A 71,250-nucleotide genomic window follows, 5' to 3' on the forward strand; every position below is an offset into this window, starting at 1 on the left:
AAACCCAGCCCCTCGCAAGTGCCGTGCTAGAGTGGGCATCCAGCCTGGAAGGAGGATGCCTGCGCAGCGCATCTCGTCACCGGTGCACCTGCTTGGTCCAGGCTACCCTACGCCCGCTCTACGCACGGCAACCATCAGGCCCCTGCACATCCCAGTTCACCCTGTGCCAGCACTTCGCTTGTGCAGGGCTACTCGTTCCATCCAGCCAGGACAGGTTGTGCAGGAGGTGCGATCGAGACCGCCAGTGTGTCTCCACAGCCCGGTATATCCAGTACCAGCACCACGCACCAGGCCTCCAGTGCGTCAGCCCAGTCCTATTCAGCCTGTTCCCGCTCCTCGCACTAGCCTTGAGTGCGTGCCTCCAGTCTGATACCTCCAGTACCAGCCCCACGCACTAGGCTTCCAGTGCGTCAGCCCAGTCCAGTACGTCCTGTTCCTGCTCCTCGCACTAGCCTTGAAGTGCATGTCTCCAGTCTGATACCTCCAGTACCAGCACCACGCACTAGGCTTCCAGTGCATTAGCCCAGTCCTGTATGTCCTGTTCCCGCTCCTCGCACTAGCCTTGAAGTGCGTGTCTCCAGTCTGATACCTCCAGTACCAGCCCCACGCACTAGGCTTCCAGTGCATCAGCCCAGTCCAGTACGTCCTGTTCCTGCTCCCAACACTAGCCCTGAGGTGCGTGTCCCCAGTCTGGTACCTCCACTACCAGCCCCACGCATCAGGCTTCCATTGCGTCAGCCCAGTCCCGAGCTTCCGACGACAGTGCCTCATCCAGAACTTCCGGCAACAGTGCCTCGTCCAGAATGTCCGGCAACAGTGCCTTGTCCAGAGTATCCGGAACCAAGAGAGACGGCCCACTGTCCAGAACCAAGAGAGACGGCCCACTGTCCGGAACCAAGAGACGGAACCAAGAGAGACGGCCCACTGTCCGGAACCGAGTGAGTCTGCCTGCAGTCCGGAACCGAGTGAGTCTGCCTGCAGTCCGGAACCGAGTGAGTCTGCCTGCAGTCCGGAACCGAGTGAGTCTGCCTGCAGTCCGGAACCGAGTGAGTCTGCCTACAGTCTGGAGCTTCCAGTCGGCTTCCAGTCCGGAACCGAGTGAGTCTGCCTACAGTCTGAAGCTTCCAGAGTCGGCTTACAGTCCGGAGCTCCCAGAGACACTCTACAGCCCTGAGCATTCAGCAGGGGTGGACAGGTTGGGTGGGGGAAGTAGACCTGAGCCTGAGCCACCACCAGTATAGGTTGGTTGGGGAGGGGGGGTGTAGCACAGGCAGCCACCCTCCCTTCCCTCCCTTTAGTTTAGGGGATTTATTTTGTTTTGGGGTTATTTTGTTTATTTGTGTGAGGTGCATCCGGGGTCTGCACCTTTGGGGGGGGGGGGGGGGGGGTACTGTCACGTCCTGACCAGTAATCGGGGTTATTTGTTATCTGTGTCACGCCCTGACCATAGAGTGCCCTCGGGGTTCTCTATGGTGTTTTAGGTCAGGGCATGACTAGGGTTTCTAGGTATTATATTTCTATGTTGGTGTGTGTGTATGGTTCCCAATAAGAGGCAGCTGATAATCGTTACCTCTAACTGGGGATCATACTTAGTGTGTCCTTTTTCCCCACATGCGATGTGGGATATTGTTTTGTGAGAGTGCGTATGTGCGCTACGTGTTTCACGATTGTTATATTTTGTTGTTTTGGAAGGTTCACTATCATTAAAATGTGTAACTCTACTCACGCTGCGCATTGGTCCAATTATTCATACAACGGTCGTGACACTCTTAACTGATGTGGTTCTAACCCTCTCTTTAACTGATGTCATTTTGACCTACTCTTTAACTGATGTGGTTCTAACTCTCTCTTTAATTCTTTAATTCTTAGTCATGTATTTCTGTCACACAATATGGGAATAGGTTTACAGACATACATAATAAAGCCCAGATCAGTCCTACATCTGTGTACTTACCAAGCTCCATTTTAGAAGGAATTGTACTACAAAGGGCCTTGCAGCCAACCCATGGCTTCTTCAACAAGTCTGTATCTTTTGCTTTGTGGCATTGGGCAGTCACTGTTACAGTTTAAAAATGATTACATGTAGATTTTATGTCACTGATCTATAAACAACAGTCAATAGTATCAAAGTGGAATTTTGTTTGTAGAAAATGTTCTACATTATTAAACATTTAAAGCTGTGGAATCAATAAGTATATAATCCCTTTTTATATGGAAAGCCTAAATAAGTTTAGGAGTAAAAATTTGCTTTACAAATCACATAATAAATCTCATCGACTGTGATAATAGTGGTTAACATGATTATTGAATGACTACACCATCTCTTTACCCCACACATACAATTATCTATAAGGTCCTTCAATCAAGTAGTGGATTTCAAGCACAGATTCAACCACAAAGACCAGAGAGTTTTGTAATGCCTCGCAAAGAAGGGCACCAATTGGCCTCCCGAGCGGTACTGCGGTCTAATGCACTAAATCTCAATGCTGTGGCGCCACAAGAGCCCTGGGTTTGATCCCAGGCTGTGTCACAGCCGGCCATGACCGGGAGATCCATGGGGCGACACACAATTGGCCCAGCATCGTGTGGGTTAGGGGAGGTTTTGGCCAGCCAGGATTTTCTTTTATCATGATACTCTAGTGACTACTAGTAGTGGACCAGGTGCCTTCGAGCTGACTTGTCGCCAGTTGGACAGTGTTTCCTCTAACATATTGGTGCGGCTGCGAGTGGTGTGACAAGCAAGTGGTGTGACAAGAAGCAGTGCGGCCTGGCAGGATTGTATTTCGGAGGACTCTCAACCTTTGCCTCTCCCGAGTCTGTAGTGGAGTTGCAGCGATGATACAAGATCGTTAGTACCAATTGGATATCACAAAGAAGGGACCGATTGATAGATGTGTGAATATAAAAAATATCCCTTTGAGCATGATGAAGTTATTAATTAGGCTTTGGATTGTGTATCAATAAACCCAGTCACTACAAAGACACAGGCATCCTTTCTTACCTAGTTACTGTAGATTAATTAAGGAAACTGCTCAGGGATTTCACCATGAGGCCAATGGGGATTTTAATAAATATGAAACTATTTGTGAGAAGATGTAATGTGATGTTAGCCTTCTAAATTAGAGAATTGTCTTTCATATGAAGTCTTAACCAAGTCAGTGGCCACGCCCACGTAAGCGCAGACATTACGACAAAAGGAGGGAACACCCCTTTTCCCCCAAGTGCATAAAACCCACTCGTGACAAAATGTACAAATAGTCAAGAAAACGCAGGGACGGGAGTCCCCACGTTGAAATGGCAACTACTCTACAGTCCAGACCAAGCAGGTGGACGGTGTTGAACCGGACGTCCCGAATGGTTAGGAAATCTACAAAACTAAAGACTACAGATTCACAGTCTGCAGCTGAATATGTAATATAGTCTAGGAAACTCGAACGAACACGAGAGGAGAACATTTCACAATCAAATGGTACTCTGAAATGTTTGTTTAGTTTAGTTTATTAATTCGACCATTTTAAAAAACAAGCACACATAAAACTTAAAAGCCATACATGCACATGAATAAAATCATCGAGGATAACACACAAGTCTGGGACTTATTTCCATTGTGGTCCTCTTGAGACAAAATGGCTAGACAAGATCGAACACAGTTTGGCAGTGAAATAATAAAACAAAAACATAAAAGAAGAACATCTATCTCATCATTCCAGTTACATCATAGGGGTTATTCATATGGGCACAGAAGACATCAAACATATTTTTAAAGCAGTCCAGAGAGGACGTTGTTTTTATAGGCAGAGGCAACTCATTCCATTCTGAGGCTCCAGTATACAAGAAAGTACCTTTCCCAGCATTACTCCTGAACGTGTATAAGCCCACATCAGCAACACCTGATCTGGTGCTGTGATTGTGTGCATCCCTAACACGAGGAAAGTAATCACTTAGATATCTGGGCGCAGGACCATAAATACTCCTGTAAACCAAACCTAGTCTAATCTGGGACACCCTAGCCTCAACAGGCAGCCAGTTTAGTTCCTGAAAGCAGCTCCTGCCTATGTGAGTACATGGACTCACCTTCAGTACTACCCTGATCAACTTATTCTGGGCTATCTGGAGCTTCCCCTTCATAAGTTTAGATAAGCCCCCAAACCAGGAAGTACTAGCATAGTCAAAATGGCATTGAATGAGGGCAGTAGCTAGCACTTTCATGGAGTCCTTATCAAGCAGCTTGGACTTTCTAGCCAAAAACTTAGTCCTGGCATTAACCTTCCCTAGCACCTTATTGGCAATGCTCACACCTCCCAAGCTTCCATCAAGGATACATCCCAAGTAGCTAACAGAGGTTTTAGTAGTCAGCACCTCACCCCCTAACTCCACTCTGATTTCAGACGACCTACACAATTTAGGTCTGGATTCAAAAATAATTGCTTCAGTTTTCCCTAAGTGCAGAGATAGCTTATTATCTCCAAGCCATTTGCTAATGTTGGTAAGCTCTGTGCTAAGTATGCTCTCCAACATAGTTTTACTTTTGTGAGACACCAGAAGTGTAGAGTCATCCGCATAAAGAAAAGGACAGCAAGAACAAGCATCTATCATATCATTAATATAGAATAAAAACAGCAGAGGCCCAAGAACGCTCCCCTGCGGAACGCCACAACTCATTGGTTTTGCCTGAGACAGTGAACCATTAACCTCTACTACTTGCTCCCTTCCTGATAAATATGACTTTGCCCAGCCTAGAGGGATACTGCTTAACCCCAGTGCCTCCAGTTTGAAGATTAGGAGACAGTGGTTAACTGTATCAAAGGCCTTCTCTAGGTCAAGCAGTACCATTACCCACAGATTTCCCTCATCAATCTCTTTCCTGATGAAGTCAGTCAAGTAAAGTAGACATGAATCAGTGGAGTATGTTTTTCTAAAACCCGACTGAAAATCATACATTAGACCCTGTTTGTTAACATATTCATACATTTTCTCATGTACAATTCTCTCCAGGATCTTTGATGTTACACAGAGGATAGATACAGGCCTATAATTCCCAGGGTCAGACTTTATCCCCTTCTTATACAGAGGTATAACCTTAGCTTGTTTCATGTCCCTGGGAAAGGTGCCTTGTTCAAGAGAGAGATTAACAATATGCGTAATACAAGGGCCAATTTGATCAGCAGAATCTATTAGAAACCTTGCAGGGATATTATCCAGGCCTGTGGCTTTGGAGCATTTAAGCTCTGCCAGCATACTGACTATTTTGGCTGTTGCTACCTTTGCAAAAGAAAAAGAGTTTGGCTGAACCCCTAACTGTACATATTCTTGACTTGGTTGCTTCCATACAAACCAGAACTGGTGGGCAGCTTGCTAACCAGCTTGCTGGCAACAGAAGTAAAAAAAGAGTTGAATTCATTGGCAACCTCTGCTTTTTCATATACCATCTCCCCTTTGATGTTCAGTCCAATACTGTTTAGTTTGTTTTGGGTAGTACTACTACAGCCTAGTTCCTTAAATGATTTCCAAAGCTTTTTAGGGTCATTTATGTTTTTAATTATTTTCTCAGCAAAGTAACCCCTTTTAGCTTCATCCATCCTGCTCTGTGCTTCATTTCTGTGACGTTTATATAGGACAAAATCATGCTGCTTTTGAGAGTTCTTACATTTCTTAAAGGCCTTATTCCTTGCTTGGATAGATTCTAGAATCTCATGATTAAACCATGGGCTAGATCTCTGCTTTACCCTGACCCGTCTAATAGGAGCACCACATTCACCACATCAAGGAATCTACATTTAAAGGCTTCCCAGGCACTGTCTACCCCTACACTATCTAGCACAGGTGACCAGTCAATTTTACACCCTTCCTCCCTAAACTTTTCTACACGGTATTTTTTGAGTCCTCTGATTCTAACGGTTTTGTGACACTTAAATATATCTTTAAAAATCCTCCTTGTGTAAAATGCAATAAAATGATCACTGATTCCATAGACTATTACTCCACTCTGCGATATTTTAGATTTATCAGACACCAATATTAAGTCAATCGTACTTTGCACTGTTTCACATATCCTGGTGGGATCGTTTATAATTTGGGTCAGAGCAAGTGATCTAGAAAAGTGCATAAATACATTGTGGGTTGGGCTATTCTTTTTGCAGACATCAGTATTAATATCCCCTAACAAAATTATTTCCTTCAACAGCGAATCATTACAGTTTGACAAAAAATTTCAAGACCTTCATAGAATGCATTCTGCTTGGGCGGCCTATAACACACCCCCAACAAAATCGGCTTGGTTTTGGGAAGGCAGATATCTAGCCAGACAATCTCCAGATCAGCGTTTAAATCCGATCTTACGTTAAAAGCAATGTCTGATCTTACAAACGCACATATTCCCCCACTGTTCCGATTCCGATCCTTCCTGACAACAGAGTAATTACCTATCTTAATTTCTGAGTCACAAACAGATGAATCCAACCATGTCTCAGTAAAACATTAGACACCCACCTCTGATTTACAAACCAACAGGCGTATCTCATCGATCTTCGATAGTAGGCTTCGGACGTTTAAGTGCACAAAATGTAAGCCCTTCTTCCCAAAGGTCTCATTGAATTCCTGATCCACTTGTAACTCGCCTCCCACTGCGCTGCCATCTTCCCACTGCCCTGCCTCCGGTGGCCTCTCTGTCGCCATGGAGCACCCCTCCCCAGGTGCCACTCCATCGTCCTCACCACTGCGTCCCCCGTCACTTGCCTCTGGTTGCCTCCGCTCCGCTGTGAACCCCCCCTCCTCGGTGCACTCTCCACCCTCGATAAGTCATCTGGTCCCACTCCACCTTCAATGCTCACACACCCCGCGGGTACAGCACACCGACAGCAACGGTAAGCTTCATTGACCCCATGCCCAAAGCTAGAATCGCTGCATTTTAGATGAATCCACTGCGCGCATTCCAAACATACCAAAGCTTTGCTGTTACTCTTTATCCAACGTTCGCAAGAGGAGCATGGGTGCATAGGCCGTTTGATGGGGTTCGTGATAAAGTGAGGTCCTGGGCATTGATGGATATCACCCGATAAGAGACGGCATAGAGTTATTATAAGATCTCCACCATTTATTTGCGATTTCAGACTCGATTTCGATGATCGTTTTGGTTTGTGCCAAGGTATGAAAGTTTGGTATATAACATTCCTTCCAAATCCGAAGTGCTGGATGCCATCAAAAGTGTTTGCATGACTGAGAAGTTTCTGAGAATTTAGTATTCTTTCATCTAAATAGCACATGCAAACAAACACATAAAGTAAAAGTGCAGCCACCATGCCGAACTTGCTGGTTGCCATCTTGTTTAAATTTTGACTCCATTTTGAAATATCCATTCTGGAGAACATTTCCCTATCGAACGACCATTGATACGTCTGACGTATGAATTATAACAGAGCAACTATGAAAGACGTTGATCTCTGGTGAACACAGCCAGAGAATTTCTGTCGACCGACTCTCCAGCGGACGGACCGGAGATTTCAACAAAGACACAACAAGACATACAGGCGTAAATACACTGCTCAAAAAAATAAAGGGAACACTAAAATAACACATCCTAGATCTGAATGAATGAAATAATCTTATTAAATACTTTTTTCTTTACATAGTTGAATGTGCTGACAACAAAATCACACAAAAATAATCAATGGAAATCCAATTTATCAACCCATGGAGGTCTGGGTTTGGAGTCACACTCAAAATTAAAGTGGAAAACCACACTACAGGCTGATCCAACTTTGATGTAATGTCCTTAAAACAAGTAAAAATTAGGCTCAGTAGTGTGTGTGGCCTCCACGTGCCTGCATTTACATTTACATTTACGTCATTTAGCAGAAGCTCTTATCCAGAGCAACTTACAAATTGGTGCATTCACCTTATGATATCCAGTGGAACAACCACTTTACAATAGTACATCTATATATATATTTTTTTGGGGGGGGGGGTTAGAAGGATTACTATATCCTATCCCAGGTATGACCTCCCTACAACGCCTGGGCATGCTCCTGATGAAGTGGCGGATGGTCTCCTGAGGGATCTCCTCCCAGACCTGGACTAAAGCATCCGCCAACTCCTGGACAGTCTGTGGTGCAACGTGGCGTTGGTGGATGGAGCGAGACATGATGTCCCAGATGTGCTCAATTGGATTCAGGTCTGGGGAACGGGCGGGCCAGTCCATAGCATCAATGCCTTCCTCTTGCAGGAACTGCTGACACACTCCAGCCACATGAGGTCTAGCATTGTCTTGCATTAGGAGGAACCCAGGGCCAACCGCACCAGCATATGGTCTCACAAAGGGTCTGAGGATCTCATCTCGGTACCTAATGGCAGTCAGGCTACCTCTGGCGAGCACATGGAGGGCTGTGCGGCCCCCCAAAGAAATGCCACCCCACACCATGACTGACCCACCACCAAACCGGTCATGCTGGAGGATGTTGCAGGCAGCAGAACGTTCTCCACGGTGTCTCCAGGCTCTGTCACGTCTGTCACATGTGCTCAGTGTGAACCTGCTTTTGTCTGTGAAGAGCACAGGGCGCCAGTGGCGAATTTGCCAATCTTGGTGTTCTCTGGCAAATGCCAAACGTCCTGCACAGTGTTGGGCTATAAGCACAACCCCCACCTGTGGACGTCGGGCCCTCATACCACCCTCATGAAGTCTGTTTCTGACCGTTTGAGCAGACACATGCACATTTGTGGCCTGCTGGAGGTCATTTTGCAGGGCTCTGGCAGTGCTCCTCCTGCTTCTCCTTGCACAAAGGTGGAGGTAGCGGTCCTGCTGCTGGGTTGTTGCCCTCCTACGGCCTCCTCCACGTCTCCTGATGTACTGGCCTGTCTCCTGGTAGCGTCTCCATGCTCTGGACACTACGCTGACAGACACAGCAAACCTTCTTGCCACAGCTCGCATTGAAGTGCCATCCTGGATGAGCTGCACTATCTGAGCCACTTGTGTGGGTTGTAGACTCCGTCTCATGCTACCATTAGAGTGAAAGCACCGCCAGCATTCAAAAGTGACCAAAACATCAGCCAGGAAGCATAGGAACTGAGAAGTGGTCTGTGGTCACCACCTGCAGAACCACTCCTTTATTTGGGGTGTCTTGCTAATTGCCTATAATTTCCACCTGTTGTCTATTCCATTTGCACAACAGCATGTGAAATGTATTGTCAATCAGTGTTGCTTCCTAAGTGGACAGTTTGATTTCACAGAAGTGTGATTGACTTGGAGTTACATTGTGTTGTTTAAGTGTTCCCTTTATTTTTTGAGCAGTATATATATATTGCAATTCTTTTCAAATGAGCGGCTGTTCATGTGAAAAGTATTATCATTTCAATGAGCCTAGTTATCAACTGTGTGTAGTGGGTCCCATTATGTCTTTCCCACTCTTCATCTGTCCCCACCCCTTTCCATGGTCTACCAAGCCATCATATCGGTTTAGTCCACTAGGGACCCTTCATTGCATTGTGTTTGTAACCAATAAGCAAGACGTCAGTGTCCGCGACATGGCTGGTTTTCCTTTTGTAGTTCGTTATTGTCTGTAGACCCTGCCACATACGTCTTTTGTCTGAGCCGTTGAATTGCAAAAACACTTTGTCGCTATACTGACGTTTTGACTGTTTGATTGCCTTGTGGAGGGAATGACTACTCTGTTTGTATTCTTCCACATTCCGAGTCATCTTGCCATGTTTAAATGCGGTTGTTCGTGCTTTCTGTTTTGCGCGAATGCTGCCATCTGTCCACGGTCTCTGGTTAGGGTAGGTTTTAAAAGTCACAGTGGGTACAACATTCCTATACACTTCCTGATAAACTCAGTTACCGTTTCAGTGAAATCGTCCATATTATTCTCGGAAGCTACCCGGAACATATCCCAGTCCGCGTGATCAAAACAGTCTTGAAGCGTGGATTCTGATTGGTCAGACCAGCGTTGAACAGTCCTTAGCACGGGTACTAACAGTTTGAGTTTCTGCCTAATAGGAAGGGAGCAGCAAAATGGAGTTGTGGTTAGATTTGCCGAAAGGAGGGCCTTGTATGCATCCCGGAAGTTGGAGTAACAGTGGGCTAGTGTTTTAGCAGCACGAGTACTTCAGTCGATGTGCTGCTAGAATTTAGGCAGCCTTTTTCTCAAATTTGCTTTGTTCAAATCTCCAGCTAAAATAAATGCAGCCTCATATGGTTTCCGGTTTGCATAAAGTCCAGTGAAGTTCCTTGAGGGCCATTGTGGTATCGGCTTGAGGGGGGATATACATTTGATTGTGAGGTATTCTAGGTCGGGGGAACAAAAGGACTTGAGTTCCTGTATGTTATCACAAATACATCATATGTTGTTAATCATGAAACATACATCCCCATCATTCTTCTTCCCAGAGAGGATTTTATTACAGTCGGTGCGATGAACCGATAATGCAGATGGCTGGACCGACATCTGACAGTATATCCCGAGAGAGTCATGTTTCCGTGGAACAGAGTATGTTACAATCCCGGATGTCTCTCTGGAAAGAAACCCTTGCCCTGATCTCGTCAACTTTGTTATCCAGGGACTGAACATTAGCGAATATTATACTCGGGAGAGGTGTGTGATGTGTGCGCCTCCTAAGTTGGACTAGAAGAACTCTTCGAGTACCCCTTTCTTACCAGCGTTGTTTAGTGTGAGCCTCTGGAATCAGTTCAATTACCCTCGGTGGTGAAAACAAAGGATCTGCTTGGGGAAAGTCGTATTGCTGGTTGCAATGCTGGTAGTGCTGGTGAGTTACCGTCACCCTGTTATCTAATAGTGCTTCCAAGCTGTATTTAATAACACATAACATTTTCTGGTCTAACAATGTAAGAAAAAAATACATAAACGAAACACTGCAAAGTTTCCAAAGAACTAGAAGCGAGGCAGCCCTCTCTTTCGGCGCCATCTAGTGTTTTGAGTGTGTGAGAATAAGTAAAGTGATGTGTTGGTGAATTGTCTTACGTGTGACCACAATGGAGGATGAATTGATAGGTAAGGTCAGGCCAGGCGTGTTGGAGGTAATGGCAGTTTGTAAAGTTTGTGCTACCAGGCTATTGTTAGGCACTGAGCTGATGTTGTTGAATATCAACTTAGACTCCACCACAATTGACCCTGACCTGAAAATAATATGAGAAAAAGGTTAAGATCTTTTGCAAGCGTTACTTCAGTAACAACCCACTCCCAAGGCATACTAATAACAATACACATAGACATTTTATTTTTCTCCATCATCCACACTGTTCAAAGTCATTTAGATGATAATTATGTACCCACCAGAAACTATTGACAACAGTTCGAATGAATATGGCTCCAAATTGAGTCTTGAAGAAATTATCCAGCTGAAAAAAATGGACACCGAATAATACGTTTTATTATATTAACAATTAAACAATGTAAGGATAGTATCAAGATGGCATATGATGAATTAAAACGAAGATGATCATGATTATGATCTTGTGAAGCTCTTTTCAGAACAACTAACGACACTATCAATGGTAAAATTAAATCAAATTAGTTACCTGGGTAGCCACTTGATTTGCCAATTTCAGGAACTCTGGTGAACTGCTGTTGATCAGAGAGCTATTGAAGGTCAATGTTAGGCTGAACTGCAGTGACAATTGAAGTGTGGTCGGTGGAGCATCTGTTGCTGAGGTTAACTTTGTAGCTGTTGTGTTGACTACTGGGGTACTTGGAGGAGCTGCTGCATTGACTACTGGACTTGTTGGAGAAACTGTTGCACTGACTGCTGTGGTAGTTGGAGATGCTGTTGCACTGACTACTCGGGTAGTTGGAGTAGCTGTTGCATTGACTGCTGGGGTGGTTGGAGGAGATGTTGCATTTACTACTGGAGTAGTTGGAGAATCTGTTGTGTTGACTACTGGGGTAATTGAAAGAGCTGTTGTGATGACTACTGGGGTAGTTGAAAGAGCTGTTGTGTTGACTGCTTGGGTAGATGAATGAGCTGTTGTACTGAAAACTGGGGTAGTTGGAGGAGCAGTTGTGTTGGCTAATATGGTCATTGAAGGAGATGTTGAACTGACTACTGGGGTAGCTGGAGGAGCTGTTGTGTTGACTACTGGTGTAGGTGGAGGAGCTGTTGTGTTGACTGCTGGCGTAGTTGGAAGAGCTGTTGTGTTGACTACTGGAGTAGTTGAATGAGCTGTTGTGTTGACTACTGGGGTAGTTGAACGAGCTGTAGTGTTGACTACTGGGGTAGTTGAACGAGCTGTTGTGTTGACTGCTTGGGTAGTTGAACGAGCTGTTGTGTTGACTACTGGAGTAGTTGAATGAGCTGTTGTGTTGACTACAGGAGTAGTTTGAGGAGCTGTTGTGTTGACTACTGGGGTAGTTGAACGAGCTGTAGTGTTGACTGCTTGGGTAGTTGAACGAGCTGTTGTGTTGACTACTGGAGTAGTTGAATGAGCTGTTGTGTTGACTACAGGAGTAGTTTGAGGAGCTGTTGTGTAGACTACTGGGGTAGCTGGAGGAGCTGTTGTGTTGGCTACTGGGGTAGTTGAACGAGCTGTAGTGTTGACTACTGGGGTAGTTGAACGAGCTGTTGTGTTGCCTACTGGGGTAGTTGAACGAGTTGTTGTGTTGACTACTGGGGTAGTTGAACGAGCTGTTGTGTTGGCTACAGGGGTTGTTGGAGGAGCTGTTGTGTTGACTACTGGGGTAGTTGAACGAGCTGTTGTGTTGACTACTGGGGTAGTTGAACGAGCTGTTGTGTTGGCTACAGGGGTTGTTGGAGGAGCTGTTGTGTTGACTACTGGACTAGTTGATCGAGCTGTTGCGTTGACTGCTGGGGTAGTTGAACGAGCTGTTGTGTTCACTACTGGAGTAGTTGAATGAGCTGTTGTGTTGACTACAGGAGTAGTTTGAGGAGCTGTTGTGTTGGCTACTGGAGTAGTTGAACGAGCTGTTGTGTTGCCTACTGGGGTAGTTGAACGAGCTGTTGTGTTGGTGATAAAATAATTTGATATCTTGATGATAATAATCAATAATCAATACGCCTTGACTAATGCCCAAGGTTTGTAAGACAATGGGTTAAATAATTAGGCAAGGACTCAGCTTTCTGCAAAAGGTTTCTGTAGCTTTATTCAGAGAACGTTCTGAGGTCAGGATACCAAAACAGTCATTATATAGTTTCTTGCTTACTTACGCACATGCATTTACACACAAACTGTTGGTGAACTGCATCCCCTTTTGACTTCCCACACTGTTTATCACTATCCAGCTCAGCCTGTTCCTTTCCCTCAAGGTTAGAAACCCCTGGAAGTTTTTACTCCTTTTACCATCTGTCCTCTGTTCCCATGGGCACACTAAATACTCACACACATTTCTTTCCCTCTACAGCCTCTACTAGATTTTCTGGGACTAATCGGACTAATCAATCACTACATTGATCCTTACATTGATTATTCATTAACCATGCTGTATGACTAATAATTCATCATGGTTTATTGATTCATTTACCTTTATTAGATAATTATCTTATCAATTCCACCCTTAAATGATTAAATAATTCACCATGATGATCAAACGCTATATGGGAACACTACTAATCACATGCTATATGTAACACAATTAATCACATGCTATATGTAAACACAATTAATCACAAGCTATAAGTAAACACAATTGTGATACAAGACTTTAACAAAACCAATACATGAATATTCCTCCTATAGTCATCAATGACTGTCCTAGGCCTATTTCCAATTATGACACTTCGATTCAGGATTTTCATCATAATTTTCATTAAAGGTACAGTCAATCTAAACGTTGAAAATTGTTTCATCAAACATTGGCATCTCATGATTAAAAGAAACGGAGCCATCTTCCTGGCCTGGAGGCCCGCTTTCATCCTCCCACTGATCGGTGCTTGGAATCGGTCCATATCTCACCATCTGCTGCGTCATCGATCTCTCGAGAGTCCTGGTGATTAAACCTCTCACACATGGGACGAGACAACATCCACACAACATAAACACACTCATACAGGTGAAAGCAGCCCATAATACAGTTCTTACAACACTTTTCCATTTCCCAAACATGGGCTGTGTTATCAGGAATGTACGTGCAGCAATGAACCTAATCATTCTACCTACACCGCCCTCTTCTGCCAATAACATATCGCGAGTCAGTCTATTTTACCCGGCCATGAGGGAGATGCGGGTTAATTGGTCAGAGAACCTCTTTACTGCATCCCCGGTTTCATTCATGAATCTCTGTTGATTATAAAAGGTGTCATTAATCCAATCCACATTTTTATTTATTGTCAACCACCAAAATAATGTAGTGTTAAAGCCTTCACATATTAGATTCATAGCTTTGTATTCATCTGGAACTTCCCTGAAGATGCCAATAGCATCCATCTAGACAAAGCTACTCCCATCCTGGTCAAAACTCCTCCTGTGCCTACTTTAGCCTCCTATAACTAGCCTCTGATGACTAACTTGAACTGGTTGGACCTATAACCCCACCCTTTGTGGTAATTTGTCGTATGCGTCCTTTGCTGGTACTAGCCCACCCTACATCAGTTATAGGTGCTGGGTTAGCTGGAGGAGCTGTTGTGTTAACAATATTTGTTGTTGGAAAAGCTGTGGTTGTTGTGGGAGCAACTGTGGTTCTTGTGGGAGCAGCTGTGGTTGTTATGCGAACAGCTGTGGTTGTTGTGGGAGAAATTGTGGTTGTTGTGGGAGCAGCTGTGGTTGTTTTGGGAGCAGCTGTGGCTGTTGTGGGAGAAGCAGTGGTTGTTGTTGGAGCAGATGTGGTTGTTGTTGGAGCAGCTGTTGTTGTTGTTGGAGCAGCTGTGGTTGTTGTTGGAACATCTGGGGTTGTTGTAGGAGCAGCTGTGGTTGTTGTGGGAAAAGCTGTGGTTGTTGTGGTAGCAACCGTGGTTGTTGTGGGAGCAGCTGTGGTTGTTGTGGGAGAAGCTGTGGTTGTTATGGGAGAAGCAGTGGTTGTTGTTGGAGCCAATGTCGTTGTTGTGGGTGCAGATGTGGTTGTTGTGGGTGCATCTGTGGTTTTTGTGGGAGAAGCTGTGGTTGTTGTTGGAGCAGCTGTAGTTGTTTATGGAACATCTGTGGTTGTTGTGGGAACAGCTGTGGTTGTTGTGGGAGAAGCAGTGGTTGTTGTTGAAGCCAATGTTGTTGTTGTGGCTGCAGATGTGGATGTTGTTGGAGCCACTGTGGTGGTTGTGGGAGCATCTTTGGTTGTTGTGGGAGCAGCTGTGGTTGTTGTGGGTGGATCTGTGGTTGTTGTTGGAGCAGCTGTTGTTGTTGTGGGAGAAGCTGTGGTTGTTGTGGGAGCAACCATGGTTGTTGTGGGAGCAACCGTGGTTGTTGTGGGAGCATCTGTGGTTGTTGTGGGAGCATCTGTGGTTGTTGTGGGTTTAGATGTGGTTGTTGTTGGATCATCTGGGGTTGTTGTTGGAGCAGCTGTGGTTGTTGTTGGAACATCTGTGATTGTTGTGGGAGCAGCTGTGGTTGTTGTGGGTGCATCAGTGGTTGTTGTGGGAGATCCTGTGGTTGTTGTCGGAGCAGCTGTGGTTGTTGTGGGAGAAGCTGTGTTTCTTGTTGCAGCAGCTGTGGTTGTTGTTGGAACATCTGGGGTTGTTGTCGGAGCAGCTGTGGTTGTTGTGGGAAAAGCTGTGGTTGTTGTGGTAGCAACCGTGGTTGTTGTGGGAACAGCTGTGGTTGTTGTGGGAGAAGCTGTGGTTGTTATGGGAGAAGCAGTGGTTGTTGTTGGAGCCAATGTCGTTGTTGTGGGTGCAGATGTGGTTGTTGTTGGAGCTTCTGTAGTGGTTGTGGGAGCATCTTTGGTTGTTGTGGGAGCAGCTGTGGTTGTTGTTGGAGCAGCTGTAGTTGTTTATGGAACATCTGTGGTTGTTGTGGGAACAGCTGTGGTTGTTGTGGGAGAAGCAGTGGTTGTTGTTGAAGCCAATGTTGTTTTTGTGGCTGCAGATGTGGATGTTGTTGGAGCCACTGTGGTGGTTGTGGGAGCATCTTCGGTTGTTGTGGGAGCAGCTGTGGTTGTTGTGGGTGGATCTGTGGTTGTTGTTGGAGCAGCTGTGGTTGTTGTGGGAGAAGCTGGGTTGTTGTGGGAGCAACCGTGGTTGTTGTGGGAGCATCTGTGGTTGTTGTGGGTGCAGATGTGGTTGTTGTGGGTGCATCTGTGGTTGTTGTGGGAGATTATGTGGTTGTTGTGGGAGAAGCAGTGGTTGTTGTTGGAGCCACTGTAGTTGTTGTGGTTGCAGATGTGGTTGTTGTTTGAGCCACTGTCGTTGTCGATGGAACGTCTGAGGTTGTTGTCGGAGCAGCTGTGGATTATGTGGGAGCATCTTTGGTTGTTGTGGGAGCAGCTGTGGTTGTTGTGGGTGCATCTGTGGTTGTTGTTGGAGCAGCAGTGGTTGTTGTGGGAGCAGCTGTGGTTGTTTTGGGTGCATCTGTGGTTGTTGTGGGAGATTCTGTGGTTGTTGTCGGAGCAGCTGTGGTTGTTGTTGGAGCCAATGTTGTTGTTGTGGCTGCAGATGTGGTTGTTGTTGGAGCCACTGTGGTGGATGTGGGAGCATCTTCGGTTGTTGTGGGAGCAGCTGTGGTTGTTGTGGGTGGATCTGTGGTTGTTGTGGGAGCAGCTGTGGTTGTTGTGGGAGAAGCTGTGTTTGTTGTGGGAGAAGCAGTGGTTGTTGTTGGAGCCACTGTAGTTGTTGTGGTTGCAGACGTTGTTGTTGGTGGAGCCACTGTGGTTGTTGATGGAATGTCTGAGGTTGATGTCGGAGCAGCTGTGGTTGTTGTTGGAACATCTGTGGTTGTTGTTGGAGCAGCTGGGGTTGTTGTGGGTGCATCTGTGGTTGTTGTGGGAGATTCTTTGGTTGATGTCGGAGCAGCTGTGGTTGTTGTGGGAGAAGCTGTGGTTGTTGTTGGATCATCTGTGGTTGTTGTGGGAGTAGATGTGGTTGTTGTGGGTGCATATGTGGTTGTTGTGGGAGATTCTGTGGTTGTTGTGGGAGAAGCAGTGGTTGTTGTTGGAGCCACTGTAGTTGTTGTGGTTGCAGACGTGGTTGTTGTTGGAGCCACTGTGGTTGTTGATGGAATGTCTGAGGTTGTTGTCGGAGCAGCTGTGGTTGTTTTTGGAACATCTGTGGTTGTTGTTGGAGCAGCTGGGGTTGTTGTGGGTGCATCTGTGGTTGTTGTGGGAGATTCTTTGGTTGATGTCTGAGCAGCTGTGGTTGTTGTGGGAGAAGCTGTGGTTGTTGTTGGAACATCTGTGGTTGTTGTGGGAGCAGCTGTGGTTGTTGTTGGTGCATCTGTGGTTGTTGTTGAAGCCACTGCGGTTGTTGTTGGAGCCAATGTTGTTGTTGTGGCTGCAGATGTGGTTGTTGTTGGAGCCACTGTGGTGGATTTGGGAGCATCTTCGGTTGTTGTGGGAGCAGCTGCGGTTGTTGTCCGTGCATCTGTGGTTGTTGTTTGAGCAGCTTTGGTTGTTGTGAGAGCAGCTGTGGTTGTGTGGGTGCATCTGTGGTTGTTGTGGGAGAAGCTGTGGTTGTTGTCGGAGCAGCTGTGGTTGTTGTGGGAGAAGCTGTGGTTGTTGTTGGAACATCTGTGGTTGTTGTGGGAGCAGCTGTGGTTGTTGTGGGTGCATCTGTGGTTGTTGTTGGAGCCACTGTGGTTGTTGTTGGAGCAAATGTTGTTGTTGTGGCTGCAGATGTGGATGTTGTTGGAGCCACTGTGGTGGTTGTGGGAGCATCTTCGGTTGTTGTGGGAGCAGCTGTGGTTGTTTTGGGTGCATCTGTGGTTGTTGTGGGTGCATCTGTGGTTGTTGTGGGAGATTCTGTGGTTGTTATCGGAGCAGCTGTGGTTGTTGTGGGAGAAGCTGTGTTTGTTGTGGGAGAAGCAGTGGTTGTTGTTGGAGCCACTGTTGTTGTTGTGTTTGCAGATGTGGTTGATGTTGGAGCCACTGTGGTTGTTGATGGAACGTCTGAGGTTGTTGTCGAAGCAGCTGTGTTTGTTGTTGGAACATCTGTGGTTGTTGTTGGAGCAGCTGGGGTTGTTATGGGAGCAGCTGTGGTTGTTGTGGGTGCATCTGTGGTTGTTGTGGGAGATTCTGTGGTTGTTGTCGGAGCAGCTTTGGTTGTTGTGGGAGAAGCTGTGGTTGTTGTTTGAACATCTGTGGTTGTTGTGGGAGCATCTGTGGTTGTTGTGGGTGCAGATGTGGTTGTTGTTGGATCATCTGGGGTTGGTGTTGGAGCAACTGTGGTTGTTGTTGGAACATCTGTGGTTGTTGTGGGAGATTCTGTGGTTGTTGTCGGAGCAGCTGTGGTTGTTGTGGGAGAAGCTGTGTTTGTTGTGGGAGAAGCTGTGTTTGTTGTTTGAGCCACTGTGGTTGTTGATGGAACGTCTGAGGTTGTTGTCGGAGCAGCTGTGGTTGTTGTGGGAGCATCTTTGGTTGTTGTGGGAGCAGCTGTGGTTGTTGTGGGTGCATCTGTGGTTGTTGTGGGTACATCTGTGGTTATTGTGGGAGAAGATGTGGTTTTTGTTGGAGCAGCTGTAGTTGTTTATTGAACATCTGTGGTTGTTGTGGGAACAGCTGCGGTTGTTGTGGGAGAAGCAGTGATTGTTGTTGAAGCCAATGTTGTTGTTGTGGCTGCAGATGTGGATGTTGTTGGAGCCACTGTGGTGGTTGTGGGAGCATCTTCGGTTGTTGTAGGAGCATCTTCGGTTGTTGTGGAAGAAGCTGTGGTTGTTGTGGGAGCAACCGTGGTTGTTGTGGGTGCAGATGTGGTTGTTGTTGGATCATCTGGGGTTGTTGTTGGAGCAGCTGTGGTTGTTGTTGGAACATCTGTGGTTGTTGTGGGAGCAGCTGTGGTTGTTGTGGGTGCATCTGTGGTTGTTGTGGGAGATTCTGTGGTTGTTGTCGGAGCAGCTGTGGTTGTTGTGGGAGAAGCTGTGTTTGTTGTGGGAGAAGCAGTGGTTGTTGTTGGAGCCACTGTAGTTGTTGTTGTTGCAGATGTGGTTGTTGTTGGAGCCACTGTGGTTGTTGATGGAACGTCTGAGGTTGTTGTCGGAGCAGCTGTGGTTGTTGTTGGAACATCTGTGGTTGTTGTGGGAGCAGCTGTGGTTGTTGTGGGTGCATCTGTGGTTGTTGTGGGTGCATCTGTGGTTGTTGTGGGAGATTCTGTGGTTGTTGTCGGAGCAGCTGTGGTTGTTGTGGGAGAAGCTGTGTTTGTTGTGGGAGAAGCAGTGGTTGTTGTTGGAGCCACTGTAGTTGTTGTTGTTGCAGATGTGGTTGTTGTTGGAGCCACTGTGGTTGTTGATGGAACGTCTGAGGTTGTTGTCGGAGTAGCTGCGGTTGTTGTTGGAAAATCTGTTGTTGTTGTTGGAGTAGCTGGGGTTGTTGTGGGTGCATCTGTTGTTGTTGTCGGAGCATCTGTGGTTGTTGTTGAAGCCACTGTGGTTGTTTTTGGAGCCAATGTTGTTGTTGTGGCTGCAGATGTGGTTGTTGTTGGAGCCACTGTGGTGGATGTGGGAGCATCTTCGGTTGTTGTGGGAGAAGCTGTGGTTGTTGTGGGTGCATCTGTGGTTGTTGTTGGAGCAGCTGTGGTTGTTGTGGGAGCAGCTGTGGTTGTTGTGGGTGCATCTGTGGTTGTTGTGGGAGAATCTGTGGTTGTTGTCGGAGCAGCTGTGGTTGTTGTGGGAGCAGCTGTGGTTGTTGTGGGTGCATCTGTGGTTGTTGTTGGAGCCACTGTGGTGGATGTGGGAGCATCTTCGGTTGTTGTGGGAGCAGCTGTGGTTGTTGTGGGTTGATCTGTGGTTGTTGTTGGTGCAGCTGTGGTTGTTGTGGGAGAAGCTGTGGTTGTTGTGGGAGCAACCGTGGTTGTTGTGGGAGCAGCTGTGGTTGTTGTGGGTGCAATTGTGGTTGTTGTTGGAGCAGCTGTGGTTGTTGTTGGAACATCTGTGGTCGTTGTGGGAGCAGCTGTGGTTGTTGTGGGTGCATCTGTGGTTGTTGTGGGTGCATCTGTGGTTGTTGTGGGAGACTCTGTGGTTGTTGTCGGAGCAGCTGTGTTTGTTGAGGGAGAAGCAGTTGTTGTTGTTGGTGCCACTGTAGTTGTTGTTGTTGCAGATGTGGTTGTTGTTGGAGCCACTGTGGTTGTTGATGGAACGTCTGATGTTGTTGTCGGAGCAGCTGTGGTTGTTGTTGGAACATCTGTGGTTGTTGTTGGAGCAGCTGTGGTTGTTGTTGGAACATCTGTGGTTGTTGTGGGAGCAGCTGTGGTTGTTGTGGTTGCATCTGTGGTTGTTGTGGGAGATTCTGTGGTTGTTGTCGGAGCAGCTGTGGTTGTTGTGGGAGCATCTGTGGTTGTTGTGGGTGCAGATGTGGTTGTTGTTGGATCATCTGGGGTTGTTGTTGGAGCAGCTGTGGTTGTTGTTGGAACATCTGTGGTTGTTGTGGGAGCAGCTGTGGTTGTTGTGGGTGCATCTGTGGTTGTTGTGGGAGATTCTGTGGTTGTTGTCGGAGCATCTGTGGTTGTTGTTGAAGCCACTGTGGTTGTTGTTGGAGCCAATGTTGTTGTTGTGGCTGCAGATGTGGTTGTTGTTGGAGCCACTGTGGTGGATGTGGGAGCGTCTTCGGTTGTTGTGGGAGCAGCTGTGGTTGTTGTGGGTGCATCTGTGGTTGTTGTTGGAGCAGCTGTGGTTGTTGTGGGAGAAGCTGTGGTTGTTGTGGGTGCATCTGTGGTTGTTGTGGGAGATTCTGTGGTTGTTGTCGGAGCAGCTGTGGTTGTTGTGGGAGAAGCTGTGGTTGTTGTTGGAACATCTGTGGTTGTTGTGGGAGCAGCTGTGGTTGTTGTGGGTGCATCTGTGGTTGTTGTTGGAGCCACTGTGGTGGATGTGGGAGCATCTTCGGTTGTTGTGGGAGCAGCTGTGGTTGTTGTGGGTTGATCTGTGGTTGTTGTTGGTGCAGCTGTGGTTGTTGTGGGAGAAGCTGTGGTTGTTGTGGGAGATTCTGTGCTTGTTGTTGGAGCAGCTGTAGTTGTTGTTGTTGCAGATGTGGTTGTTGTTGGAGCCACTGTGGTTGTTGATGGAACATCTGAGGTTGTTGTCGGATCAGCTGTGGTTGTTGTTGGAACATCTGTGGTTGTTGTTGGAGCAGCTGTGGTTGTTGTTGGAACATCTGTGGTTGTTGTGGGAGCAGCTGTGGTTGTTGTGGGTGCATCTGTGGTTGTTGTGGGAGATTCTGTGGTTGTTGTCGGAGCAGCTGTGGTTGTTGTGGGAGAAGCTGTGTTTGTTGTGGGAGAAGCAGTTGTTGTTGTTGGAGCCACTGTAGTTGTTGTGGTTGCAGATGTGGTTGTTGTTGGAGCCACTGTGGTTGTTGATGGAACGTCTGAGGTTGTTGTCGGAGCAGCTGTGGTTGTTGCTGGAACATCTGTGGTTGTTGTTGGAGCAGCTGTGGTTGTTGTTGGAACATCTGTGGTTGTTGTGGGAGCAGCTGTGGTTGTTGTTGGAACATCTGTGGTTGTTGTGGGAGCAGCTGTGGTTGTTGTGGGTGCATCTGTGGTTGTTGTGGGAGATTCTGTGGTTGTTGTCGGAGCATCTGTGGTTGTTGTTGAAGCCACTGTGGTTGTTGTTGGAGCCAATGTTGTTGTTGTGGCTGCAGATGTGGTTGTTGTTGGAGCCACTGTGGTGGATGTGGGAGCGTCTTTGGTTGTTGTGGGAGCAGCTGTGGTTGTTGTGGGTGCATCTGTGGTTGTTGTTGGAGCAGCTGTGGTTGTTGTGGGAGAAGCTGTGGTTGTTGTGGGTGCATCTGTGGTTGTTGTGGGAGATTCTGTGGTTGTTGTCGGAGCAGCTGTGGTTGTTGTGGGAGAAGCTGTGGTTGTTGTTGGAACATCTGTGGTTGTTGTGGGAGCAGCTGTGGTTGTTGTGGGTGCATCTGTGGTTGTTGTTGGAGCCACTGTGGTGGATGTGGGAGCATCTTCGGTTGTTGTGGGAGCAGCTGTGGTTGTTGTGGGTTGATCTGTGGTTGTTGTTGGTGCAGCTGTGGTTGTTGTGGGAGAAGCTGTGGTTGTTGTGGGAGATTCTGTGCTTGTTGTTGGAGCCACTGTAGTTGTTGTTGTTGCAGATGTGGTTGTTGTTGGAGCCACTGTGGTTGTTGATGGAACATCTGAGGTTGTTGTCGGATCAGCTGTGGTTGTTGTTGGATCATCTGTGGTTGTTGTTGGAGCAGCTGTGGTTGTTGTTGGAACATCTGTGGTTGTTGTGGGAGCAGCTGTGGTTGTTGTGGGTGCATCTGTGGTTGTTGTGGGAGATTCTGTGGTTGTTGTCGGAGCAGCTGTGGTTGTTGTGGGAGAAGCTGTGTTTGTTGTGGGAGAAGCAGTTGTTGTTGTTGGAGCCACTGTAGTTGTTGTGGTTGCAGATGTGGTTGTTGTTGGAGCCACTGTGGTTGTTGATGGAACGTCTGAGGTTGTTGTCGGAGCAGCTGTGGTTGTTGCTGGAACATCTGTGGTTGTTGTTGGAGCAGCTGTGGTTGTTGTTGGAACATCTGTGGTTGTTGTGGGAGCAGCTGTGGTTGTTGTTGGAACATCTGTGGTTGTTGTGGGAGCAGCTGTGGTTGTTGTGGGTGCATCTGTGGTTGTTGTGGGAGATTCTGTGGTTGTTGTCGGAGCATCTGTGGTTGTTGTTGAAGCCACTCTGGTTGTTGTTGGAGCCAATGTTGTTGTTGTGGCTGCAGATGTGGTTGTTGTTGGAGCCACTGTGGTGGATATGGGAGCGTCTTCGGTTGTTGTGGGAGCAGCTGTGGTTGTTGTGGGTGCATCTGTGGTTGTTGTTGGAGCAGCTGTGGTTGTTGTGGGAGAAGCTGTGGTTGTTGTGGGTGCATCTGTGGTTGTTGTGGGAGATTCTGTGGTTGTTGTCGGAGCAGCTGTGGTTGTTGTGGGAGAAGCTGTGGTTGTTGTTGGAACATCTGTGGTTGTTGTGGGAGCAGCTGTGGTTGTTGTGGGTGCATCTGTGGTTGTTGTTGGAGCCACTGTGGTGGATGTGGGAGCATCTTCGGTTGTTGTGGGAGCAGCTGTGGTTGTTGTGGGTTGATCTGTGGTTGTTGTTGGTGCAGATGTGGTTGTTGTGGGAGAAGCTGTGGTTGTTGTGGGAGATTCTGTGCTTGTTGTTGGAGCCACTGTAGTTGTTGTTGTTGCAGATGTGGTTGTTGTTGGAGCCACTGTGGTTGTTGATGGAACATCTGAGGTTGTTGTCGGAGCAGCTGTGGTTGTTGTTGGAACATCTGTGGTTGTTGTTGGAGCAGCTGTGGTTGTTGTTGGAACATCTGTGGTTGTTGTGGGTGCATCTGTGGTTGTTGTGGGAGATTCTGTGGTTGTTGTCGGAGCAGCTGTGGTTGTTGTGGGAGAAGCTGTGTTTGTTGTGGAAGAAGCAGTTGTTGTTGTTGGAGCCACTGTAGTTGTTGTGGTTGCAGATGTGGTTGTTGTTGGAGCCACTGTGGTTGTTGATGGAACGTCTGAGGTTGTTGTCGGAGCAGCTGTGGTTGTTGTTGGAACATCTGTGGTTGTTGTTGGAGCAGCTGTGGTTGTTGTTGGAACATCTGTGGTTGTTGTGGGAGCAGCTGTGCTTGTTGTGGGTGCATCTGTGGTTGTTGTGGGAGATTCTGTGGTTGTTGTCGGAGCAGCTGTGGTTGTTGTGGGAGCATCTGTGGTTGTTGTGGGTGCAGATGTGGTTGTTGTTGGATCATCTGGGGTTGTTGTTGGAACATCTGTGGTTGTTGTGGGAGCAGCTGTGGTTGTTGTGGGTGCATCTGTGGTTGTTGTGGGAGATTCTGTGGTTGTTGTCGGAGCAGCTGTGGTTGTTGTGGGAGAAGCTGTGTTTGTTGTGGGAGAAGCAGTGCTTGTTGTTGGAGCCACTGTAGTTGTTGTGGTTGCAGATGTTGTTGTTGTTGGAGCCACTGTGGTTGTTGATGGAACGTCTGAGGTTGTTGTCGGAGCAGCTGTGGTTGTTGTTGGAACATCTGTGGTTGTTGTTGGAGCAGCTGTGGTTGTTGTTGGAACATCTGTGGTTGTTGTGGGAGCAGCTGTGGTTGTTTTGGGTGCATCTGTTGTTGTGGGAGATTCTGTGGTTGTTGTCGGAGCAGCTGTGGTTGTTGTGGGAAAAGCTGTGTTTGTTGTGGGAGAAGCAGTGGTTGTTGTTGGAGCCACTGTATTTGTTGTGGTTGCAGATGTGGTTGCTGTTGGAGCAGCTGTGGTTGTTGTTGGAACACTTGTGGTTGTTGTTGGAGCAGCTGGGGTTGTTGTGGGTGCATCTGTGGTTGTTGTGGGAGATTCTGTGGTTGTTGTCGGAGCAGCTGTGGTTGTTGTGGGAGCAGCTGTGGTTGTTGTGGGTGCATCTGTGGTTGTTGTGGGAGATTCTGTGGTTGTTGTCGGAGCAGCTGTGGTTGTTGTGGGAGAAGCTGTGGTTGTTGTTGGAACATCTGTGGTTGTAGTGGGAGCAGCTGTGGTTGTTGTGGGTGCATCTGTGGTTGTTGTTGGAGCCACTGTGGTTGTTGTTGGAGCCAATGTTGTTGTTGTGGATGTAGATGTGGTTGTTGTTGGAGCCACTGTGGTGGATGTGGGAGCATCTTCGGTTGTTGTAGGAGCAGCTGTGGTTGTTGTGGGTGGATCTGTGGTTTGTTTTGGAGCAGCTGTGGTTGTTGTGGGAGAAGCTGTGGTTGTTGTGGGAGCAGCTGTGGTTGTTGTGGGTGCAATTGTGGTTGTTGTTGGAGCAGTTGTGGTTGTTGTTGGAGCAGCTGTGGTTGTTGTTGGAACATCTGTGGTTGTTATGGGAGCAGCTGTGGTTGTTGTGGGTTCATCTGTGGTTGTTGTGGGTGCATCTGTGGTTGTTGTGGGAGAAGCAGTGCTTGTTGTTGGAGCCACTGTAGTTCTTGTGGTTGCAGATGTGGTTGTTGTTGGAGCAGCTGTGGTTGTTGTTGGAACATCTGTGGTTGTTGTGGGAGCAGCTATGGTTGTTGTGGGTGCATCTGTTGTTGTGGGAGATTCTGTGGTTGTTGTCGGAACAGCTGTGGTTGTTGTGGGAGAAGCTGTGTTTGTTGTGGGAGCCACTGTAGTTGTTGTGGTTGCAGATGTGGTTGTTGTTGGAGCAGCTGTGGTTGTTGTTGGAACATCTGTGGTTGTTGTTGGAGCCACTGTAGTTGTTGTGGTTGCAGATGTGGTTGTTGTTGGAGCAGCTGTGGTTGTTGTTGGAACATCTGTGGTTGTTGTGGGTGCATCTGTGGTTGTTGTGGGAGATTCTGTGGTTGTTGTCGGAGCAGCTGTGGTTGTTGTGGGAGAAGCTGTGTTTGTTGTGGGAGAAGCAGTTGTTGTTGGTGGAGCCACTGTTATTGTTGTTGGAGCCACTGTAGTTGTTGTGGTTGCAGATGTAGTTGTTGTTGGAGCCACTGTGGTTGTTGATGGAACATCTGTGGTTGTTGTGGGAGCAGCTGTGGTTGTTGTTGGAACATCTGTGGTTGTTGTGGGAGCAGCTGTGGTTGTTGTGGGTGCATCTGTGGTTGTTGTGGGAGATTCTGTGGTTGTTGTCGGAGCAGCTGTTGTTGTTGTTGGAGAAGCTGTGTTTGTTGTGGGAGAAGCAGTGGTTGTTGTTGGAGCCACTGTAGTTGTTGTGGTTGCAGATGTGGTTGTTGTTGGAGCCACAGTGGTTTTTGATGGAACATCTGAGGTTGTTGTCGTAGCAGCTGTGGTTGTTGTTGGAACATCTGTGGTTGTTGTTGGAGCAGCTGGGGTTGTTGTGGGTGCATCTGTGGTTGTTGTGGGAGATTCTGTGGTTGTTGTCGGAGCAGTTGTGGTTGTTTTGGGAGAAGCTGTTGTTGTTGTTGGAACATCTGTGGTTGTTGTGGGAGCAGCTGTGGTTGTTGTGGGTGCATCTGTGGTTGTTGTTGGAGCCACTGTGGTTGTTGTTGGAGCCAATGTTGTTGTTGTGGCTGCAGATGTGGTTGTTGTTGGAGCCACTGTGGTGGATGTGGGAGCATCTTCGGTTGTTGTGGGAGCAGCTGTGGTTGTTGTGGGTGCATCTGTGGTTGTTGTTGGAGCAGCTGTGGTTGTTGTGGGAGCAGCTGTGGTTGTTGTGGGGGCATCTGTGGTTGTTGTGGGAGATTCTGTGGTTGTTGTCGGAGCAGCTGTGGTTGTTGTGGGAGAAGCTGTGGTTGTTGTTGGAGCCACTGTGGTTGTTGTTGGAGCCAATGTTGTTGTTGTGGCTGCAGATGTTGTTGTTGTTGGAGCTACTGTGGGGGATGTGGGAGCATCTTCGGTTGTTGTGGGAGCAGCTGTGGTTGTTGTGGGTGGATCTGTGGTTGTTGTTGGAGCAGCTGTGGTTGTTGTTGGAGCAGCTGTGGTTGTTGTGGGTGCATCTGTGGTTGTTGTGGGAGATTCTGTGGTTGTTGTCGGAGCAGCTGTGGTTGTTGTGGGAGAAGCTGTGTTTGTTGTGGGAGAAGCAGTGCTTGTTGTTGGAGCCACTGTAATTGTTGTGGTTGCAGAAGTGGTTGTTGTTGGAGCCACTGTGGTTGTTGATGGAACGTCTGAGGTTGTTGTCGGATCAGCTGTGGTTGTTGTTGGAACATCTGTGGTTGTTGTTGGAGCAGCTGTGGTTGTTGTTGGAACATCTGTGGTTGTTGTCGGAGCAGCTGTGGTTGTTGTGGGAACAGCTGTGGCTGTTTTGGGATAAGCTGTGGTTGTTGTGGGAGCAGATGTGGTTGTTGTGAGAGCAGCTGGGGTTGTTGTGAGAGCAGCTGGGGTTGTTGTGGGAGCAGCTGGGGATGTTGTGAGAGCAGCTGTGATTGTTGTGGTATCAGCTGTGGTTGTTGTGGGAGAAGCTATGGTTGTTGTTGGAACATCTGTGGTTGTTGTGGGAGCAGCTGTGGTTGTTGTGGGTTCATCTGTGGTTGTTGTTGGAGCAGCTGTGGTTGTTGTGGGAGAAGCTGTGGTTGTTGTGGGAGCAACCGTGGTTGTTGTGGGAGCAGCTGTGGTTGTTGTGGGTGCAATTGTGGTTGTTATTGGAGCAGCTGTGGTTGTTGTTGGAGCAGCTGTGGTTGTTGTTGGAACATCTGTGGTTGTTGTGGGAGCAGCTGTGGTTGTTGTGGGTGCATCTGTGGTTGTTTTGGGAGATTCCGTGGTTGTTGTTGGAGCCACTGTGGTTGTTAATGGAACGTCTGAGGTTGTTGTCGGAGCAGCTGTGGTTGTTGTTGGATCATCTGTGGTTGTTGTTGGAGCAGCTGTGGTTGTTGTTGGAACATCTATGGTTGTTGTGGGAGCAGCTGTGGTTGTTGTGGGTGCATCTGTGGTTGTTGTGGGAGATTCTGTGGTTGTTGTCGGAGAAGCTGTGGTTGTTGTGGGAGAAGCAGTGGTTGTTGTTGGAGCCATTGTGGTTGTTGTGGTTTCAGATGTGGTTGTTGTTGGAGCCACTGTGGTTGTTGATGGAACGTCTGAGGTTGTTGTCGGAACAGCTGTGGCTGTTGTGGGATTGGCTGTGGTTGTTGTGGGAGCAGCTGTGGTTGTTGTGAGAGCAGCTGTGGTTGTTGTGAGAGCAGCTGGGGTTGTTGTGGGAGAAGCTGGGGATGTTGTGAGAGCAGCTGTGATTGTTGTGGTATCAGCTGTGGTTGTTGTGGGAGAAGCATTGGTTGTTGTTGGAGCCAATGCTGTTGTTGTGGCTGCAGATGTGGATGTTGTTGGAGAAGCTGTGGTTGTTGTGGGAGCAATCGTGGTTGTTGTGGGAGCAGCTGTGGTTGTTGTTGGAACATCTGTGGTTGTTGTGGGAGCATCTCTGGTTGTTGTGGTAGAAGCTGTGATTGTTGTGTGTGCATCTGTGGTTGTTGTGGGAGATTCTGTGGTTGTTGTCTGAGCAGCTGTGTTTGTTGTGGGAGAAGCAGTGGTTGTAGTTGGAGCCACTGTGGTTGTTGTGGGTGCAGATGTGGTTGTTGTTGGAACAGCTGTTGTTGTTGTGGGATTAGCTGTGGTTGTTGTTGGAGCAGCTGTTGTTGTTGTGGGAGCAGCTGTCGTTGTTGTGGGAGCAGCTGTGGCTGTTGTTAGAGAAGCTGTGGTGGTTGTGGGAGCATCTCTGGTTGTTGAGGGAGAAGCTGTGATTGTTGTGGGAGAAGCTGTGGTTGTTGTGGGAGCCACTGTGGTTGTTGTTGGAACGTCTGGGGTTGTTGTCGGAGCAGCTGTGGTTGTTGTGGTAACAGCTGGTGTTGTTGTGGGAGCAACCCAGGTTGTTTTGGGAGCAGCTTTGGTCTTTGTGGGAGCAGCTGTTGTTGTTGTGGGAGACGTTGTGTTTGTTGTGGGAGAAGCAGTAATTGTTGGGAGAGCAGCTGTGGTTGTTATGGGAGCAGCTGTGGTTGTTCTGGGAGAAGCTGTGGTTGTTGTTGGAGCAGCTGTGGTTGTTGTTAGAACATCTGGGGTTGTTGTCAGAGAATCTGTGGTTGTTGTGGGAACAGCTGTGGTTGTTGTGGAAGCAACTGTGATTGTTGTATCCACAGCTGAAGTTGGAGTTGAGGCTGCTGGGGGTTGTGTTGGTGCAATGACCTCTGTAATTATGAAATGGATGTTAGGTATTTTATTCTGATTGGTCCAATGGTGTTCTATAGGATTTCATTATACCTGAAACGTATTAACTGTACAGGGGCTAAAAATTGTGTACAACTCTAAACAAATTGACAAAAAATCCAGTCAACAAAGTTACAGACGTTTCATCAACAGTGTTGAGGACGTAGGGTTACTCAGTTTTGCTTCTTGTTGTTGAGCTTAAGATAAGAAGGTATTGGGTTTTCTCTTCAGAATTAAACATTTTTACAACCACATTTGTTAGATTGTTTTCTATGTCAAATAGCAAAAATAAAAGACCGATAATCAACTCCAGGCTGCGTAGTTAAATGGAAATGACCGACTTCACCTGTTTGGGACCGTATCACACCCCCTACGTTGTGATTTATTTTAATAGAATTGCACAATCTTGAATTCACCATTCCTTGCATATGCACGTTATAATTAACTGATATGTTATAACAAATTAGTAACAGTAAATCTGTGATGAACAACTAGTACAAATAATATGTGAGTCTTACGTGTTGCCACAATAGAGGCTGTGTTCACTGGGAGAGAGAAATTAGAGCTGTTGCTTGAAACTGCGTCTTTCATCGTGTTAGCCACATCACTGTTCGCAGGGACTGAGCTGGTATCGTTAAATACCAGCTTAGTGATTACCACAACTGAACCTTGACTGGAAAACAACCACAATTATTCTATTAAATTATGATTTCATCAACATTTACATTTACATTTAAGTCATTTAGCGGACGCTCTTATCCAGTGCGACTTACAAATTGACAGATCAGATTTATGTTTAGATGCTATGATAATCATGAACAATTAAACAAATGACTTCTACATTAAATAGAACCCCAAACACGATGTCAGAAAAAAATGCTTAGAATTACTTCTTACCTGAAACCTATAACTTCTATGCGAAGGAAACTGGATCCATATTTATTTTTGTACACATTTTCCAGCTGTAAAAATAATATGAATAAATCATGTTTTATACATGAATATGTCCTGAGACATTGCGAAGGTTTTACATTGAAATATACTTTACAACTCACCCTAACCCTAATTTAAAGGTTTGCTAATCATTATGAAATATTTCCTTCATTACTTGTAAACTACTTCTAAATCAATATATCAATCAATCATTTAAATTCAGTCGAAGCAATCATTGAGTAGAAAAGTTTTAGATTTTATTCCCTGATTTAATAACATGATATTTTGTTTACTGAACTGACTAGACTAAGCCTTTTTTGTTAGGGAATCAAAAAGTATGATATTAAAAGGGTTGAAAATGAAAGTTAAACAGTATTTACCGCTGTAGCCACAGTATTTGCTAATTCTTTGAACTCTGGTGAAGAAACATTATTCAAATCTGCTGTGAAGTTTTGCTCCAGTTTGAACTCCAACTTAACCTCTGGTGGTGGAGGAGCCGATGTTGTGGTAGTGGTTGAAGAACCAGTTGTAAATGTGGTCAGAGCATCTGTGGTTGTTGTTGGAGTAGCTGTGGTTGTTGTGGGTGCATTTGTTGTTGTTGTGGGAGATTCTCTGGTTGTTTCGGGATTAGCTGTGGTTGTTGTTGGAACGTCTGGGGTTGTTGTGGGTGCAGATGTCGTTGTTGTTGGAGCCACTTTGGTGGTTGTGGGAGAAGCAGTGGTTGTTGTTGGAGCCACTGTGGTTGTTGTGGGTGCAGATGTGGTTGTTGTTGGAACGTCTGAGGTTGTTGTCGAAGCAGCTGTGGTTGTTGTGGGAACAGCTGTGGTTGTTGTGGAAGCCGCTGTGTTTGTTGTGGGAGAAGCTTTGGTTGTTGTGGGAACAGTTGTGGTTGTTGTGGGAGCAACCGTGGTTGTTGTGGGAGCAGCTGTGTTTGTTGTGGGAGAAGCTGTGGTTGTTGTTGGAGCCACTGTGGTTGTTGTGGGTGCAGATGTGGTGGTTGTTGGAGCCACTGTGGTTGTTGTTGGAATGTCTGGGGTTGTTGTTGGAGCAGCTGTGGTTGTTGTGGGAACAGTTGTGGTTGTTGTGGGAGCAACCGTGGTTGTTGTGGTAGCAGCTGTGTTTGTTGTGGGAGAAGCTGTGGTTGTTGTTGGAGCCACTGTGGTTGTTGTGGGTGCAGATGTGGTGGTTGTTGGAGCCACTGTGGTTGTTGTTGGAATGTCTGGGGTTGTTGTTGGAGCAGCTGTGGTTGTTGTGGGAACAGTTGTGGTTGTTGTGGGAGCAGCTGTGTTTGTTGTGGGAGCAGCTGTGTTTGTTGTGGGAGCAGAAGTGGTTGTTGTGGGAGCAGAAGTGGTTGTTGCTGGAGTAGCAGCAGCTGTGGTCGTTATGAGGGAAGCTGTGGTTGTTGTTGGAGCAGCTGTGTAATTGTTGAATACTAGCAGAATATATACCACAACCGAACCTTTACTGGAAAACAAAACAAAACCTTTTTTTATTAGTCCATCAGCAAGTCATGGTCATATTATTATTATTTTTGGAATTATATACAATTAAATAGATGACTTATTAAATTAATTGATAAATATAATGTGAATCTACAAAAGAAAACCAAGAATGTCCCAATGTGAATAACTACATACCTGAAACCAAGAACCACTGTGCGATTGAAACTGGATCCATTTTTGTCTTTGTAATCACTGTCCAGCTGTAAATATAAGTGTTATTTCTCATATTTAGTCATGAATACATCCTAAAACATTGGAAATCTATCAGAAGGTACAGCTGAAGATAAATAGTATAACATAAAAAAAGGCATAACTAATCATAGTTAAAATCATTGACTTTATTTGAAGGTCTGCTTATTAACTGCTTATCATGATCAAATATTTAATGGTTTCCTCAAACTATTTATAAATCATATAGAATATGTTCACATATTTGTCACAGAAAGTAGTACCTTCAAATAAAGAGTCGCCTTTTATTCATTGAGTTAATACAATTTGAAATACTTGACCTAATTGAATTAACTGAAAGTGACTTAAAGGACCAATCAGCAGTTGAAACAATAACAAAGAGACTCCCTGCCACTGTTTCAATAAGAAGCTGAGGGATGAGGCTGGAGAAATATTGTCATGCTCAAGTTCATAGACCAGAGCTATGGATGCAAGGACTGACCATCCAATATATCAAAATAATAGTTTCAACCATGTTTTGAGGCTATACATGATTGTTTATATTTATTTTTTTACAATAGGTACATATACACTGCTCAAAAAAATAAAGGGAACACTAAAATAACACATCCTAGATCTGAATGAATGAAATAATGTTATTAAATACTTTTTTCTTTACATAGTTGAATGTGCTGACAACAAATTCACACAAAAATAATCAATGGAAATCCAATTTATCAACCCATGGAGGTCTGGATTTGGAGTCACACTCAAAATTAAAGTGGAAAATCACACTACAGGCTGATCCAACTTTGATGTAATGTCCTTAAAACAAGTCGAAATGAGGCTTAGTAGTGTGTGTGGCCTCCATGTGCCTGTATGACCTCTCTACAACACCTGGGCATGCTCCTGATGAGGTGGCAGATGGTCTCCTGAGGGATCTCCTCCCAGACCTGGACTAAAGCATCCGCCAACTCCTGGACAGTCTGTGGTGCAATGAGGCGTTGGTGGATGGAGCGAGACATGATGTCCCAGATGTGCTCAATTGGATTCAGGTCTGGGGAACGGGCGGACCAGTCCATAGCATCAATGCCTTCCTCTTGCAGGAACTGCTGACACACTCCAGCCACATGAGGTCTAGCATTGTCTTGCATTCGGAGGAACCCAGGGCCAACCGCACCAGCATATGGTCTCACAAGGGGTCTGAGGATCTCATCTCGGTACCTAATGGCAGTCAGGCTACCTCTGGCGAGCACATGGAGGGCTGTGCGGCCCCCCAAAGAAATGCCACCCCACACCATAACTGACCCACCGCCAAACCGGTCATGCTGGAGGATGTTGCAGGCAGCAGAATGTTCTCCACGGCGTCTCCAGACTCTGTCACGTCTGTCACGTGCTCAGTGTGAACCTGCTTTCATCTGTGGAGAGCACAGGGCGCCAGTGGCGAATTTGCCAATCTTGGTGTTCTCTGGCAAATGCAAAACGTCCTGCACGGTGTTGGGCTGTAAGCACAACCCCCACCTGTAGACGTCGGGCCCTCATACCACCCTCATGGAGTCTGTTTCTGACCGTTTGAGCAGACACATGCACATTTGTGGCCTGCTGGAGGTCATTTTGCAGGACTCTGGCAGTGCTCCTCCTGCTCCTCCTTACACAAAGGCGGAGGTAGCGGTCCTGCTGCTGGGTTGTTGCCCTCCTACGGCCTCCTCCACGTCTCCTGATGTACTGGCCTGTCTCCTGGTAGCGCCTCCATGCTCTGGACACTACGCTGACAGACACGGCAAACCTTCTTGCCACAGCTCGCATTGATGTGCCATCCTGGATGAGCTGCACTACCTGAGCCACTTGTGTGGGTTGTAGACTCCGTCTCATGCTACCACTACAGTGAAAGCACCGCCAGCATTCAAAAGTGACCAAAACATCAGCCAGGAAGCATAGGAACTGAGAAGTGGTCTGTGGTCCCAACCTGCAGAATCACTCCTTTATTGGGGGTGTCTTGATAATTGCCTATAATTTCCACCTGTTGTCTATTCCATTTGCACAACAGCATGTGCAATTTATTGTCAATCAGTGTTGCTTCCTAAGTGGACAGTTTGATTTCACAGAAGTGTGATTGACTTGGAGTTACATTGTGTTGTTTAAGTGTTCCCTTTATTTTTTTGAGCAGTGTATATTATAATGAATTTATAAGTAAAAAAGACTGGATGTAATAACTGCTCCTTTAAGCCTGTTGGTGAGGAAAAGTAAAGGCATGACTTGAAAAGGATGGAATATTAATCAGAATTTACCACTGTAGCCACACTTCCTGCTAATGCTTGAAAATGTGGTGATGATGCATTATTCAAGTCTGCGGTGAAGTTTTGCTCCAATTTGAACTCCAGCTTAACCTCTGGTGGTAGAGGGGCTGGTGTTGTGGAAGTGGAGTTGTTGCCTGGTTGTGGAGAAAATGTTGCTTTTATTGTCGATGTAGAATTCGTATAGGATGTCATTGCAATGATATGTGTAGTTGAAGGTAGAGGTCTGTGCGGGACTGATTTCTTCATCCCACTACAGGCCACACAGGTAGATTTTCATACCACACTCCACCAGCACCCACTGGCTTTCTGTCCGACTCCCACCCGCTACCACAAGATCTGGTCCCAAACCAAACTGCAGTCCCGCAATATTATTTTAGTCATATGTGATGCAGCTGTCACAGCTGTCGATGAAGAGAGAATGGGACCAAAGAGCAAAATGCGAACACCACGGGAAAAACAATAAACAAACTACCGACAGGAACAGAGAAGCAGGCTCAACAAAAGCAGTGCTATCAAACAACTACCCACAAGTGAACAAACAAAACACACACCTACTTATAGGACTCCCAATCAGAGGCAACTAGAAACACCTGCCTCCAATTGAGAGTCCAGCACCCAACCTACACATATAAAAACTAACCTAGAACATACCCATAGAAAACACACATAAACCAGTGACCAAAAAAACCCCGTAATAAACCAGTGACCAAAAAAAACCCGTAATACATAAATACACTACCCTCTGCCACATCCTGACCAAACTACAATAACAAAATATCCTCTGTACTGGTCAGGACGTGACAGCAGCTCACTTGCCAGCCATGGTCCCAGAAATGTTGCGCCCTATAGGCAGGGGCGCATCTTTCACTGGGGACAGGGGGGGACATGACCCACACACACACATTCTGAAATAGCATTTTTGTCCCCCCAGTTCTATCACTGCACTGTAATACAAAAACATGCCTTGTGTGCTTTAGGACTATGCAGATGCCTCAAAGCGGACGGGTAGGCTGTTTAGTAGTGACTGCCAACTAGATTTAGGACCATGTGGACACCACAAAGCGTGCCGACAGACTGTGTGAAAGAAAAGCTTCACGGGAGAGATGAAGAGAGGCAATTGCTGGGAGACGGCTGTGCAGCTTGCAAATAGTCCTAGCCTCTCTAGGTTTTGTAGCTAATGAGGAGGAAGAAGATGGCGGACAAGGAAAAAAAGGAAGAAAGTGGAACATATTATTAATACAGTAGATATGAAGTGGGAGGTTATGGTTGTGTTTCAGATCATTCTGGACCCAATAGAAATTAATGGAAAATAATGTATTGTGTCATTTTGGAGTCATTTTTATTGTAAATAAATAGAATATGTTTCTAAACATGTAATCATGGTGCTACCATGATTACAAATAATCCTGAATGAATCTTGAATAATGATGAGTGATAAAGTTACAGACGTACAAATATCATAACCCCAGGACATTCTAACCTCTCACCATTTGAATAACAGGAGAGGTTAGCATTTGTTTTTTTGGGGGGGGGGGTATTAGTGCATCTATAACTTTCTCACTCATCATCACTAAAAACCCAAGTTGTGCCCCTGCCTATTGGCAATATCAAATGTGCAAAAATAACTTAAGAAATGGGTTAAATTACCAGAGATTCTCACGTTGTCCATTATATTAGGTTATCGGTATTAATGGGCTATATCAGCCAATATGCTAGATGTAGTTTGAAGAGAGCAGATTTTCAGACTGAGAAATACGGGTCATCAATATTTAGGTCTAATTCTAGGTAATGAAGTAGACTATAGCCTAATCATATTTAGGAAGTACATTTCTTTGGAAAAAATATGTGCCCTGTGCTTCTCCGCCCATGCTACAGCCTACTCTATATAACTGAGACCACACGTGCACGTATACCGACTGAACTTGAAGCAGCAAGAATTATGAAAGCGACACTTGCTACGTTTTGCATATACTGTAGGACACAGCCTACATTTTAGGAGTACATTTTACAGGCAGAGACAAATAAATGGGTAACCGATACTTATTGAAAACGAAAAGGTGCAACGCTCGCTCGGCATAGTAACATCCTTTTCAATTATGAAAAAAAAAGATTGAACCTTGACTCGAGTTTGTTTGAGCGCCCTCGACTTCTTTTCATTCTCAATATGTATCTGCAGACACAGTGGGAAACTACAGTCTAATCATATGTAAGTTCATTTCCTAAGAAAGATAACTGCCCTGTTATTCTCCATCCATGTAGGCAGCCTACTCTATTTCAATGAGATCACACATAATAGGCGCACTTTAACTTGCACGCCCAACTGGGAGAGTGTTAACGTATACAAAGCAAACAATCTGCAAACAATCTGCTGGACAAAAAAAAAATATTTTAATCCCAAAGTAATCTGTCTGACCACAATCCAATGATCTCTGTCAGGACCCGCAGGCATCCTGCGGGAACGCATCCCTCTAGTTGGAATTGTTATCACATTTGAGAAATTGAAGTTGTATTTAAGACTGGTTGCAAAGTAGTTGTCACATTAGTAGGTGATGGAGTTGTATTGGTGTGTGGTTGTGGGGAAACAGTAACATTCAGTGGTAATGTAGTATTCATATCTGTTGTCAGTGTAGTCATATGATGGATCCAGTGATGTTGCTAATTGGTTGTGGTGTTGTCACATTTAAAGACACTGAAGCTGTGTTGGCATCTGGTTGTGGTGGTGTGCAGTGCGTCATTTGAGCATGCTGGAACAGGATCGGGCACCTCTCGGTTTTGTTTTGTTTAGTTCCGGAACCCATTTGCCCTTGTACCAGTACCTCTTGCGGCATGAAAAATAATTGTCACTCTTTGCAATGTAAAAAGGATAATGAAAGCATTCAGAGTTAATTCAAGTTGCCTCCTCTGTAATTATCCTGCCCTCTAAAAAAAAAAAAGTTTTTTCAAAATGTTCCTGATATTCGAAGAATTTATTTGTTTTGGTCCGGCCCTGGTTTACGGTTTGCTCAACATTCTAGCCTATACCAATGCGTGGCCATTGCTGTGGTGAGAGAGAAGCACACCTGTATCTTTCACAGAACCAGCATGATCTCTCTTTCTATGATCTCTCTCTCCTTGCTCTGATAGACATGTGCCTGCAACTATCATCTGTCCAGCATTGCACTTCATGTATTTCCTCATAGAATCATAGCTCCTAGAAGGGTGCTGAAAGTGCTGAACAACCCTGATGAATAAAAATGTATTTGCCATAGTTCTAGAATTACTGCTGTCCAGAAAGAAAATACATTATTCAGAATACTACACCAGGAATAGACGTATAATTTAGCTTATTTAGCTAAAGTTGGGAACACGTGGAAATCTGTCAGTGAACAACATGAAGCCAAAACAGGCCTTTCACAATATTTCAAATACAATAGCGGGAAAATGCAGGTTGGAAAGCAAATGGCTCCTGCTGAAAAGAGAAGACTAATCTGTCTGTAGGCTACCAAATATGTAATCAACTTCCAATAAGCCTATTGAGCGACGAACATTGTTTTAGAAAGTAAAACAAGAGAGATAGGCTTTTGTTTCACCAGCGCATTGGTCATCGCAAGTGAGTGAGCTGCACATCATTTGGTGAGTCAGTGAAACTGGAAAGCTTTTTGAGGACTATAATTTGATCTTAATGTTGTACAATATGTTTTCCCACACCTAGGCCATTGACGGATTCAAAACATGGTCATTTGTTATTGATCTCAAATTCTCAGTTTGTCAAAGTTGCCTGTCATTTCAATCATTTGTGAGGTATTCAAAAAGATGATGCTAAAGTCTCCAGTCATCTAAAATGATGAAGAATTGTGTTTATAAAAGGCCAAGGCTTATAATAGGCTTGGCTTTTTCCCATATTTTCCCATATGTGCTACTTCTGCAAGAGCCTCTACTCTACTGCTTGCTCTATGCCAGCACACAAAAGCAATGATAATGCATGCAATGCTTTATTATAACGTATTTGGATTTTAGATGTTTGTTTTTTTATGCATTTCGGTACTTCACAGCCCCCCAGTTCACCCCCCTCTCAGCTCACTTTTTGTTCCGGCACCTCCCTATTTACAAATTAAGCACTGCTGGTGTGGTTGCGTTGGAAACCAATGCATTGGTATCTTGATATGGCGTTGTTATTTTGGAGGCACTGAAGTAGCATTAATGTCTGGTTGTGTTTTCAAATGAAAAGACACTGAAGTTGTCTGCTTTTGGTGATGTGATGTTTGGTGTTGGTATTTGGTTTGGGCGTTGTTACGTTTGAAGTTGTTGGTATCTGCTCGTAGGGTTGTGATGTTTGAAGTTGTGTTGGAGTCATACGTTTATGCTAAAGTGGCAGTAAGCTTTTGTCAAATAGTGTATAAATAACATTCCATTCTGAAACCTTAATAGTTAACAGCACATAGAACTTTATTCATATGTTTTTTGCTAAATTAAAAACATCTTATTGTATTATTTATTGTATATCTGACAGCTTATTAACTTAAAAAAAATAATGTAAATCCTGAAACTTTCCAAAATTACCGGTAAATTACTGGTAAATTACAAAACAAACTAGGAATATTCTCTCCTTTTGCAGCACTAGTTACTGCTTACGAACAGGTTTACCAGTTACAAATACCTATAATGTAACTACATTACACTGCCCATGTAACTACCATGTAAATGAAAAGGTATTAGGGACATTTATTGTAATGTCAGACAGAAAGTAAACCAGGGATTTTGCATGCAAAGATAAGACAAGTATCTTCTCGAAGTGTTTAAGTACTGCTGGTATCTGGTGGCAGAATAGTCATATTCAGCCTGAAATCACACTACCGGCAAGTGACGATGAATTGAATGAAGGCAAGTTTTTTCTGTGGTTTTGTTTTCAATGTTTACCCTAACCACTTGGTAGCATCTGTTTGTGGCATTGTTCAGTAGCTGTGTTGATAACTGCATATTGCCATTCTAAATGTTATGAGGCAGTGATTTCGATTGCATCTAGTGTGGTCTCAATTAACATTGAATCTGTTTCCCAATTGGGGTTTGATTCAATGGATTGTGTTGAAGTAGTTGGAATGTTGATTCATATGAAGGTACATTACCCATTGCCGTTGTGTTTGTTGCTGATGTCTTCCCTACTAGTCCTGTTAGAAAACAATTAATAAAAATGTAAGACAAGCCTATACATTAGAGTCCAGTATATCCATCCACCTTATACACTGTCCAAGAAACACCAAGTAGGCTAATAAAGTCATAATTATTATTTCCAACTGTAGTGGTAAAAGGTGGCAGTGCAACCCCTGAGGAACCTATCAGGTTAGCCCCTGAGGAACACACCCACACACAACCACCCCCCCCCCCCCCCCCCACACACACACACACACACACACACACACACACACACACACACACACATAACTACCCACACATACACACAAAACACACACACCAAGTGTTTTACCTGCTAGCAGAAGGAGAATGATCAGAGGCTCCATATCTGCCATGTCCCTGTAGAGGTATACAACATCAATCCATGCACATCAAATCTTAAAATAAGCCCATTACAGCTCACATTAACCCATATTGAAATACTTATGGTATAGTCCAGGGTTCCCCAACTGGTGGCCCGTGGGCCAAGTGATTTTTTGGGCCCCCTAAGTTTTCTGCAAAAAAAATATTTTGTAATTATTGTTGGACATAAAAGACTGTAAAAAAAACAGAGAATCAGCTCAAGTATATTTTTCTAACATAATATAGAGCTAATTGTGATCGTATACAAATGTAAACAAGGTTTAAATTTTTGTTTAATTCAAATATTATATCTGTTTGGTGTCAATTTTTGCTGTCATTTTGCAGTCAACTAATTATTTGTAATTATGTTTCTGGCCCCCTGACCATCCGTTCAAGAAAAAATTGTCCCGCAGCTGAATCTAGTGGATGATCCATGATATAGACGAATATTAATTAGTCCATAATATGTTAATTTATGTCAATCATCAATGAACCCAATTAGATCTTACATTAACCAATGTTGAAGAAATTATCATATCATAAAAACTAACATTAATTAGTCCATAATATGTGAGATTAGTCAATATCCCAAAATTGTATAATGTTAATTGATATTCAAAAAACAATCCCCTTGCTACTTACAGTTGTTAACAGTATCCCTATGCATTAACTAGTAGGCCCATGTCTCATAAGCTTGATAAATGCTTTCAACCCTGTTCTCTACTTTCAGTCAGTGGAGGCTCCTCAGAGGAGGAAGGGGAAGGACCATCCTCCTCAGTGAAATTTCATTTTTTTAAATAGTGAAACATTGAAAAAGTTATCCTTTTTAGATAATACTATTCTAAATATATTCATATGTCACCAAATAATTGGTTAAAATATACTGTTTTGCAATGAAGGTCTACAGTAACTTCAACAGCACTGTCTGGGCTAGCACCATGGTATAGCCGGAGGACAGCTAGCTTCCTTCCTCCTCTAGCTACATTGACTTCAATACAAAACCTAGGAGGCTGGTAGGCCTCACCACCTTCCATAGACATACATGGTAACTATGACCACTTCCGGAGGACGTCCTCCAACCAATCAAAGCTTTGCATTATGTTGCTTTTGCATTATGTTGTCCATCCAATCATAGATGTAGGATCAGAGAACGAACCTAGTGTGCTGTATTGGGATTGTGTCACAGAGCATTATGAGGGTTCTATATGTTAGAACCCCTTTCATTCTCTGGGGTACACGGAAAAAGTGCAAAATAAAAGCGATGGTCGACCTCTGTCTGAGATCAGTTTCATGAAGAAGGATGAAAAGGTGAGAGCGGTCAATACCAACTGGTATCAAATGTATAGCTGGTTAACTATCATCAAGTCACCTGTAATTGCACAGTACGATGCTTTACATGCTGTGCATCTTTTCTATGATGTCGAAAACAATTCCGAATGATTTGATAGCTTCCACCGTGTCATCCATTAAAAGTTAGATTAAAGAGAGAGGTTCATGCATAATTTTTTTTTGCGCACTCAAGTAGGCTTTGCACTTTCCTCCGGTATTTATTTAGCAAAGATGAAAACACATAATCACAACGGACAGACACAAGCAAAAACTCATGACATAAATGTTGCAGCAGCCTAGGCTACACCTGAACTTTAGAAATCTGACATGATGTATGGGATGAAAACGAGACAATTTTTCAGTCTGATCAACTGTAGGCTACTAATAAGAGCAGCTGCATACAGTCTATGGTCAGGGTAAACTAATTGGTAAAGTTATGTATTTATGTGTGTCAGGAGAAAATGTGAATGTGATCAAATGTAGATTATATTCAAAATTGGGCTACCTAAACGTTTTTAATCCAAAATTATTACCTGGAATTAATCAATCGATATAATAGTGATGGCAGATGTGAGTATTTTTTTATAATACAGTTGCATAGACCTGCATGATATAAACATGTATAAAGCAAGCTCAGCCCTCTGAGTTATACTGTCCATCAGTTGTTGTCTACGTGTCTGGGTAGAGGAAATTCCCCTCAAAATCTGGTCTAAATATAATTTATATGAACAAACATAAGGTAGCTGCAGTTTGACAGGGTTTTCATCCCCCCAGGGCCAGGAGTTTTTTTCAGTTTTTTTAAACCATGTGACTTGATTAGGAAAAACTGGTCCCATCATAGCCAATATAAACCTTTTTACAACTGATTAATCACTATCATACCTTATAGGGTCCAGAGTTTTCCTAGTTTGGTTAACATATAAAGAAAAACTCCAGGTGCTAAGGGGTAGAAATTGCCCCACCGCTCTGGGACCTATGGTGACACACGTCTCAGGTGCCCGCTCATCCACTGGCACATTGAATGTTTCCCTTCCAAGCACCATGAGTACCTCTATCAATTTTCTCTCATTACTGTATGTAGAGTCAATCACATAAACAATCACATTATTACACATCAAAGATTTTATTCCTTGCTTAGACTAACTCATTCTTAGCTCTTTTGTCTAACTGTGTAGTGTTTGTGTTACGTTTTTTTGTCTTACCAATACAATCCTGTCCTGCACTGGTCAAGCCTCTGAACACCTCAACTCATGCCACATACCCTCATTCAATGACTGCTGTGATCCCTTTCCAACACGGTGCAAGTAGCCCTCTCATTCCCCTTCCCCAAAATATTGTGCTATAAATGTCTTTATTAAATGCTTTAGGTTAAAATAATGAGTCTTTGATGATTTTTGAAACACACTTTGTGGGTCTACCATCCTCCTCAAAGTCACCAGCCTCCACTGCTTTTAGTGTAGATGAATGTATTGTCCTAAAATCGATAAGAAAAAATAGGTGTGGCTAAGGTTAGCAGTGATCAGTGTGTGGCTTTCTTTTGACAACATTGTCAATCTATAAAAGTTGTGACTGGATGTACCCAAAATGTAGTGATTTTGACCAAAACCACAATGGCCCCATCTAGATCACAAGGGCTGTGTTTAGACAGGCAGCCTAATTGTTATATTCTTTCCACTAAATAGTATTTTGACCAATCACATCAGATCTTTTCACATCAGATCTTTTTCGGAGTTGATCTGATTCTTCAAAAGACTGATTAGTGTAAATAATATCAGAATTGGGCTGCCTGTGTAAACACAGCCAAATTCAAACAATTTCTTCAACAACAGCTTTTACAGTAAGCACTCCGGGGTCCCTTTGTTACAGTTGCCCAGACCCCACCTGTAAAGTTGTAGAGGGTGCCTCCAAAGGTGTAAATCCTAGTTATCTTAAAAAGATATGCCAAAAATATGTGACTTTAAGGCTTACAACCGGGACACAACAGCTAAGGGTGAGAGCTCAGAATTCCAACAGAGAATTCCTACTAACTTCATTTGACAAATCATAGGTTGGTATTTTACTGACAGTACATACTGTAATGTACACACACAGCGATGAGTTTATCCAGATCAGAACTTCAAAACATAACATCCAAACCTGCACATCCCCATTCTATGTTACTGTGTAATCTTTGTAGATCTTATCCTAGTGAGTGTTGTTACAACCCCTATATGTAATAGACTCTAAAACAGTTGAGAGAGATGGACCAAAACCATTTCTGTTTTATCTCAGCTCAACATCGGCCTACTTTGCATTTCTAGTTCATCTGCCCCTGTCATCTATATCTGGACTTTCAAATGCCCAGTGCTGCTGAAAGATGAGAGCCATTTATAGCAACACATTAAAACCTGTTGGGGGGGAAATGTGGCAATCGAACAAAGCTCACAGAACCAGTCTTGGAGAGGATTTGTGATAATGCCAACTGTCTCTCTCGCTCTCTCTCACTCGTGACAAGACACCCTCAGGAGAATAAATATCTTTGTGGTTCATTTGATATCAAAGCAACTCAACTATGCATCAACTATTACCTGTCTTGTCTGTGCTATCAGCCCATCGACTTTAAATCTTGATAGATACAGTCAGGTCCAAAACTATTGGCACCATTGATAAAGATGAGCAAAAAAGACTATATCAAATAAATAATACAAATACTGAGCTATATTGCATGCTCAAACATTTTTGAAATTATATAATTTTATACTAACACTAAACAGGTGCCCCCTGTTTTTAATACTACAGCACCCTCCCTTTGGGAGGATAACAACAAATGCTTATGAGATTGGAGAACACAATGGGGGACCCTTGATATCCTTCGTCTGTGCTTTTGACCTCTATCTTTTATTTTATTTTTTGTTTGTCTCTGAGCAATTGTACTAGTATAAAATAGTACACATTTTAGGGCTGTGACAATGCTATGGTAAAAATGAAAACACAAAGCATAAAAAACGCTGTGGTCCTTCAAAACCCTTCTGAATGTAAAATATTGTGTGCTATAGTTTGAAAAATAAATAAATGTGACTCTGAATGACAACATAATGATTTGTTTTCAACATTAGGGCTGGTTGCTAAATAAGTTACATCCACTTCCTGTTTTGTTTTCTAGCCACGATAGGCTTCTAACGAGATACTGGTATCGTCCCGGCCAAAATAATTGTAAAACAATTATTGAGCATGCCATATAACTCAGTATTTTAATTATTTATTATATACAGTCTTTTTTGCTAATCTGTATCAAGGATGAGAATCATTTTGGACTTGACTTCAGCTTTAAATCTCTAAGCTTCTGTTGAATATGAAATGTTCCACATTGCATGATGTTCGAGATATTCCTGAATCTGGAATGTATAATTGAAGTAAAAACTTAAAGAACAAGTTGAGAACTTCCTAAGTGACTCACATTACTCAGCAAAATGACCTCATTAGTGTAGGTGTCTGTTTAAGGTTTCTGTTTCTTTACTTTGGAGCAGCAAACTGTCAAGTCACTAGCTGTGACAAACCTGGGGGCAAGCTATTTGAGGCAGGCTATATACAAATGAATTGTGAAACTACTTCTTGCGAAGGTGATGAGCATCCTCCTTCTCTGTACTAGAATAAGCCCCCGTATTGACAAACTTGCTGGCTAGTACACGTTGCGCTGCTGAAGGACATGTTATTGTATAAATGGTGTCTCTAATGCTCCCAGTCTATCAGGAAGTAAATTGACATACTTACAGAATAGTAAGATTTACTGCTCACAAAATGTGCCTTTACGGTTTCAGCTGACATCTTTGGAAATGCAGCCCAAGTTGTTATATCTTTAAAGACTTTAAAACCCCACCTCCTCCAAAGAACACGTTGTGTATTTAGCCACAATATAACTCATTATTGTGTCCCTCTTTATCCTCATATCGTTTTCAATGTCACAATAGAACTTCAAATATTTTGAGCCTTTTGATGTTGGATCCGTCATTATCCTTCAATAACCTTTTATCCAGACAGTGCAATTTTCAGAACAGGTATCAATCAATGATGCATATAAACCCTTGATTGCTGATTGCTATGTATTGGCCATTGAGAGGCTTTGAAGCCACCGTTCAGCCATAATATTGCCACTCCCCATAGGAGCAGTTCTCCAAAGGAATTAATGGGACTCTTCAGTATTTCAATGAAATGTTTCGAGGACAAAGTTACATGTATTTAAGTATTATAATTTTTGTAGTGGGGAGAGTAAATTTAGAAATCCCAAAAAATTATACTTTAAGGAAAATGTTTATATAAACCCAGCAAAAAAAGAAATACCCCTTTTTCAGGAGCCTGTCTTTCAAAGATCATTCGTAAAAATCCAAATAGCTTCACAGATCTTCATTGTTAAGGGTTTCAACACTGTTTCCCATGCTTGTTCAATGAACCATAAACAATTAATGAACATGCACCTGTGGGACGGTCGTTAAGACACTAACAGCTTACAGACGGAAGGCAATTAAGGTCACAGTTAGGCCTCTTTAGTGTCCTACGTTTTCATATCTACTGACTCTGGGAAAAAATGAAAGAAAGATGCCCAAGGTCCCTGCTCATCTGCGTGAACGTGCCTTAGGCATACTGCAAGGAGGCATGAGGACTCCAGATATGGCCAGGGCAAAAAATTGCAATGTCCGTATTGAGACGCCTAAGACAGCGCTACAGGGAGACAGGATGGACAGCTGATCGTCCTCGCAGTGGCAGACGATGTGTAACAACACCTGCATAGGATCAGTATACCCGAACATCACACCTGCGGGAAAAGTACAGGATGGAAACAACAACTGCCCAAGATACACCAGGAACGCACAATCCCTCCATCAGTGCTCAGACTGTCTGCAATAGGCTGAGAGAGGCTGGACTGAGGACTTGTAGGCCTGTTGTAATGCAGGTCCTCACCAGACATCACTGGCAACAACGTCACCTATGGGCACAAACCCACCATCGCTGGACCAGACAGGACTGGCAAAAAGTGCTCTTCACTGACAAGTCGTTGTTTTGTCTCACCAGGGGTGATGGTCGGATTCGCATTTATCAAAGAAGGAATGAGCGTTACACTGAGGCCTGTACTCTGGAGTGGGATCGATTTGGAGGTGGAGGGTCCGTCATGGTCTGGGGCGGTGTGTCACAACATCATCGAACTGAGCTTGTTGCCATTGCAGGCAATCTCAACGCTGTACGTTACAGGGAAGACAACCTCCTCCCTCATATGGTACCCTTCCTGCAGGCTCATCCTGACATAACCCTCCAGCATGACAATGCCACCAGCCATACTGCTCATTCTGTGCATGATTTCCTGCAAGACAGGAATATGTTCAGTGTTCTGCCATGGCCAGCGAAGAGCCCGGATCTCAATCCCATTGAGCACGTCTGTTGGATCGGAGGGTGGGGGCTAGGGCCATTCCCCCCAGAAATGTCCGGGAAGCTTACAGGTACCTTGGTGGAAGAGTGAGGTAACATCTCATAGCAAGAACTGGCAAATCTGGTGCAGTCCATGAGGAGGAGATGCACTGCAGAACTTAATGAAGCTGGTGGCCACACAAGATACTGACTGTTACTTTTGATTTTGACCCCCCCTTTGTTCAGGGACACATTATTCAACTTCTGTTAGTCACATGTCTGTGGAACTTGTTCAGTTTATGTCTCAGTTGTTGAATCTTGTTATGTTCATACAAATATTTACACATGTTAAGTTTGCTGAAAATAAACACAGTTGACAGAAAGGACATTTCTTTTTTTGCATTGTTTATATATATATATATATATATATATATATATATATATATATATATAACATGGAATTTAAAAGTATGCATTAAGGTGTCTGTAATATAATAAACATGGTAAAAACGAATGTAGACATTCATAATTGCATTTCTAAAGCTTCCAAAATATTTTCTACAACGGTGATGGAGTGCCAAGATGGAGGCACAGTGGCTCCAACACAGCCCTCCCTATCAGTCATCTAGTCTATATATGAGTCATTGGTATCAATGTGGAGGATAAGGTCTTTATCAATTTTCAAAGCCTGCACACTCAGAGTAGAATATTTCACATGCATAATAAAATCCATAAAACACAGAATCCTTTATCAAAGACAACGTCAAAGTAGAACTTCTAGTCTTTGCAGTGGGAGAAATTATATTTCTTTGCAGGGTAGCATGTTAGGCAGCCCCATCGTCACGTTAGAATGGCTACCACTTAGTGGTTTAGTTGATAGGACAATCATTCATATCGAGTCATTCATATACTAATGGAGCTAATTCAGAGAATTTACGGTAGAGATATGCATTCTGAGAAGATGCTCAAGTCTGACATTACTTGAAGTGAGCACGCTTACATGCACACAATAATACGATTATTGTGGATAGTCAGATTAATATAAAAGTTTGTTTAAAACGCTTATATGCTTTGAAAGAAGAAGATTTCCCTAATAATCCTGCTTATCTGGAAATCAGACATCAGGCTGCCTGATGGGACTTTTGAGGAATGCAGAAAATCGGCAACCAAATAAACATTCTACCACAGCGACCATGTTATTTTTGTGAAGCCTTTTTATTCTGAGGTCAGACATATAAAGTTTGTATGTGAAAACTATTTCTAAGATGTACAGGGAAGGGTGGCTCATAATAATGGAAACTCACAATAGTTTCCAGCCCCTACTGGATTGGATGTTGATACGTAGCACTACCTAGCCTGCTTGATAGCTTGCTAGCACCAACATGAAGGCAAAGCGAGCTTGGCTGTACGTATTTACATGTTAAAAAGATCTCGGCTGGAAGAACGAGGCTTGCTCTATCGGTGCTATCACATGCGCAGATCAAATTAACCGCTGCCCAATTAGGCTGTTTACATGTTCTAATAATTCAAAAGATTGCTCAGAAAACCAGGGGTTTTATTCAGCGTATGCTTACTTCAATTTTAACCTGATGCCGATTATACATAAGCAGAGTAAGGTGTTTAAATTACTATTTCCATACTACACTGAACAAAAATATGAATGCAACATGTAATGTGTTGGTCCCATGTTTCATGTGTTGATCCCAGAAATGTTCCATATGCACAAAAAGCTAATTTCTCTCAAATGCTTTGCACATCCCTGCAAGTGAGCATTTCTCCTTTGCCAAGATAATCCATCCACCTGACAGGTGATCATTACACAGGTGCACCTTGTACTGGGGGCAGTAAATGGCCACTCTAAAATGTGCAGTTTTGTCACACAACACAATGCCATAGATGTCTCAAGTTTTGAGGGAACATGTAATTGGCATGCTGACTGCAGGACTGTACACCAGATAATTTAATGCTTATTTCTCTACCATAAGACGCCTCCAACGTTGTTTTAAAGAATTTAGCAGTACGTCCAACCAGCTTGATTTAATTTGTCAACTAATCATCAAACCAGTTCAGGCGTCCCCGAGGAGAGGTTTGAGAAACAATGGCTACATCAACACCTAGGCTACATAAACAACTGTGTGCACCGCTATACACATATCCTGTCAATCAGTCACTCAACAGTTGTTCATCCATGGGTTTTCCCTATAGATGCACCACACCTTTAATTGGCACCAAAACAGTTCTAAAAAACTTCAGAATTAATTGGCTGTATTGTCTTTGGAAGACGTCCCGTTAACAACAGATGGTGCAGATGTGCCAGCTTTCAGTTGCATAGGTAAGCCCACAAGGTCTTGACATATGAAGACAAATTGCTGTGAAATTTGATCAAGCAATCAGGCCATCAAATTCACTACAGCTGCATTTTACCTGAGAATAAATGGTCCTATATCCGAGACGTTGTCAGCTAGGACCTGCGGATTGTAGCCTTCTCAAATGAGAAATGATGCACGAATACCTTCTCCTCCTCGCTTTCTGAAAACTGAAGATGAACAACTTCTGGGCAGATGTGTTTTGTATGATGGAAAAGAATGAGACTTGAAAATTGGCCAACCAGTGTGGTTCTAACCCATTTAAAGGCTAGGTGGTTCAAACTTGCGGGACTTGTTTGGCAGCTGACATTGTTGAGCATCATTCATGCCTGTCAAAATGTGTATCCACTGTGTAGCCTACTATAATACAGGTAGGGGCAAAGATGCAGTGGCAACGATGATACTGAATATATATATGAGGAACTTCCTCCTCCCTCCACCTCACACCTCAACTCTTCCCTAGTCAAGTATCAGTCGGGCTGTAACAGGCCGCACCCTCTTTCCACGGTTATTGTTCCAGGAACTGACACGGCCACAAATTTTTAGTATACACATTTCAACAACATTCTGGTTATCGTGGTTTAAATGTTCAATAGCAAAAAAAAATGTCTGGGGTGAACCATTCATTTAAAAGATTAGAAATCCCTTAAAAAAACTTTGATCTGTGAAGAAAAAAAGCCAAGGGTTCAACGCTGTGTACATACTAGAGTTAGGGGGCAAACAACCTACTCATTTCATACAACATTGCAGTATGTATCATCAAATTAGAGCGCAGATACAAGTCACGTGATCTGTTAGTGATCACATGATGGCACTCGATAGCAGCGGTATCGTCCAATCACAAAGCAGATACAAGTCAAGTGATCTTTTAGCGAACACATGATGGCACATCATGTGTGATTGGACGATACAGGCAGCGAGGATTATGGTTAGTGGAGGTTTTAGTGCTCTTTCTCAACACAGATGTGAAACATTCATTACCGATGGGCACTACAATAATATACGAATTGTTTTACTATCTCAGTAGAAAATAGAATGTCTATGCTGCACAGTAATTTCACTAATATTTGAAATCACCACAGGTTACAAGGATTGAGAATCCACTTTCGGAACCCCTCGTTCCAGCTCTTTCCTGCACAAGTCAACCCTCCCCTAGTCAAGTATCAACCCTGCAGTACTCAAGTGTCACACCATCTCCTCAACCCTCACCCTCCCCTAGTCAAGTATCAACCCTGCACTAGTCAAATGTCACCCCTCCTCCTCAACCCTCACTCCTGCCTTAGTCAGTTATCAACCTTGTTCTAGTCAAGCTTCACGTCTCCTCACCCTTGCACTCTTTTATTCACAATAGTTAGGTTTCCTGCCTGTTGCTCAGGCCCTGAAGCCAGGATATGCATATATTTGGTACCATTGGAAAGAAGACACTTTGAAGTTTGTAGAAATGTTAAAATAATGTAGGAGACTTTGACACAATAGATATGGTAGGAGAAAATCCAAAGACAAACCAACCAGAATTATTTTTGAGAGCCCATGCTTGGGTCATTCTGAAATCTAGCTCTCAGGATGCAATTCCTATGGCTTCCACTGGGTGTCAGCACTCAATGTTCAAGGTTTCAGGCTTGTTTCTTCCAAAATGAGGAAGAATAATGAGTTTTAGTACAGGGACACAGACTTGGAAATGTGTGTATGTGCGCGTGAGGAAGAGGACACGCACCTGCTAATATCAAATTTCCTAAACTCCTTTTGGTATGAAATATTATAGTTTAATTACATTTTAGGGTATCTGGGGATTAAATAGAAATGTATTTTGACTTGTTGAAACAAAGTTTAGGGTAAGATTTTCGGATTCCTATCTTGGCATGTTGAACGAGTGGATTACTCAAATCGATGGCTCCAATTAAACAGAATTTTTGGGATATAAAGAAGGATTTTAACGAACAGAACGACACTACATGTTATAGCTGGGACCCTTTGGATGACAAATCAGAGGAAGATTTTCAAACAGTAAGTGAATATTTCATCGCTATTTGTGAATTTATGAAAATTGTGCCGGTGCAGGTAGATTAACAAGAATTTAAGCTTTTAACCAATAAAAGACACTTGTATGTTCCTAAATGTTTAATATCCATAATTTTTGTGATTATTTATTTGAATTGCGCGCCCTCCAGTTTCACTGGAAGTTGTCCCTCTAGCGGGACGCTTAGCCTTTAAGGGTCTCTTTTGCAAGGGAGTCCTGCACATACAATTCATAGACAAAATCAAATCAGATTACTGAAATACAGCACAACTAACAATTAAGAAAAACAGCCACATTCCTCAGAAAATAGTTCCCCGAATAAATATGTTTAATTGCCCAACTGGCATCAGAGCAACCAATTGCATTTTGCTTTTGGTTCCAGCAATGAGGTACATTAAAATTAGGACCTAATTCGGTGAGCGGGTTTAGTATCTCATGTTTTTATACGTTAACAACAAAGTTAGGTAAGTTGGAAGCTTGTGTAGTAGGGTTTTGTAAACAAAAAGGGAATAATTAATTGATCTACCGGACTTTAATGAGGACCAGCCAACCTTTTGATACAGGATGCAGTGGTATTAAGTATTGAAACTGTCACCAGTTATAAAACGAGTGGCGTTATGGTAGACCGCATCCAAAGATTTAAGAGTAGTGACTGCTGCAATCTGGTAAATGGTGTCACAATAATCAAGAACGGTCAGGAAGTTGACTGTACAATCTGCTTCCTGCTATTAGGGAGAGGCAAGAAGATCTATTTCTAAAAAAGAAGCCTCTTTAAGTCTTAGCTTTTTAACTAGCTCAACCATGTTTTTTAAACATTAAGTCTTTGTTATCCAAATGCCCAGATATTTGTAGGCAGGAACCCGATCAATGGGAGACCAATCAATGGGAGAACAATATATATTTTTTTCTTATCTGTATTAAGTACAAGTTTTAAACCAACCAGAGCTTTCTGTAAGGTAACAAGGTCAGATTGCAGATCTAACATAGCCTGGTCAACAGTTGGGGAAATCTGCATTCAGATTAATATTACACTATTAACATATTTATGGTTATATAAATAGTAAAGAGAGCACGTCCTATTACCGACCCCTAAGGTTCACCTTTTGTAATATCCAGGAAACTAGATTTAACACCATCAGAGATCACACAGATAATTGTCAAGCCACTTGCAAGAAGCCTGATCCAGGCCGATTTCAGTCAACCGTTGATTAAGAATGTGATGGTCAATGGTGTCAAAGGCGTTGGAAAGGTCTATACATTTTATCATCCAGGCAATTTATCACATCATGTAAAACATGTGTAGCAGCTGAAACTGTGCTACTCCCAGGGCCCTCATTTATCAATGTTGCATAGAAAAGCTTCAAAATTAACTCGTAAGAAAATTTAGAATGTTCACAAGTACAAAAAAGTTGGTATTTATCAATTTCTCAGATAGGCTTGATTTACACACACCTGTAAGTATTTTGCCTTGATGAATCAGACACATTCTAAAACACTGTGCTAGTGCATGTGAAGTCTCATTTACATAAAGATCTGCCCTAAATGACCATATTTGGTCACAAACCTTCCCTTTGAAGCTGCAAGAAATGTCGCTAATTTCTGTCCGTCAACATGGGGAAATCAAAGAAGATATGAAAAAAAACTTTCCAGACGCAGAAATAGAACTTTTGATCACCGAAGTGGAAGCAAAACAAGCCATACTTTTTGGAGCCCTCAGCAATGGCTTGACAAATGAGGGAAAAAATATTGCTTGGGAGCAGGTTAGAGTTGTGGTAAATTCTGCCTCATCTGAGTGCAGAACAGTTAATGAAATTAAAAAGACATGGTTTGATTTGAAAACATGCAACAACATAAAAATATGATCCACAAAAGGGATATAAATGCAACAGGAGGAGGGCAGAGTGACTCCTCGCTGTCTGCTATGGGCAAGCGCATTGGCAGCATAATTGGAGAAACTTCAGTGTCTGGAATCATTTGTGATGGTGATACTGAGGACCCTCTCCCAGACCCTGAAGGAATGCCAGACACACCAACTGATGGTATGTCAAGCTTTATTTTCGCAACCATTTTCAGACATGGACCACATCTGTCAGGGGTGCTTAACTGGTGGCATGGAAGTCAAACGCAGGAGAGCAGAACTTGATAAATAGCCGGAACCGTTTAATGTACATAACTACCGGCATACAAAAATAACAAAAAACATGGTCAACAAAACCCGTATCGCACCAGTCACATAAAGCACACGTACTTACAATAAACAATTCCCGACAAGGACATGGGGGGGAAACAGAGGGAACATATACAACATGTAATTAGGGAATTGAAACCAGGTGAGTGTGACAACCAGACAAAACAAATGGAACATGAAAAATGGATTGGCGATGGCTAGACGACCGGTGACGTCACCTGCCGAACACCGCCCGAACAAGGAGAGGAACCGACTTCGGCAGAAGTCGTGACAACATCTAAATGTTTTTTCTTGACAATAAATATAACAAATATTTATAACATAATAAATGTAACAAAATGAATATAACAAAAATAACACATGAAATCTTCACAGATGTGGTTGATTTGCCTGATCCCTCAGCCATCCACAGGCCTACAAGAAGGGTGTCCTCTTTGGCAAGCACTTCAGCTGAGCCGCATGTTTTGACTGACGCAGTCCTAAAACAACAAGAAGAGATCAACACATACATTACTGGACTTAAACAGGAATGCCATTTCAGAAGCAAACCCTGCTGGGCTGGTATTGCAGTGTGCCTCCTGTCCCAGACAAGCACAGCCAATGCCCTTTCAGCAGGCCTATGGTGCGTTCCACTGTTGTTCTTGTGCGTGCGTGGGCTTGGTTGTACCTTGCCTCTTGCTGGTTTGAGGGGTTTGTGAGGGGAGTCATCAGCCATGTTTTTAATGGGTAGCCCTGGTCTCCTGCAGTTATGAACACAACATTCAGATATTGTTTCCCAGTAGAGGTCTAACATGGCAAATAAAACCTTGCAAATAAAACAAAAGTCACTTACCAATAAGCCATCCATCCTCAACAACTCCTTCATGGAGGTTAAGGCTGACTGAATTGTTCTATACAATGAATGAATTGTGTGTCCCACCTGGCTGTTTGGCCACTACATTCAACAAAGCCAAATGTGAATCACAGATGACCTGCACATTGACAGAATGGAAACCTTTTCTGTTGACGAAGTTAAGTTCGTTCAATGATGGTGTTTTTATTGCGATGTGGGTGCAGTCAATTGCTCCAACGACATTGGGAAATTCAGCTATGGTATGGAAATCCCTTTTCACTCTGGCCTGTTGCGCAGCAGTGTACAGAAACTGTATGTATTGTGGGGTCATTGAAATAATGCCATGAAGGACTGCAGGCAATATTCGGCTCATTGGTGGTTGTGAACTGCCAGAACAATCCGCAATCTCCCGTTGGAATGCTCCAGTGGCCAAAAATCCCAGGGGGGAGAGGACTTGGGATTGCATTGGGATGGCATATGTGTGTTTCGTCTCCCTTTCCATTACTGGAGAGAGTTGGTTGCAGAGATACAATAAAATATAACTTGGAAAACAGCGCGTCGCTCTCAGCAAAATAATCAGCACGCTAATTGAAAGAGACAGAAAATCTCAATGTAATCTATTTTAAAATCAGGCTGTAACACAATACATTTTTTTTTTAAGTCCAGGGGTGTGAATACTGTCAGAAGGCACTGTATTTCTCAAATCTCTGAAGGACTGCCAGTCAGATGTAGAATAAGTCCGTCTATCCATAGCTCAAGCTATATTTATTTCCTGTAATTTCTCAGACAATTAATGCGTAAACCATTGCATCAGTCTTTTACCCTTAGTATTTTGTATGGTACATGTTTCCCAGCATCAGAGCGAAACAGGGAACTTAAACAATTAAGGGGCCGATCCGAGTCAGGATAGGGCAGGTCATTATGTGGGAGCATCATGAAAACATTATCCAGTTCCAGTCCCTAGTAAGGAAAACTTCTAGGACAGAGACATAATAGTAACATCATATTCAATGCGGTCTAATTTTAGTATAACAAAGCCAGTATTTTTTATGTTTTCTGTCCTCAGATACGGAGAGCTGTGAAAACCTGTCCGCAGATGAAGAGGTCCCAAAGAATGTCCCAAGAGACTAGGGGTAAATCCTTGTATACCACAGGCTATATGTGTACCTATTAGCAAAGGTTGTATACAGTTAAAAGTCATACACAATAGCCCTATTGCATAGTCTGCTGGGTGTGCAAGCTTCTGTTCCAGCCCAGCACTAACACAACTGATTGAACTGATTCAACCTAATGAGTTGATAATAAACGGTGCTATTGCTGGGCTGGAATAGAAGTCTGCTCACCCAGTAGATCAGGAATCAGTGGAACAAGGTTGAACTATTTTTGTTCATCTGAAGTTATGTTTTATTAATAATAGCCTGCATGTTGCTCAATTATCTATTGTTGATTGGACTAATATCTCTAACCTTTACTTTGGACGGGGCCACAGTGTCCCCTGACCCCCCCGTCTCAGTCTCCAGTATCTATGCTGCAAAAGTCTATGTGCCGTTGGTCTAGGGTCAGGTTGTCCTATCTGGTGTCCTGTGATCTTAAGTATGCTCTCTCTCTCTAGTTCTCTTTCTCTTCCTCCCGGAGGACTTGAGCCCTAGGACCATGCCTCAGGGCTACCTGGCCTGCATCTATGGAACCCTGACCTGATCACCGGACGTGCCACCTTATCCCGGACCTGCTGTTTCAACCCTCTCCCTCTCTCTCTCTCTCTGTCTCTGTCTCTGTCTGTCTCTCTCTCTCTCTCTTTCTCTACCTCACCTGCTGTCTCAACCTCTGAATGCTCGGCAATATAAAGCCAACAGACATTTACTCCTGTGGTGAAGATTTATTATTGTTGCAAATTTATTACAAATAAAAAACAAAGATGTCACATTTCCATAAGTGTTCAGACCCTTTACTCAGTACATTGTTGAAGCACCTTTGGCAGCAATTACAGCATCGAGTCTTCTGGGGTATGACGCTACAAGCTTGGCACAACTGTATTTGGGAAGTTTCTTCCATTCTTCTCTGCAGATCACGCTCAAGCTCTGTCAGGTTGGATGGGGAGCATTGCTGCAAATCCATTTTCAAGTCTCTCTAGAGCTGTTCGATCAGGTTCAAGTCTGTGCTTTGGCTGGGCCACTCAAGGACATTCAGCGACTTGTCCCAAAGCCAGTCCTGCATTATCTTGGCTGTGTGCTTATGGTCCTGTTGGAAGGTGAACCGTCGCCCCAGTCTGAGGTCCTGAGCGCTCTGGAGCAGGTTTTTATCAAGGATCTCTCTGTACTTTGCTCCATTCATATTTGCCTCAATCCTAACTAGTCTCCTAGTCCCTGCAACTGAAAAACATCCACACTTCATGATGCTGCCACCACCATGTTTCACCATAGGGATGGTGCCAGGTTTCCTCCAGACATGACGTTTGGCATTCAGGCCAAAGAGTTCAATCTTTATTTCATCAGACCAGAGACTCGTGTTTCTCATGGTCTGAGAGTCCTGTAGGTGCCTTTTGGCAAACTCCATGTGGGTTATCATGTAGCTTTTACTGAGGAGTGGCTTACGTCTGGCCCCTCCACCATAAAGGCCTGATTTGGTGGAGTGCTGCAGAGATGGCTGTCCTTCTGGAAGGTTCTCCCATCTCCACAGAGGGACACTAGAGCTCTGTCAGACTGACCATTGGGTTCTTGGTAACCTCCCTGACCAAGGCCCTTCTCCCCCGATTGCCCAGTTTGGCCGGCGGCCAGCTCTTGGAAGTCTCGGTGGTTCCAAACTTCTTCCATTTAAGAAAGATGGAGGCCACTGTGTTTTTGCGGACCTTCAATGCTGCAGAAATGTTTTTGTACCCTTCCCCAGATCTGTGCTTTGACACAATCGTGTCTCGGAGCTCTAAGGACAATTCCTGCGACCTCATGTCTTGGTTTTTGCTCTGACATGCACTGTCAACTGTGGGACCTTATATTGACAGGTGTGTGCCTTTCCAAATCATGTCCAATCAATATAATTTTCTACAGGTGGACTCCAAGATCAATGGAAACAGGATGCATCTGAACTCAAATTCGCATCTCATAGCAAAGGGTCTGAATACTTATGTAAATAAGGCATTTCTGTTTTTTATATTTAATATATTTGCAAAAATGTCTAAACTTGTTTTTGCTTCATCATTATGTGGTATTGTGTGTAGATTAATGAGGATTATATACATTTTTATCAATTTTAGAACTTTTCAGCGTAACAAAATGTGGAAAAAGTCAAGGGATCTGAAAACTTTCCGAAGTCATTGTATGTGTTAATCATGTAGTCTTAGCTTCACCACAGCTGTTTTGACTGGGACTATATGTTCCTGTGGTACTTCTTGGTGAACTACTTGTTCTGTGGTAACTGTAACAAAATAAATAAGTTACATTTAAACCAATAAAAGCTATTGAAATACTGTAATTTACAAATACGATGTAAAAAACAAGACTGTAAAGAATGAATAAGAACAAAATCTAAGGAATTAACACTTAATATTTTTCCTTGACAAGCATTTCTGGTGGGGTTGAAAATGTGTCAATCTGGCAGCAAGTCTCCCTCAAGGTCTACACCTCTGGATGCAGATGCATTACTTTCTCAGAAAAATATAAGTAAAGACAGTATATAGATCAGAATTCATACACATTTTGAGAGATGGAATTTCATACATTTTATATGACTTCTCCATTACTTTTAACCAAATTTCCATGACCAATACATCTCTATCTACAGTATACATGAAAAAGTCAGCATAAATGTGGTATTTATGCTTATCTTTCATTCATTTTTATTCATGTTTAGGTGTTGAGGCATAAGACAAGAATGTGCAGTTAAATGAAAATAAATCTAATTTTGGACTCAATGTGTTTATTGACTGCCACCTGTGATGAGTGACTGCTTTTGTTCTTGGGTCCTCTCTGTCCCTTTCAGACAGCCCTACCTAACCTGGTCTTTCTGTCACTCAGTGGGAGGTTTGTTGGGGAATATGCACTTTGTGACTTCAGGGCAACACACTGGTGTCTTTCAAAAGAGCTCCGGCACATGTACTGAGATGATCGGTCAGATTACTAGGGCTGTTTACACCAGTTTACTGGCAAAGTGGAGTCTTGGGCGTTCCAAATATTCAAAAGGTGTAAACACAATGGAACTACTGATGCTGTTGGTTGAGCTATTATTGGCGGTGATACTGTATATATACGTAACAGCACGAAACTATGACGTCTCATGGTGGGAATTTCTGTAACCTGAAACCATATGCCAAGTCTTCTCCCTCGCTGAGAAGGAAATAGACAAAATTGTCTGTATCAGGACAATGTCTTTCACTTTGAAAATGTGGAGTAGGTTGTGTAGATCAGTGAAAAATCCCAATCTAGGAACTGTAAATAGATGTTCTGTCTGTACTATATTATCTGCATCATATATTATACTGTATTCGAATACATACATATTTAATCAAATCAATCTTTATTTGTCACATGCGCCGAATACATGTGTAGACCTTACCGTGAAATGCTTTCTTACAAGCCCTTAACAGCACAGTTCAAGAAAGAGTTAAGAAAAAATGTATCAAATAAACTAAAGTAAAAAATCATTAAAAAAAATAACACAATAAAATGACAATGACAAGGCTATATATAGGGGGTACCGGTACCGAGTCAATGTGCGGGGGTACAGGTTAGTAGAGAAAACACCACCAGTGTTGTGTACACACACTTAAGATCTGACACTACTGACCTGTAAGTATGTCAACAAATAATGAAGACTAATCTTTTCTTTACTCAGTTTGACAAATAGTTGTCGAAAATATATATATTATTATCAATATACATCTATATCTATATTCAGCATCTAAAATGAAATGTGAGATGACGTAACCAGTGATTAACTGAATACTTGAGCAAGTATTCATCAATGTTGTGTCAGGGTTTTTTCATGACTTAGCTTTATCGTCTTGGATCATTTGGAACACACCCGGTGCAATCTGACGACTTAATCATTTCTCATAATACATAAGACTTCTCAGAAACTTCCAGAACTATCCCTTTAAAATGCACTCAATGAACCGAGACCAATATATCCTGTTTTACACGTGTCCATGTCATCACCTTTCACTTTGATCGTATGCATCTTTCCTTAAAGTGATTTGCACATCGATTTTTTTATTTATCTATATAGTATCAGAGTAATTTATTAATATAGTCATCGAGTTCTGATGAATATAACTTATAAATGCCTCATGAGCACAGTTCAACTGTCTTAGCCCAACAAAACCCAAATAGGCTTGTTTTAGTTTGAAAACAAACACTGTATAGCTTTATAGTAGAATTCTGATCCCATGGATGGTCGGTCCTTTCCTTCAAAGTTCTGTCTATGAATTTGAGAGTGATTTCATGTCTTTATCCCCATCGCTCAGCTGTTAACCAAAAAGTGGTGGGGCTGACGTTTTTATGTTGTTTGAATTACAGATTGTAGCTTTTAAATTACAATGTTATATGAATAGATACTGTACATGAAAGTATGTAGACATCAGTGAGAAAAACTGGTTGAAATGTATGTTACATATGTAACTGAAGTATTTAAAATACGACCGATATTTGACATATAGCTGTCCCTTGATGTGATGTACAACTGAAGAGCAAAGCCCTTATATGAAATAGAACTACAGACCCATATACCAGTTTATAGGTTACATAAAGATAAAATGCCAAGATGTCAGCATTTTGACGGTTTCTAATCATAACATGTTGGAAATTATGACAGTCAAACAGAAAACCGATACATAATAATATAAAAAACACTTTCAACTGTTCAGTTTATAGGTATAATAAAACTTTACAGTCCAACCTCAATGTTTTAAGACCTGAATTATTTAACAGTGATCTGGTATTTCTGTCTGCATTCCTCTCAAGGTAAGCTATGGTGGTAGGTACATAGTTGTGGTTCCAATAATCTCTGGCTGGCAGTGTCTCTGTTCTGCCCGAACCTGATTTTACTTCTTCAATCCTCTCAGATCATTACACTTGGGGCTAGTGGCGTAGGCAGAAATCCCTTGATGGGCACTCAAATCATCATATAATTATCATAAAATCATAGCTTACCCAATACCCTACTGTAATCGATCACAATAACAAACCATGTAACATTTGATTTTGCATTACAGACCAAATAGCCTTTTAGGCCTATGTAAATCCATGACTCTTGCATTTAACATTTGACTCAAATAGACCCACACATAATAAATCATAGGCCTATAATTAATAGGCTATGAGACTAGAACATAATGCCCTGATGTAACAGTAATAATCACAATAGGCTTGGCAACATCTCACTGGCTCAGCGACCAGGAGCTAGTAGGCTAGTCTAGGCTCAGCGACCAGGAGATAGTAGGAAACTAAAAGATTTGGCATGGGTCCTGAGATCCTCAAAAGGTTCTACAGCTGCAATATCGAGAGCATCCTGACTGGTTGCATCACTGCCTGGTACGGCAATTGCTCGGCCTCTGATCGCAAGGCACTACAGAGGGTAATGCGTACGGCCCAGTACATCCCTGGGGCTAAGCTGCCTGCCATCCAGGACCTCTACACTAGGCGGTGTCAGAGAAAGGCCTTAAAAATTGTCAAAGACCCCAGCCACCCCAGTTATAGACTGTTCTCTCTACTACCGAATGACAAGCGGTACCGGGGTGCCAAGTCTAGGACAAAAAGGCTTATCAACAGTTTTTATCCCCAAGCCATAAGACTCCTGAACAGGTAATCAAATGGCTACCCGGACTATTTGCATTTGGTGCCCCCCCCAACCACCCCAACCCTCTTTATACTCTGCTGCTACTCTCTGTTTATCATATATGCATAGTCACTTTAACTATACATTTGTGTGTATACTACCTCAATTGGGCCGACCAACCAGTGCTCCCGCACATTGGCTATCTGCATTGTGTCCAACCCACCACCCACCACCCTCCAACCCCTTTTTTACACTACTGCTACTCTCTGTTCATCATATATGCATAGTCACTTTAACCATATCTACATGTACATACTACCTCAATCAGCCTGACAAACCGAGCTGACAAAGTATAAATCTGTCATTCTGAAAAACCCACTGTTCCTAGGCCGTCACTGTAAATAAGAGCTTGTTCTTAACTGACTTGCCTAGTTAAACAACAAATACCCATAACATGATGCAGCCACCACTATGCTTCAAAATATGGAGAGTGGTACTTGATAATGTGTTGCATTGGATTTGCCCTAAACATAACACTTTGCATTCAGGACAAAAAGTGAATTGCTTTCCCACATTTTTTGCAGTATTAATTTCGTGCCTTGTTGTTAACATGATGCATGTTTTGGAAAACAATTATTCTGTACAGACTTCCTTCTTTTCACTCTGTCAATTAGGTTAGTATTGTGGAGTAACTGCAATGTTGTTGATCCATCCTCAGTTTTTCTCCTATCACAGCCATTTTAAACACTGTAACTTTTTTAATGTCACTATTGGCCTCATGGTGAAATCCCTGAGCGGTTTCCTTCCTCTCCAACAAATTAGTTAGGAAGGACGCCTGTGTCTTTGTAGTGACTGGGTGTATTGATACACCATCCAAAGTGTAATCAATAACTTCACCATCCTCAAAGGAATTATTACTACGAATAGGTCCCTTCTCTGTGAGGCATTGGAAAACCTCCCTGATCTTTGTGGTTGAGTCTGAAATTCACTGCTCGACAGAGGGACCTTACAGATAATTGTATATGTGGAGTACAGAGATGAGGTAGTCATTAAAAAATCATGTTAGAAACTATTGTTGCTCAGAGAGTCCATGCAACTTATTATGTGACTTGTTAAGCAAATGTGTACTTTTGAACTAATTTAGGCTTGCCAGAATGAAGGGGTTGAATACTTGACTCAAGACATTTCAATACTTGACTCAAGACTCAAGACATTTCAGCTTTTCATTTTTAATTAATTTGTAAAAAAGTAAAAACATTATGGGGAAAGAGTCAAGGATTGTGATTTGTTTCTGAAGCCTGCGTGACTCCAGAGATTGCTTTGTGCTTTTAGATGTCAGCTGTTGGTTGTCAGCGCGTTGTGGGCCTATGCAGCCACACAGCTTCTGCAGGTAAAATATTTGTCTTATTCAAAGAATTCAAGACAGTAGAAGCTTCCTGGTAGCAAGTGGATGTTATTCTGGTTACTGTGGCTATTGTTACAATGATCAACCGGTAATGTTAGTTCTGCAACTTTCCAGAAAATGAGAGACAGACAACTATTGAGATTACTTTTATATGTCTCTATGTACTATTTAATCAATATACAGTATTAAAGGTAATACACAACATCAGTACAACCAGTCATTTTTGTTTGTTGAATTACATTCTGAACATTGACAATTTCTGTATTGGATATTGAGAGAGAGAAAGAGAGAGACAGAGGGTATGGTCACCTCAAGGCCTAGTGTGTGTGTCTGTCACATCTTGGTTGTTGAGAAACCAGCCCTTCCTCAGGAACTTCCAGTCATCAGAATGTATACTGCAAAACAATGTGTACACCAGCGGCAGTTGGTGACGTTTAAGATGAGGGAGGAATATCATTTTTTTTCTGTTACCTTCACCCTGTAGGTGCATACGTCAGTGCATGCAGGAAGTGTGTGATCAGAAGAGACGAATCAACACCGAGGCTCTGTGCAGATGTCGAAGTCATGTTCCGAAAGGTAGAAATTATTCTACAACAAAAAGAACTCTGAAAAGTCTCTCAAAAAATAAAAGGAAGGCTCTGCAAACATGATGTAGCATGTGACCTGAGAATGAAAGATTATTTTTTTTGATTAACAGTCATTCGTCCTGTTTTCTTATCTCAAGTGGTTATACTTGTATTGTCTGCAGTGCCAACTGCTACCAGTGTTGCCAAGAAGCCATGCAGCCTAAGAGATCAACATTGATGTTTTGAATCCTTGTAGTCAACTTACATTTTATAAAATTTGGCTGAGAGAGAGAGAGAGAAAGAGTGTCACGTCCTGACCCTTGTAAGAGGTCATTTGCCATAGTAGAGCGGTCAGGGCGTGACAGGTGGTTTGTTGGGTGGTTTTGGGTTTTCTGTTTATATGTGTTTTTTTCTAGTATTCTATTTCTATGTTTTGTTTTCCATGTTTTGGCCGGGTATGGTTTCCAATCAGAGGCAGGTGTCTTTCGTTGTCTCTGATTGGAAGCCATAGTTAGGCAGCCCATTTTACCTTTGGGGTTTGTGGGTAGTTGTTTTCCGTTTTGTCTGAGTACCTTACGGAACTGTTGGCTGTCGTTTTGTTCTTTTGTTTAAGTGTTCTCATAAAATAAAGTAAGAATGAGCACTCTACACGCTTCGCCTTGGTCCCCTTTCATCGACCGTTGTGACAGAACTACCCACCGCCAACGGACCAAGCAGCGTGCATTCTCGAGGAGTAAGAGCAGGACCAAGCAGTGTGGTTCAGAGGAGTGGACCTGGGAGGAGATCTTAGATGGGGCAGGACCCTGGACAAGCCCTGGGGAGTATCGTCGACCGCAGTGGGAGATTGAGGCAGCGAAGGCGGAACGATGATACTGGGAGGAACGGCTAGGCAGGCAAGAAGAGACTGAGAGGCAGTGGCAAAAAATACATTTTGGGGGGGGGGCACACGGGTAGATTGGCGATGGCGAGGTTAAGACCTGAGCCAACTCCCCGTGCTTACCTTGGGGAGCGAGTGACGGTAGAAGCACCGTGTTATGCGGTGGTGCACACGGTGTCGCCCATGCGCACTCACAGCCTGGTGCGCTCGGTGCAAGCTCCTCACCGTTGCCGTGCTAGAGTTGGCCGGCAGCCAGGGAGAAGTGCACCGGTTCAGCGCGTCTGTTCTCCGGTGCGTCTCTTCGGCCCAGGTTATCCTGCACCTGCTCTACGCACGGTACCCCCCATTCACCAGCATGGCCCAGTTCATCCTGTACCAGTGCTCCGCCCTTGCCGGACTATACCCAACGTCGAGCCAGGACGGGTTGTGCCAGCCCTAAGCGCCATACCTCCAGTGCGCCTCCAAGGCCCAGTGTACCCTGTGCCTGCTCCGCGCACTCTCCATCCAGTATGCCACCATAGCCCAGTACGTCCTGTGCCTGCTTTGAGCACGCGGTCCTCAGCGCGTCTCCCCAGTCTGGTGAGACCGGTTCCAGCTCCCCGTAGGAAGCCTGCAGTGATGATCAATGGTCCGCAGCCTCCAGCGATAATCCATGGCACGAATCCTCCAGTGATGATCCATGGCCCGGAGCCTGTAGTGTTAATCCATGGCACGAAGCCTCCAATGAAGATCCGTGGACCGGAGCCTGTAGGGATGATCCATGGCACGAAACCTCCAGTGATGATCCATGGCCCGGAGCCTCCAGTGATGATCCATGGCACAAAGCCTCCAGTGATGATTCATGGCGCGGAACCAGTAGTGATGATCCATGGCACGGAGCCTGCAGCGAAGGTCCCCAGTCCAGAACCTACAGAGACGCTCTCCAGTCCGGAGCCTCCAGCGACGCTCTCCAGTCCGGAGCCTCCAGCGACGCTCTCCAGTCCGGGGCCTCCAGCGATGCTCTCCAGTCCGGGGCCTCCAGCGACGCTCTCCAGTCCGGGGCCTTCAGCGACGCTCTCCAGTCCAGGGCCTCCAGGGACACTCTCCAGTCCGGGGCCTCCAGCGATGCTCTCCAGTCCCGGGCCTCCAGCGACGCCTCTCAGCCCGGGGCCTCCAGCAACGCCTCTCAGCCCGGGGCCTCCAGCAACGCCTCACAGCCAGGGGCCTCCAGCGACGCCTCTCAGCCAGGGGCCTCCAGCGACGGTCTGCAGCCCAGGGCCTCCAGCGGCGGCCTGCAGCCCAGATCCTCCAGTGGCGGTTATCTATTATAGAATGTGCCAATGTTTGTGAACGATTCCCTTAATTTGGTCAGAGCACTTTCAATAGCGGGTAGTTAGAACGCAAGAATGCGTCTTTTTGCGAGACTGACCTTGAAAAAGGTCATGTCTCGTTTTGTTTTGAATTTTATCAATGGCAATATTAATCTGATCATTTTCTTTGCGTCTCAGCCATATTTCTGTCGAAATCTGATTTTTTTTGCAAATTCTTTTGATTCGACAGAATTGGCTATATGGCAAACTATTTTTCAAGGGAAGTGGGTGACAACTGTCAGCCCTCAACAAACTGTTACGATCAGTAGGTTTCCTGTAAAGATCAGTGTATAGAACATTATTTTCACACAAGATCAGAAGATCAAGAAAACTGATTTGACGTGTATCAGATTGCATAGTAAATCTCAAATGTTCAGAACAAGAGTTAAGAAAAGCATGGAATGCCTGGAGCTGTTTTGCATCACCCCTCCATAGAACAAAAATGTCATCAATATACCGTTTCCAAATAATGATGTAAGGCAAGAAAACATTTTTGAGAGGATTGAAAATAGACTGTTTCTCCATGTAACCCACATACAAATTAGCATAGTTAGAATCCATGGGGGATCCTATAGCAGTACCCTTCGTCTGAATAAAGAAATCATTTAGAAACATGAAATAGTTATGTGTGAGCACTGTTTCAGCCAATGTTATAATGCAGGCACTGGAAGGTAGTTCATTAGGGTCATGTTGCAGAAGAAAATGTTCCATAGCTTCAATACCGCCCTCATGTGGAATATTAGTGTATAACGACTCAACATCAAAAGTAACTAACAAGGTATTCTCAGGGAGAGGATTGAGAGATTCAATGATAGAGATCATACTGCTGGTGTCCTTTACAAAGGAGGGGAGCTGTTCTGCGAACGGTCTAATAAAAAAGTCAACAAAAGTAGATAAAGGGGCCGTTATGGCATCAATGCCCGCTACAATAGGGCGCCCTGGAGGGTTTGTAACATTCTTGTGTAATTTCGGCAAAGTATAGAAAGTGGCAATTTTAGGGTGTTGAATATTCAAAAAGTCATGTTCTTTTTTGGTTATCTGACCAGAACTTAAATACCCATCTAGGACAGAAAAGATAATATTCTGAAATTGGGAAGTAGGGTCACTTCTGAGTTTCTTGTAAAAGGTGTTGTCAAGCAGCTGTCTATGACACTCATTTACATAAGCTGTCCACCATGAATACCACCGACCCACCCTTATCAGCAGGACGAATAAGGACTGACGTATCAGATTGTAAATCAAGCAAAGCTTGTTTTTCATCCTTAGGTAAATTATGGAAAGATTTGGACTCCTGTTTGTTCTTAAAGAGATGAACAACATCTTTTTCAACGAGTCTGCAATTTGTCTCAATAGAGTGATTGCGATTGGCTGGAGGTACAAAATAACTCTTACTTCTAAAAGGAGTCAGAGTATGTGCAGGTGAGTAACCTACTGGTGCAATAGAAACATCACGATTAGGGGAGCTAAAGTATTCCCTAAAACAGATGTTTCTAAAAAACTTAAACATGTCTACCTTAACATCAAAATCGTTGCACTGGGTTGTAGGGACAAAGATAACCCTTTATTAAGCAAAGAGACATGGGCAGGGCTCAATATCTTGCTTGATAAATTAAAGACACTCAGTCCCGTGGGTTCTGGGACCGTGTGAACGGTCTCCTCTGCCTCTGATAGTCTTTTCTTCTTACCCCGAAAAAACTACCACTGGAAGCCGATGAGGCGCTAGTTGTAGAGTGTTGGTCAGACGGGGGTGGATGGAAGGAAGCGTCATCCCTCCTGCGTCTGCCATGGAGAGGAGGAGCAGGACCTCCTTTGTCAGGGTTTCGCTCAGAATATGAACTGGTATTTTTCAATGTTGAGTGCAATTCACCATTTTCTACTGTGTTTAGAAATTGGAACACTACTTTCTCAAAGAAAAAAAAATGATTCAATGTTTCATTCAAAAAGTTTATTTAATGATAGATAGAAAGATGCATAGATAGATGGACAGGTATACTGAACAAACGTATAAATGCAACGTGTAAAGTGTTCATATGCCACACCTGTTATGGGGGGTGGATTATCTTGGCAAAAGAGAAATTCTCACTAACAGGGATGTAAACAAATTTGTGCACAATATTTGAGAAAAAGACCCTTTTTTTTGCTTATGGCACATTTTTGGGATCTTCAAATTTCAGCTCATGAAACATGGGACTAACACTTTACATGTTGTGTTTATATTTTTGTTCAGTATAAATATAAGATTACTGTTTATAAACATAATTTGGGGTGCAGGTTTGTAAATTGTTACTCACATGGTAACTCATACTGTAAATGTTTTATGGATAAATTATTCAACCCAATTACATAACCCAAAATGGAATTATATTAAAACAGTAATGAAGAAAATGTACTTCTACGTGTTTTACATACTGGATTGAATATTAACAAGATAAGACGTTACAATGTTTTTAAAACAGTGCAGTGGTCAGCATTAGTTCCTCGGCCCCTTTGACACACTTCAGTGATATTCCCAAAATAACTCAAAGTAAATATAATAAAGGTAATTGGTATTTTGTCTTGGTGAATTTAAATACAGATATAAAGTAGTACCAATCAGTTAATAATTAAAAATGCAACTATGATCAAATAACACAATAAAAAAGTATACAATAGGATTTGGATGTCACATGTTGAAGGAAAGGTTTTCTAATCTTTCAGTTATTATCCATATTAATCTAACAGATAAAACAAGTGCAAGCTGCTGTATTCAAGATGCAAATAAATAAGTAATGTCTTTGAGAGCCTATATGGTTAAGTATAAATACAGTCACTTCAAAGAAAAGGTATATGCATTTAATATTCATAAGCAGAAAAAAAACTATATGAATTCTTAAGGATTGTCACAAATATCATACTTCACATCAAAAAGTACAATTAGGTGTGTTTTTGTTTGTGTATGTATTTGGGGGAATGTACATGAAATACATATCTATTTTGCCAATTAACACAGGCACAATCCATTGGGCATTCTTCTGCCAAAGCAGGTCCTTAATCTTAAGGCTGTCTCTATGAGAGCTGGAAAACCGTTCATTGGTGAAACCAATGCCACAGGAGCTATGACACAGGCTATTAGTTAGCCAGCAACTGGACCATTAGCAGTGCCAAAGTGAGAGGCAAGGCAGCCAGACAGAAGGCAGTGGGTCGGGGAGCACTTCCTGAATTGACTGATGACTCTGGAAAAAGTAGAGATATGGTTCAGTGAATGATGAAAGTGGATTGTCTTTTCATGTTTCTGTTCAAATGTTGACTTTGCTCTTACAGATGTGTAGTTGTATGGTGACGATTAATACATACCAACACTGACGCTGCCCGATATGATGTTCAGGGAGGTATTACTGATGGTGAAAGTTGCCTGTGCGCTGGATGCGCTGGGAACTGAAGATTTGTTTCTGAACACGACAGTCATGTTGGTAACTACAGATCCTTTCCTAGGAAAGAAAATAGACAACCCACAGAAATCATTATCATCACTGCCATCATCAAAGTTTTTAAGTCGGTAATGAGAATTCATACTTACTTGAATGAGTTGACAATGGAACGAAGGAAGCTTGGGGTTTTAGCAAAAATCGTGTTCACCTGCATTGAAAGATTACAATATGATTACCAAAGCTTAACAAAATTCGCATGAAAATTAAAACAGGGCCAGAACTCACAGGGCCAGAGTCAAAACACCAAGCGCTACAAGAAGGTGCCCCAGACCCTCCTCCTAATTGGGATTTTTTTTTTGTCTGAGAAAGGGGAATGGTGTAAATCAAGAGGACTTGATGTGTTCTGAAAAATGAGATGTTGAGGATTATAATAAATAACGCTTTGATGTCATAGAACAAAGCCCAGACAGATTGCTCAAAATTGACCTTGAATTGGATGCCTGTCCACGTCGTAAAGACATCGGGAGATCCCATAATCCCATAACAACGGATTCAAAGGTTGCATGTTCAATATCAGTTGTAGGCACTAGTTTTTTATGTTTTTGTTTCAAATCTATCCCAAACATTAACCGTTAACTTAACCTTTTGGAATGAATGCCTAAATGTACTGTTTTAACCCTATTAAAAACCTTAACCATTAATGGAAAAGGTGTTATGCTATACATAAATGCTGACATGCTATACAACTTCAAATTTCAAAGTTAGGAAAACGCCACTCAAAAACTGTCTTTTGGTATTTGTTTCATTAGTCCATTGTTGATATAATCCCAAAAATGTTTGCATGTCAGCAATCACATTTTCAAGATATTTAACCTTCAAAATACAGAAACACAGCAGGTATGATCCATTTTGCATCATAAGATGCTGCGTTTGCTTCATTTGATGCAAAATGCATCACATTGACTGTATTTCTGCATTTAAAATTTGTATATCTTAATGACTTGATTACTGACATGCAAAACTGTAAATGTTTCCCATGTTGTGCACATTGTACTCTCTGTTTCCCATAACAGCTGTTAGGCAGGCACAAGGGTTCATAGGCAGGCACAAGGGTTCATGTCCACTAAAAAGACTGTAAAAAAAAGTCTGGACATTGTTCTCAATGGGGAGGTCCCAGAGTACGATATCTTTGTACTGAATAATCTTTGGTTCTACCTAACAATAGGATGCCCACTCATATCCAGTCTCTTTGGTGTGGTGTGTATTGATGAAAATGGATCTGGATACTTACCTCCGAGACCACTTTGCCAGCCAGAGCCTTGAATGCTGAAGAGGACGGGTTGGCAAGATCCGAGGTGAATGTCTCAATGAGACTGAACTGAAGAATCAGAGTTCCTTCACTAGAAGATGGAGGGTCAGTTGATGCGACAGCAGTGGTGGTGGCTGCTGCCGGAACAACGGTGGTGGTGGCTGCTGCCTGAACAGCAGTGGTGGTGGTGGCTGCTGCCGGAACAGCGGTGGTGGTGGCTGCTGCCTGAACAGCAGTGGTGGTGGTGGCTGCTGCCGGAACAGCGGTGGTGGTGGTGGCTGCTGCCGGAACAGCGGTGGTGGTGGCTGCTGCCGGAACAGCGGTGGTGGTGGCTGCTGCCGGAACAGCGATGGTGGTGGCTGCTGCCGGAACAGCGGTGGTGGTGGTGGCTGCTGCCGGAACAGCGGTGGTGGTGGCTGCTGCCGGAACAGCGGTGGTGGTGGCTGCTGCCGGAACAGCGGTGGTGGTGGCTGCTGCCGGAACAGCGGTGGTGGTGGCTGCTGCCGGAACAGCGATGGTGGTGGCTGCTGCCGGAACAGCGGTGGTGGTAGTTGAACGAGCTGTTGTGTTGACAATTGGGGTAGTTGATTGTGCTGTTGTGTTGACTACTGGGGTAGTTGGAGGAGCTGTTGTGTTGACTACTGGAGTAGTTGGAGGAGCTGTTGTGTTGACTACTGGGCTAGTTGAACGAGCTGTTGTGTTGGCTACTGGGGTAGTTGGAGGAGCTGTTGCATTGACTACTGGGGTAGTTGGAGGAGCTGTTGCATTGACTACTGGGGTAGTTGGAGGAGCTGTTGCACTGACTACTGGGGTAGTTGGAGGAGCTGTTGCATTGGCTACTGGGGTAGTTGGAGGAGCTGTTGTGTTGGCTACTGGAGTAGTTGGAGGAGCTGTTGTGTTGACTACTGGAGTAGTTGGAGGAGCTGTTGCACTGACTACTGGGGTAGTTGGAGGAGCTGTTGTGTTGACTACTGGAGTAGTTGGAGGAGCTGTTGTGTTGACTACTGGGGTAGTTGGAGGAGCTGTTGTGTTGACTACTGGGCTAGTTGGAGGAGCTGTTGTGTTGACTACTGGGGTAGTTGGAGGAGCTGTTGTGTTGACTACTGGGGTAGTTGGAGGAGCTGTTGCACTGACTACTGGGGTAGTTGGAGGAGCTGTTGTGTTGACTACTGGAGTAGTTGGAGTAGCTGTTGTGTTGACTACTGGGGTAGTTGGAGGAGCTGTTGTGTTGACTACTGGGGTAGTTGAACGAGCTGTTGTGTTGACTACTGGGGTAGTTGGAGGAGCTGTTGTGTTGACTACTGGGGTAGTTGGAGGAGCTGTTGTGTTGACTACTGGGGTAGTTGGAGGAGCTGTTGTGTTGACTACTGGGCTAGTTGAACGAGCTGTTGTGTTGACTACTGGGGTAGTTGGAGGAGCTGTTGTGTTGACTACTGGGGTAGTTGGAGGAGCTGTTTTGTTGACTACTGGAGTAGTTGGAGGAGCTGTTGTGTTGACTACTGGGGTAGTTGGAGGAGCTGTTGTGTTGACTACTGGGGTAGTTGGAGGAGCTGTTGTGTTGACTACTGGGGTAGTTGGAGGAGCTGTTGTGTTGACTACTGGGGTAGTTGGAGGAGCTGTTGTGTTGACTACTGGGGTAGTTGGAGGAGCTGTTGTGTTGACTACTGGGGTAGTTGGAGGAGCTGTTGTGTTGACTACTGGAGTAGTTGGAGGAGCTGTTGTTTTGACTACTGGGGTAGTTGGAGGAGCTGTTGTGTTGACTACTGGAGTAGTTGGAGGAGCTGTTGTGTTGACTACTGGAGTAGTTGGAGGAGCTGTTGTGTTGACTACTGGGGTAGTTGGAGGAGCTGTTGTGTTGACTACTGGAGTAGTTGGAGGAGCTGTTGTGTTGACTACTGGGGTAGTTGGAGGAGCTGTTGTGTTGACTACTGGGCTAGTTGAACGAGCTGTTGTGTTGACTACTGGGGTAGTTGGAGGAGCTGTTGTGTTGACTACTGGAGTAGTTGGAGGAGCTGTTGTGTTGACTACTGGGGTAGTTGGAGGAGCTGTTGCACTGACTACTGGGGTAGTTGGAGGAGCTGTTGTGTTGACTACTGGAGTAGTTGGAGGAGCTGTTGTGTTGACTACTGGGGTAGTTGGAGGAGCTGTTGTGTTGACTACTGGGCTAGTTGAACGAGCTGTTGTGTTGACTACTGGGGTAGTTGGAGGAGCTGTTGTGTTGACTACTGGGGTAGTTGGAGGAGCTGTTGTGTTGACTACTGGGGTAGTTGGAGGAGCTGTTGTGTTGACTACTGGGCTAGTTGAACGAGCTGTTGTGTTGACTACTGGGGTAGTTGGAGGAGCTGTTGTGTTGACTACTGGGGTAGTTGGAGGAGCTGTTGTGTTGACTACTGGAGTAGTTGGAGGAGCTGTTGTGTTGACTACTGGGGTAGTTGGAGGAGCTGTTGTGTTGACTACTGG

The 71,250-nt window shown here is 43.8% G+C and overlaps 3 protein-coding genes and 1 long non-coding RNA gene across 4 annotated transcripts in view; all 4 read right to left on the reverse strand.

The window, feature by feature from the left end:
• Positions 1 to 11,588: 11,588 nt before the first annotated feature.
• Positions 11,589 to 26,300, reverse strand: LOC115191609 (mucin-5AC-like). The gene is made up of 6 exons (XM_029749396.1): positions 26,281 to 26,300; positions 26,008 to 26,048; positions 25,016 to 25,907; positions 23,452 to 23,534; positions 21,890 to 22,550; positions 11,589 to 12,183 (listed from the first exon to the last, which is right to left on the reverse strand). Exons 1-6 carry the CDS (start codon positions 26,298 to 26,300, stop codon positions 11,589 to 11,591), a joined length of 2,292 nt encoding a protein of 763 aa, XP_029605256.1.
• Positions 26,301 to 26,439: 139 nt separating this feature from the next.
• Positions 26,440 to 30,734, reverse strand: LOC115191610 (mucin-2; the record flags this gene model as incomplete). Its single annotated transcript, XM_029749397.1, has 4 exons — positions 26,440 to 28,574; positions 29,112 to 29,266; positions 29,491 to 29,555; positions 29,907 to 30,734. Coding segments are annotated over 4 exons (3,183 nt in total), but the record flags the coding sequence as incomplete, so codon positions are not given.
• Positions 30,735 to 30,804: 70 nt separating this feature from the next.
• LOC115191938 (uncharacterized) lies at positions 30,805 to 48,490 on the reverse strand. The gene is made up of 6 exons (XR_003877802.1): positions 48,134 to 48,490; positions 38,955 to 39,001; positions 38,596 to 38,637; positions 33,485 to 33,627; positions 31,164 to 31,228; positions 30,805 to 30,990 (listed from the first exon to the last, which is right to left on the reverse strand). It is a non-coding gene; the product is annotated as an uncharacterized LOC115191938 (long non-coding RNA).
• Positions 48,491 to 66,004: 17,514 nt separating this feature from the next.
• LOC115191611 (mucin-5AC) overlaps positions 66,005 to 71,250 on the reverse strand; it is an 8,749-nt gene continuing 3,503 nt past the window's right edge. Inside the window, exons 4-7 of the mRNA XM_029749398.1 lie at positions 68,773 to 69,508; positions 67,631 to 67,689; positions 67,408 to 67,541; positions 66,005 to 67,286 (exon numbers count right to left, since the gene is read on the reverse strand). Of these exons, the coding sequence (XP_029605258.1) occupies positions 67,183 to 67,286; positions 67,408 to 67,541; positions 67,631 to 67,689; positions 68,773 to 69,508 (1,033 nt within the window). The 3' untranslated portion in view covers positions 66,005 to 67,182. The remainder of the gene's footprint in view (positions 67,287 to 67,407; positions 67,542 to 67,630; positions 67,690 to 68,772; positions 69,509 to 71,250) is intronic.

Source organism: Salmo trutta, chromosome 4 (genome assembly GCF_901001165.1).
Source record: "Salmo trutta chromosome 4, fSalTru1.1, whole genome shotgun sequence".
NCBI classification, from domain to species: domain Eukaryota; kingdom Metazoa; phylum Chordata; class Actinopteri; order Salmoniformes; family Salmonidae; genus Salmo; species Salmo trutta.

Coding starts and splice junctions, on each gene's coding strand:
- LOC115191609 (XM_029749396.1), bottom strand. CDS start 26,300: ATGCTCCCACATCCCCCACA. Junction 23,535..25,015: donor CCCACAACAACAGATGCACC/CACAACAACCAT, acceptor CAACAACCACAG/CTGCTCCGACAACAACCTCA. Junction 22,551..23,451: donor CTGCAACCACAACAACTACA/GTGGCTCCAACA, acceptor CCACAACAACCA/CAGATGTTCCAACAACAACC.